The 68907-nt window shown below is 51.7% G+C and overlaps 2 protein-coding genes and 1 long non-coding RNA gene across 3 annotated transcripts; 2 read left to right on the forward strand and 1 right to left on the reverse strand.

Moving 5' to 3' along the window:
* Window positions 1–7348: 7348 nt before the first annotated feature.
* On the forward strand, window positions 7349–42479 carry HDAC11 (histone deacetylase 11). The gene is made up of 9 exons (XM_054387486.1): window positions 7349–7412; window positions 8320–8420; window positions 19814–19930; window positions 23900–23942; window positions 28647–28723; window positions 32140–32202; window positions 34234–34330; window positions 38815–38993; window positions 42237–42479. The coding sequence occupies exons 1-9, from the start codon at window positions 7349–7351 to the stop codon at window positions 42477–42479; spliced, it is 984 nt and encodes a 327-aa protein (XP_054243461.1).
* Window positions 42480–50356: 7877 nt separating this feature from the next.
* On the reverse strand, window positions 50357–53023 carry LOC128971632 (ecdysone-induced protein 75B-like). Its single transcript, XM_054387236.1, has 7 exons — window positions 53016–53023; window positions 52823–52933; window positions 52387–52488; window positions 51894–51965; window positions 51621–51698; window positions 51073–51268; window positions 50357–50927 (listed from the first exon to the last, which is right to left on the reverse strand). Exons 2-7 carry the CDS (start codon window positions 52905–52907, stop codon window positions 50357–50359), a joined length of 1104 nt encoding a protein of 367 aa, XP_054243211.1. The 5' UTR covers window positions 52908–52933; window positions 53016–53023.
* A 13415-nt stretch (window positions 53024–66438) lies between these two features.
* On the forward strand, window positions 66439–67362 carry LOC128971900 (uncharacterized). The gene is made up of 3 exons (XR_008489248.1): window positions 66439–66490; window positions 66843–67038; window positions 67184–67362. It is a non-coding gene; the product is annotated as an uncharacterized LOC128971900 (long non-coding RNA).
* The last annotated feature ends 1545 nt before the right edge of the window (window positions 67363–68907 follow it).

Consider the following 68907-nt stretch of genomic DNA (forward strand, 5'->3'; position numbering starts at 1 on the left):
AGAGGCAGGACCTTGCACTTGGTCTTGAACCTCATGAGGTTGTCATGAGCCCAGCTCTGCAGCCTGTCCAGGTCCCTCTGGATGGATCCCTTCCCTCCAGCCTGTCTGCTGCACCACACAGCTTAGTGGATCATCCAGTCCAACCATTAACCCAGCACTGCCAAGTCCACCACTAAGCCAGAGAGTCACAGAATGGTAGGGGTTGGAATGGACCTCCAGAAATCATCCAGTCCAACCCCCCTGCCAGAGCAGGATCACCTAGGGCAGGTCACACAGGAACACAGGCAGGTGGGTTTGAAAGACCCCAGAGAAGAAGACTCCACAACCTCTCTGGGCAGCCTGCACCAGGGCTCCAGCATTCTCAATGTAAGGAAGTTTCTCCTCCTGTTGAGGTGGAACTTCCTGGGTTCCAGTTTGTATCCATTGCTCCCTGTCCTTGTAGGACACCACTAAAATGAGGCTGTCCTCTTCTTGACAGCCACCCTTCAGATATCTGTAAACATTAATAAAATCCCCTCTCAGGCTGCTCTTCTCCAGGCTAAACAGCCCCAGGGCTCTCAGCCTTTCCTTGCCAGAGACGTTCCAGTCCTTTCCCTCCATTGGACACTCTCTAGTCTATCCCTGTCCCTCTTGAACTGGGGAGCCCAGGACTGTACTCCAGCTCTGGCCTCACCAGGGCAGCATAGAGCAGAAGGAAGAAGACTTCCCTTGACTTGCTGGCCACGCTCTTTTTAATGCACTCCAGGAGACCATTTCCATTGCTGTTCCATGTATAATTCATTGTACACCAGGACTCCAAAGTCCTTCACCATGGAGCTGCTTTCCACTATGTCTCTCAGCACCACACCTACATAGCACTGAAACCCCTCCAGGGATGGGGACTCCACCCTGGGCAGCCTGTTCCAGAGCCTGACAACCTTTTTGGGGAAGAAATTTTTCCTCACATTCAACCTAAACCTTCCCTGCTGCAACAGGTAGGAATCTAACTTACTGTGGCACAACAGGGGAAACTGAAAGCCACAAACATCATAGAGGCAGAACAGAGGAGGTAGCTGTGGATTTGATGGCCTGGCACTTTAGACCCTCAGAAGTATAAATCAGCTTTGGTGGGCATCTGGCCCCCATGAGTATTTTAATTTGCTTTTTGCTGGTGAAAAAAGGAATGACTGAGCAAACTTTCTGTGTGCAGAGGTTTAGATGTGACTGATCAGTGGGAAAGCACATGGGAAAAAAAAAACATTTTCAACACCCTGCAAATACAGAAAGTAGTCTGCAAGTTTATTCTTAATATCAGTTTCAAAGTTAATTTGAATGCAAAGGAAACAATAACAGGTTGTGTTTGTATCTGGTTAAGCAAACCACACCTAAACTGTAAGGAAGCCTCAAGCATTTAGTTGTGGGTAACAAGGAACAAAAGGTAGATCTGCTGAGCAAAGGGCCAGAACAAAAAGAACTGTTAATTAAAAGATAATGCCAAAGGGATAGAATGTTTTCCTGGGATAACAGCCTCTGGCTGCTAAATAAATACCAAGGTGAAGTCCAGGCATCCATCAAAACTGAACACCAAGCCAAAGGCAGTGTGGTGTAAGAAGGAAGACATTTATCTGGAGCTCTCATAAAGAGACATTCCTCCTCATGAGGAAAGAGTACATTTATCCTTGTTTTGATAGATATTGCTGCTATTGACTGACCATTCCTCACGACGGCATTATTGATTTAGCTGTTCCGCTGCAGGAAAAATGCTTTTTGTATACATTCCAGCAGGATTAGTAAAGTATACTGGGAAACTGGCTTTTGACTGGAAACTAGTCTATTTTTCTTGTGTCTCTGAATTTAGGGGTGGTATTCCCCAGGTGAATCTTGACCTGACAAAATGAATCATAGAATCATCATAGAATCACAGAATGGCTTAGCTTGGAGGGGACCTCAGAGATCATCTACTCTAACATTGCTGCCATGGGCAGGGACACCTCCCACTATCCCAGGTTGCTCAAGGCCTCATCCAACCTGGCCTTGAACACTCCCAGGGAGGAGGCATCCACAACTTCCTTGGGCAGCCTGTTCCAGAGTCTCACCACCCTCACACTGAAGAACTTCTTCCTCAGCTCCAGTCTAACCCTGCTCTGCCTCAGCTTCAAACCATTCCCCCTTGGCCTGTCTCTAGACACCCTCAGGAAAGTCCCTCTGCAGCCTTCCTGTAGGATTCCTTCAGCTACCGGAAGGCAGCTCTAAGGTCTTTCTCGAGCCTTCTCTTCTCCAGTCTGAACACCCCCAGCTCCCTCAGCCTGTCCTCATAGCAGCGGTGCTCCAGCCCTCGGGTCATCTTCCTGGGCTCCTCTGGACCTGCTCCAACAGTTCTATGCCTCAGAGAGGCAGCATCACTCTTTCACCTTTGTTTTCCTCATTCTGCTGCTGCCCTGCTAGGTCTCTTCACCTACAGGTATCCTGTTAATTTTGTTGTATAATGAGAATTGCAGTTTCCTATCCAGGGATAGTTTGTGTGGAATTGCTTTGAGGCCCTTGGCATGAAATCACAGCAGCAGCTGATGTCAAACTGACTGCTGGAGCTGTTTTTCCAACTCCCAGAGCATTACAGAACCGCAGAATTGTTTGGGTTGGAGAAGACCTTTAAAATCATCGAGTCCAACCTTGCCAAGCCTGGTGCTGAACCATGTTCCTCGGCACCACATCGCTGCATCAATTGGACCAACAGCTCCTCAGTGACCTCTCAGTTTCCTTTATGAAACGCTTTCTACATCTGATCTCGTGTCATCCCGCACCTTTCCGAGAGGCCGAGGATCCCCTCACGTCAGACGGCGCAAAAAAGCCGTTTTCCCAGAGCCCTAACAGCACTTTCACCTGCTCAGCACCACACGGCGCCAGGCCCCAGCGCCCCAAGCTCTGCGTTCCACTGCGCCCGGCCTCGGGGCTGGCCCGTTTGCCTCCGCAGGGAGCTCGGCCCCGGGCCCCGGGGGCAGCGCTTTCCCTCCGCGAGGGCTGAAGTCCGGACCCAGGGGCGGCGGTTGCCCGCCCCGGACAGCTCGGGACCGGAGCGCGGAGACGGCCGCTCCTCGCCCAGCCCCTCCGTCTCTCCGCCCCGCGGCGGGGCGGGGCTGCTGGGGCAGTCGGTGCCAGGCCGGTGTGTACCCTGTGCGGCCTGGACAGCGCGCCCGCGGAGGGCGGGCGGATGTGAGTATCGCGCCGGGACAGGGACACGGAGAGGGATGGGGACAGGGACGGGCACGGACGCGACCCTGGTGGGTGGGAGGCGTTTCTCGGGGCGGCGGGAGGGCCCAGGCCTGGCCCAGCCCGGCGGAGGCCTGCCCGGTTCCCAGGCCCGGGGCCAGGCCCGTCAGGTGCGCCCGGGGAACTGTGAGCCTGAAGCTGCGGCAGCGCCACTTCGCCTCCGCCCTCCCCGCGTCCGGCCGGACCCTGCCGCGCCCCGCAGCCGGCAGGTGGCTGGGCTTGGCACCTGCTCCGCTCCCGGCCCGGCCCGAGGTGTGGGGTATTCCCATGGCAGCCCCCGGGGAAGTGTCCTCTTCCCTCAGCCCCGCTAGGACCCAGGCTGTGCGCAGGGGCTGGCAGAGGAGCCGGAGCGGCACGGCACAGCCAATGGTACAAACAGAGCCTTTCGTTGTGGGCTGGGACAGGGGAAACATCCAGGGAGCTCTGGTTCTGCCTGTGGGTGGTGTGTGGGGACCGGAGCTGCAGGCTCTAGTGAAAAACCTCTATTGTATTCCTGGGGGTTTGGCTTGGTTGTTTTGAACCGGGCTTTTAAAGGGTGCTTTTGAGCATATTTAGGCTGGAAATAAGGGGGGGTCTGTTTGTATTGTTCACCTGACAAAAGACTCTTCTGTCTCACTCAGTAAATTGTGAAGCCTTTTGCAAACTTCAGCTAATTGGAGGGGAGGGGGAGCATAACTGAGGCACACGAGGTTTGGGGCAGAGGAGGGAGGCTACAGCTGGTGGGATGGGCTGAGTGTGAGCACAGCATCACATCTGCGCTCTGGCCTGGTGACTGTGTGCACACAGAGTGCGTGTGGAAATGCAGAGCACAGCACTGCTCATTCCTTGTGTGAGCAGCTTGTAAAGGAAGGCTCTGAACTGGCTCTGCTCTCCCTCCTTGTGTTTGGAGAGCACATGAGCTTGGAGAGCGGGTAATGAAAGTTTTGGTGAAGGGTTACAGGCATGAGCTCTGCCCTGTGGTTGTGTGCTACAAACCCAAGCCTCTTTGCTTTAGCTGAGCAGGGCACAAAATAACCTGTTGCTCCTAGGGAAGGATCCTAAAAGGGCTCCCAGCCTGATGTGTGAGAAGTATCATGTGTTGGAGCAGTGTGGGTTGGGATTTTCAGCTGTGTTTTGATACAGACTTTGAAATACTAGTCCAATAATGTGTTTGTTGGAGCTTATTTGTGTGGAAAACCAGGTGCACCTTCTGAGTTAGATGTGCTCAGTGGAAAGATGAGGGGAGAGGGACAAATGTTCCCATTAATTAATGTCTGCAGTGAACTTTGTGTGCGGAATTCAGTAATGTCCATTTGTTTGGTTTTTTTCCCCCTTTCTGGTTAATTCAGTGTAAATGTACTGGAGGAAGTGAGGGATGTCCCTGACCCTGCTGCTGAAGAGCAGTTAACCAACCAAGTGTTTCCCTCATGGGAAATAGCCTCTTCAGGATTCATTCCTAAGGGAGAACTGGTATTAGTAAGGACTCACACTGGTAATCTGGGATTTGAGTGCAGAACTTTGTAACTAGTTGCTAAAGGTGGTGATTGGTTTGTGTTTTTCTTTGCTTTCCAAGGCCTCACAGGACTGAGCTGTATGAGGATCTACCATCAGCATGCTGGCCTATCGTCTATTCTCCAGACTACAACATCACCTTCTTGGGACTTGAGAAACTGCATCCATTTGATGCAGGGAAATGGGGAAAAGTAATCAATTTCCTGAAAGGTAAAATAGCAGGAGGTACCTCCTAGGCCAGCAGGAATTACATAGTTAGTGCAGGCTTAATAATTGCAGCTATAGTAGTGACTGTGTGTCTTTATTGCTCTTTGTGTAGGTTTAAGCTCTGCTCTTTAACCGTACTTAGAGTGCTTTAGATATTTTTATATGTTTAAATCTTACCTAAGACCTAAATCTTAGCCCCTTACATCGATTGTAGGATTTCTGAGGCAGGTTGGATGTCCTTTGTTGTTGAAGGTCATGTCCAGGAAGTATTTAAAAGATGCAATCCTAGTGTTAACACAAACATCCTGCACCAGGGCTCTTTGATTTCTTTCACAGTCCTTTGAAAATATCTTTTCTAGCCCCCTCCACTCGGTAAAGTGTGTTCAGCTCAGTCATGGTGTCTGTCCACAGTGAAACTCATGAAGTGAGGGTGAAAATTCCAGCTCATCAAATGACTTGCTCTCCCCAGAGGTGTGAAGAATACTGGTGAGAGTAACTAGTTTGGTTCATTTCAGTCTGGCCCAAAACTTGGCAAGGCTGTGAGTAAAAAGGAGGAAGAAGAAACGTCAGCATAGACCATCTTAAAACATTTCTGGTCTTCGCAACTGGAATGGGTGCATGGAGTGGGCAGGGTTTCATTGCTTCGCCTTTACAAGCAGAAACATTGGTGTGGGAAATTTGAGAGCGGTTTCCACCTCTGAAGTGAGCACCAGAATCTTGACTTTCAGCCCAGCCCAAGTTAGGTGCAGAATGCCACAGCGTTGTTCAGCACCACGTGTTTTGATACTCAACAGCTTTTTAATGGCTCAAACGCTTTCTTTCAGCTCTTAATGTATGAGAACAATGTTTCCTTTAAGTGTCTTTTTGAGGATAGCTGCAGTTCCAGTTTCTTTCCTTTGAGAACCAAGCCTGGGTCTGAAAGAGAACACAGATTTCAGTTTCCTCACAATAAATGGAAAATACTTCCTGTTAGCTGCAAGCTGACAAGCAGTTGGGCTTGCAGGACCTGAATTGTGGTTTGGGAGCACTGTGTATATCTTCCTATAGCATTGTGCTTCCATTGCTTTACACCTGGTGTAGCAAGAACTGGGGTGTTCCCTGTGGCTTGTGAAACCACAGGTGTCACCAACCGGCTTGCTGTGGGCTGTGGCTTAGTTATTCAACTGCAGACATGTTGGTAGGGCTGAGAGAGAAGTGTAGCTTGTGTAAATCCATTCTTCATCAGCCCCACAGCAGCGTGGTGGTAGTGATTGGAAAGAGCTTTGAGATGCCTCTGGTGACAGGCAGAGCTTCTTGTGATGGTCCTTAAACACATTGGAAGAGGCAGAGATACAGTGAAGAGATACAAATCACAGGCTCACAGGATGTCAGGGGTTGGAAGGGACCTCTGGAGGTCTTCCAGTCCAACTCCCCTGCCAGAGCAGGACCATAGATCCAGCCCAGGTCACACAGAAACACATCCAGACAGGGCTGGAATGTCTCCAGAGAAGGAGACTCCATGGGCAGCCTGTTCCAGGGCTCTGGGACCCTTAGAGCAAAGAAGTTCTTCCTCATGTTGAGGTGGAATCTCCTGTGCTGGAGTTGCCATCCATTGCCCCTTGTTAGAACAACAGGACACGAGTGAGCAGAGGCTGTCCCTGTCCCTTCCTTCCTGACCCCCAGCCCTCAGATATTGATAGACATTGATCAGATCCCCTCTCAGTCTAAAAAGCCCTGTACAAAATGTAAGAAGGAAGATTATCATTAAGGCCTATAAAATCTTGGCATCTCTTCTTCTACAGCTTAAGCTTGCTCATCAAGTTGAAATTAAAAAGTAAAGGCTCTTTCTGTTGCCAAGGCAAAGGTTATCCGAGAGCCAGGCCTCTTCCTCTATGTGGTCCTAAAGACTCCTTCAGCTGATGATTTTTTGCAGTTAACTCTTCCCCTTTCTGACATGAGGCAGTCTTGACTGAGGTTAAACAAATTCTAACACTCCATTCCAGAGCTGAATTTTGAATCTTCCCTCTAACAACCTTAAATAATTAAGCCATGGATTCCATGACCATTTTATTCATTAATCAAAACCTTTGATCAACCTTGAAACCTTTCTGCTCCTCTTCTGGGTAGATTCCTTTTGTCTGCCTCTCTCCTGTGTGAATTGTCCACTCTTCACTCTCAGCCTTTCACACAAAACAAGTTTGCCCCATCGGTTTCCTTTCCTTGCTTTGTAAAAAGGAGAAAGGAGCTACAGGATACCTCCAGGGATATAAAACCCCTGTGGTTTGCCCTGGCTCTGCAGCAACTCCGGACCTACACTGTCCCCTGTCGTTCTCTAGAAGATCACCAGTGCAAATCTTTTACCATCTCCCTCCTTAAGAATGAAGCTATTGGCAGCTTGGCTTTTCTCTCTGATGTCAGTGAGCGAATGAACTGTTTCTCAAGCCTCAGTCAGGAGAAACAGAAGCTTGCCAAAAAAAATATTGTTGCAGGTGCTGCTCTTGTATAACACTTCAGAACAAAATCTCTCACGTTTCTGAGTTGTTTCTGCCTCCTCCAAGTGTAAAATTGGAGAAGAGGCACAGTCTTGGAAGGCTGCAGCCATGCAGCAATTAAATCTCAAAATCTGTCTGGGAATCTCCACCTGATCTCTTCTCTTTGCAAAGCAGCATTGCTGTTCTGCACTGCTTGGCTTTTTCACTTGACCTTGAGCTTTCTGGTAAGTATATCCAGCTGTATGCATTCACACCCAGACCTGTGCAAGTCAAACCTATTCTATTTGGTTGTATGCTGAAATCTTGGGGTGAGATTTGGTACCCTGCTCTTAGAAAACTAGAGTTTAAATAAGGCATCTTTGTTCCCTGAGGGGAAGAATTAATGGCTGGCCCTTGGGGTGGGACAGAAGTATCCTAATTAAGCGTGTGTTCACTTCCATGAACATTCAAGCAGTTCTTTTTGAGTTTTGATGGATTTTTTTTTTTATTCCCCTCTGGTTTAAGGAACTAAATACTAGCAGAGCTAGTGTGGGGTGTCTTAAAGCATGGTACAGAACGGTGACTATTTGATGGGAAGAGCACTGAGATTTCCCCAGTGCATCAAGCCCTACACTGGAAGGAGTCTCATGACTCTTCAGTGTGTCACTACTAGTCTTGTCTTTCAGTTCAAACAATCCCCATGCTTACACTCAGAGCTGTCTATGAGCAGTAGTTCTCAGGTACTCATCACCTTAACACCTGACCTGTACAGAGGCCATTTGTACCACAGAGCAAACAAAAGTTGTTCCAGTGACTGACGTGACAAGTTACTGCATCAAGGCCAGAGTAGCTGCTTTGGCAGGGTGCAATACAGGCAGTGAAGCAATGGTTTGCAATGCCAACTGTTATTTCTCTCCCCTTCCAGAAGAAAAGCTAATTGCAGATGACTTGATTGTACAGGCACGGGAGGCTGCTGATGAAGATCTCTTGGTTGTTCACACGAGGCGCTACCTTAATAAGTTAAAGGTGCTGTACTTCCTCTGTTTTTCAACAAGCTGTCTACAATCCCCGTTCAAGGCAACACATACCCTGCTAGAGTGGTGATGGAATCAGCTTTTACAGAGTGGGGTGTTTGATAACATTGTCACTGAGAGAAAACATAGAACTAGCAGGAACTTGACACTCTGGAGGGGAAAGAGGATCTGCCATCTCCTGTCTAGGTGACCTGCAATGATATTCCAGAAGAGTTAGATGGACATGAACATTTTTACTCTTTGGGATGCAAATAATACTCTCCTTAGTACTAGAGTTTTAATCCTCAGAGTGTAAGTTTGGATTTAGACTAGTAAAACACAGTTCTGAAATTGAAGACAGGTTGGGGAGCATGAAAATGGAGTGCTTCAGTGGCTGAGTTTTAAGGGTTGCTTTATGCTTTGGTGTTCAGGTAGTCTCAAAAGAGCATCTATGTAGGGATTCTGTTGTCAGTTTGCTGCAGGGGGAGGTACTGGCCTCATAGAATCTTAGGGTCATGGAATGGTTTGGGTTAGAAGGGATCTTAAAGGTCATCTGATTTCATCCTTAGATGCTGCCTGTGTTATTTGAGTATGGAGAGAGAGAAAAGATCAATGCAGGGGCATAACCTTGCCTGTCAGCTGTGTGTGAAGGTTTTCTCATGCAAGCTTATACATTCACAGGGGATGAAGAGCAGTCTTTGGGTATTTCTAAATGAAACAGCCATTTGCTAAGCTTCAGTGTACCTTTAAAGGTGTGAGATCTCTGTTTCTGAATGCACTCAGCCGTCTGTAGGTGGAATTGGGTAGCTGATGAGGGCAGGTGATGTTGTTTTTGTTTTGCAACACTTGGAAGGCAGAGGAGGGATTTCTGTGAGAAATAATCATCCATTTCATAATTCAAAAGAAGTTACTTTGAGTCATCTTTGCCCTTCAGTGGTGAAGGAGTCTTTGTATTGCTATTTCTGGAATGTTTCATTTTCTCTGTGTAAGGGTTCTGTTATTTGTGTGAACTTTCTCACTCCAACTCCTTTTCTGAGTTCTTTTAAGCTGCTTCTCTCTCTGCTATAAATTTACATGCAATTTCATACATCATTAGATTTGATTTTTATTGCAGCTATTCTTGATATTGAGCTTTTAATTCCACAGAACCACCCACCTCTTTTTACTGAAGCGCTTCTTTGAAGCAGGGTAAGATGTGTGTAGCTCAGTTTGGAATATCATCATCATCACTTTAGTCCCTACAGGATGGCTTCACAGGGAGCTCTCTGTGTAAGCTGTGTCCTGGGGTTCAAAGCCAGAACTGGCCTGTGCATTCAGATGTGTATCTCTCCTTCCCCTTTTCTTGAGAGAGTATTTCCTGCAACCATAGAAACTTGAATCATGGAATGGCAGGATTTGGAAGGGACCTTCAGGGATCATTGAGTCCAATCCCCCTGCCAGAGCAGGATCACACAGGGCAGGTCACACAGGAACACATCTGGATGCCTCGTGAAAGTCTGCAGAGAAGTAGACTCTACAACCTCTCTGGGCAGCTAGTTCCAGCACCCTCACCATAAAGTATTTTCTCCTCATGTTGAGGTGGAACCTCCTGGGTTCTAGTTTGTACCTGTTGTTCCTTGTCCTATCACTGGACACCACCCAAAAGAGTCTGGCACCCTCATCTTGACACCTACCCCTCAGATATTTGTAGACAGTGATCAGATCCCCTCTCAGCCTTCTCTAGACTAAACAGTCCCAGGGCTCTCAGTCTTTCTTCATAGGAGAGATGTTCCAGTCCCTTCATCATCCTCGTAGCCTCTGTTGTACTCTCTCCCATAGTTCCCTGTCCCTCTTGACCTGGGGAGCCCGAAACTGGATACAGTATTGCAGGAAGATAAAAGTGCTTAGCTGCAAATGAAAAGCAAGGTGGCTAGACTTGGAAAAGCCCTGGGTGTCTTCTGTGTCACCTTACCTGAAGTCTGCTGTGCTCTTACTTTAAATCCAAACAGCACTGCTCTACTAGCAAGTGGCATGGTTTGGGGTTAGACCAACTGAAGGCTGCTTGTGTTTCTGGGAATGCCTTGGTCTCTAGAATAATGAGTTGCTTCAGTACTTTTCTGCCAAAGGTTACAGCTCACTGGCCACCACATGAGTGCCAGAGGCTCTTTGTGAACCCCTCTGCCCTGCCAAAGGGAAAAGAAAGGGAAGAAGGGAGAGAGACCGATGGGCTGGGAAAGAAACTAACCCTGCTGGGATGGAAATAATAAAAATAAGTAGATACAAACCCAATATTGAACCCAACCCCCTGATGGCATTGAACTGCTGTCACCACTGCTGTTGTGGCAGAAATCCCAGACAAGGCTCAGCAGCAGATGGGAAGCAGATAGAGGAAATGGATTCAGGAACTGGTGGATCAGGATGGGAGACAGAAAGGACAGAGTCCTTGCATGCTGGCCATTGAAGGAGTGGAAGAAGAAGCTGACCCTGGTGATTCCTCAGCTTGCTCCTGGAGATGACATCCATGGACTGCAATCCCTTTTTGGGCAGTTAAGTCACCTGTCCTGTCTGCTCATCCCTGCAGGTGCCACCTCTGACTTCCTGCAACCCAGTCTGAGGTGTGACAGTGCCCTTGGTCTGCTCAGGAGCAAATCTAAGCCAGAGCCCTTGGCAGGAACTCTCCCCATCTGCTTCTCCCTGCTAGAAGCTGCCCTTGGCTGTGGAAACCTGCCCTGCACTTCAGAAAGTGCCTCACTGAGCAGAGACTGAGCTTAGATCCTTGACCAGAATTAGTTCTGTCCTAGTTCACAGAATCACAGAATGTGAGGGCCTGGAAGGGACCTCAAAACCTCATCCAGTCCAACCCCCCTGCCAGAGCAGGGTCACCCAGAGCAGATCACACAGGAACACAGCCAGGTGGGCTTTGAATATCTCCAGAGAGGGAGACTCCACAACCCCCCTGGGCAGCCTGCTCCAGGGCTCTGTCACCCTCACAGGGAAAGAATTCTTCCTCCTGTTTCCATGGCACTTCCTCTGCCTCAGCTTCCACCACTGCCCCTTGTGCTGGCATTGGGCATCACCCAGCAGAGCCTGGCTCCAGCCTCTGGGCACTCATCCTGCACATCTTTATCCCCAGCAATGAGGTCACCTCTCAGGCTCCTCCTCTCCAAGCTCCAGAGCCCTCAGCTCCCTCAGGCTCTCCTCCTAAGGAAGATCTTCCACTGCCTGCAGCAGCTTTGTGGCTCTGTGCTGGACTCTCTCAAGCAGTTCCCTGAGGTCCTTCTTGACCTGAGGGGCCCAGAACTGGACACAATATTCCAGATGTGGCCTCAGCAGGGCAGAGCAGAGGGGGAGGAGAACCTCTCTGACCTACTGACCACAGCCCTTCTGATCCCCCCCAGGCTGCCCTTGGCCTTCTTGGCCACCAGAGCACATTGCTGAAATCAGGGCATCTTCATTTAAGATTCCAGGGCGGATTTGGTAGGAATTTTTCTAGCCTTACAGGCAGAAATTATGTTTGATGTCTTCAGCAGCAGCTGGTTGGGGACTGGTTCAGGTCAATCTACTGGAAATCATCTCTGTGTTGGAAGGAAGGGTCTCCCTGGTTCCCTGCTTTAGGTAGGGACTAATCCTTACAGCAACATTTGGCCTTTTGAATTGAGGTGATTGCCCTGGTCACTGCTCTGAAGAGTGTAGGTGTCTAAGGCAACAACTGAGCTTTGCACAATTTGCTTGCAGTACTTTTCCACTTTGTGCCTGTTTCTAAGTGTTATGTAAAAGAATGAATTTCATGCATCTCAGCATTCTGAAATGTTGGAAGGAGACAGGCAGTGAGGTTATGAAGCAGCTGTCAGACCATACAAGGCTTTCACAAATTGCATTGGGTTGGAAGGGACCCTCAAAGGTCATCTTTTCACCCCCCGTGCAGTCAGCAGGGACACCTCCAACTAGAGCAGGCTGCCCAGGGACAAAGCAAGCCTGGCCTCAAATGTCTCCAGGTACAGGGCTTCAACCACATCCCTGTTCCAGTTCCACTGTGCAGAACCTAACTCTGCCCTGCTCCAGTTTCAAACCATTGGTCCTCACCCTATCCCCACAGGCCCTTCTGAACAGTCTCTTCCCAACCTTCCTGTAGGTCCCCTTCAGATACTGAAATGCAGCTTTAAGATTTCCCTGGAGCTGTCTCTTCTCCAGGCTGAACAGCCCTAACTCTCTCAGCCTGTCCCTGTAGGGGAAGTTCTCCAGCCCTCTGACATCTTCATGGCCTCCTCTGGACCCTCCCCAACAGTTCCCTGTCCTTCTTGTGCTGGGGGCACCAGCAGAGCTCCATGTGGGGTCTCACCAGTGCAGAGCAGAGGGACAGAATCCCCTCCCTTGGCCAGCTGGTCATACTGCTTTGGATGCAGCCCAGGGTACATTCTTACCTCAGTTTTCAGGTACATGTGTCAGCTGAAGGTCTGGAGGAATCTCCAGAAAGGTTCTTCTCAAGGCAATGATACTTGAGTATGTTGGAAGAAAACATCCTGCAAGAACAGTTGGCCATGGGGAACAGGGGCTGGTGGGTTCCAGTATTTATAGTACTATGCAAATGCTGTGGGGCACTCTGTGAGCTCAAGCAGCTGGTAAACCCCTGAGGGATAAGGCAGCATTTGGCTAACACTGAGTTGGGGCTTTCCTTTCAGTATTTCCAACCCATTCATTGGGAGACTGATGCACCAAAAGTGCTGTGGTGGTTTTCTAGCTGTCACCTGGTTCTCTTCTGTTTCTACCAGTCCCAGAGGGGTCTGTGATGAGGAAAGACTGAGAGGATTGAGGCTTTATGGTCTGCAGAAGAGCAGCCTGAGGGGGAATCTCATTAGTGCTGATCAACTCTTAAAGGGTGGCATCAGGCAGGTGGGACCAGGCTTTGGCAGTGGTGCCCAGTGACAGGACAAGAGGTGATAGGCACAAGTTGGAACATAAAGAAGTTCCATCTAAACATGAGGGGGAACTCATGCTTGGAGCACTGGGGGAGGCTGCCCAGAGAGGTGATGGAGTCTCCATCTCTAGAGAGATTCCAAACTGACCTGGAGGTGTTTCTGAGTGACCTTCTCTGGGTGACCCTGCCTTGCCAGGAGGGTTGGATTGAATGGTCTCCAGAGGTCCCTTCCAACCCCTGCCATTCTGTGACTCTCTGATAAGAGTATGTTCATACCTTGACCTGGAAACCTGTGTGCAAAATGCAGGCTTCCTCCTCTCCTTCAGGATCTGATCTGCCATTAAACCCACCCTAAACCCACACTTTCTGTACCTATGAAAGAAGGACCCAAAAATCACAGTAATTACTTAGTGGTGGTGGATTTGTAAGTCCTCAATTTTCCCTTGAAGCTGGGACTAGCTCCAGGAACTTACCAAAGATTTAAACACAGTTTAAATTTAGATATTAAAGAACAAAAATGCATAATTTAAACCCAAATTTGATGTTGTTGTTGGCTATTTAAAATGCTGGAATGCAATGAATGCATAACATAAAAGGCAGCACAGCAGAGGTTGGCTTTGATCATTAATGTGGTGTTTGTATTAATCCAGGATTTATCAGCATAAAAGCAGCTACTTCAGCTTCCTAATATTAGCTTCTCAGGTTAACTTTTAGTCCTTGAACACTAAGACACTGAACAAATTTGTTTAGTCAGTTAACTGTGCTAAGGAGAGGTTTTATGGGTAAGGAATTAAAGCTAATAGCAATAATATTGGACAAGTCCTGCAAGGATATCCTCATTACACCTATAGGTTGTTAGAGAATTTGGGCTGAAGCAAGGAAGACTCTCAAGACCTCTCAAAGCTGGGTTTGGTTTGGTTTGGTTTGGTTTGGTTTGGTTTGGTTTGGTTTGGTTTTGAGGGTTTTTTTGGGTCTAATGTTGTCCTGAGGCCTTCGCTACAAGAACGATATGGAGCAGGTCAAGAGAAGGGCAAAGCAGCTGGAGAAGGGTCTGGAGAACAGGGCTGGGGAGGAGCAGCTGGAACTGGGGGTGTTTGGTGTGGAACTGGGGGTGTTTGGTGTGGAGAAGAGAAGGCTGAGAGGAGACCTCATTGCTCTCTACAGCTCCCTGAAAGGAGGCTGGAGCCAGGTGGGGATTGGTCTCCTCACCCTGGTAACAAGAGATCAGATGAGAGGAAATGGTCTCAAGTTGTAGCAGGGGAGGTTTAGGTTGGACATTAGAAGAAAATTCTTCCCTGCAAGGGCTCTCAAAGCCTGGCACAGGCTGCCCAGGGAGGTGTTTGAATCCCCATGCCTGGAAGTGTTTCCAAGAGGCAGAGCTGTGGTGCTGAGGGCCATGGTTTAGCCCCAGCCTTGGCAGAGTTAGAGAATGGTTGGATGAGCTTAAAGGGCTTTTCCAACTCCACCAATTCCAGGGTTCTGTGGTTCTGTGATCTCAGTACAGTGTCACACTTTGCCACATTTCATGGCAGTGGCCTTGTGGTTCATTTGGCAGCAGACATCTATTAAAGAAGATTATAGCTGGGTAAGGGTTAACCTGCCTTCTGCCCTCCTTTAGAGAAAACAAGGAGTGCATTTTTTTTTTTTTCAAATTGAAACTTAAGTTCATCCACAGGATTAAAAAAAATCTGGCAATAGAAATAAAAAGTGGAGCTGGTAAGTAGAAAGGGTAAGTGAAGACCCATCAGTGAGTGGTGTTTGTACATTCTTACTCTTCCCTGAATCCAGACCAAGTTTTAATTTCTAAGTTGCTTAATTACATGTCTATAAAACTTTACTAGAGAAGCAGTAATTTGATGATGGCTGAGTGAGAGCAAGCATCTACCAAAAGAAATAATAACTAATGTTCTTCTGATGTGTGCAATTTGGACTAAAAAGTACTGATCTGAAAAAATAATAATGAAAGATTGAAGGCTTTGTTCTCTATCAAAGGGAAACTAATAATGTGTGAGGAGCTGTGTTATAAAAGCCAGCTGACAGCCTGGAGAAACATAGTTAATGTCCTGCTCTGCTCAAAACCATTCTGTATTTTGACAGCATGCAGAGTTACACAATTATATCAACCTAATTCCTTTTGATTTCTGTTTTTTTTTTAATTATTATTATTTTTAATATAGACATAGCTGTGCTGAGAATTTATTGCAGGAGATGTTGGAAAGCAAACCTAACACACTGAAGACAAAAAGCACAAAGCCTGGCCACAGGTTGAGGCAGCATTTCTCAGTTATTGCAGAGGTGCTTTTGAGAAGCTTTTTCACTAGGCTGTAGCTTCATTTGTGAGCCCCAGGACTCTTCTCACAGTCTGATGGCTTTTCCCTGGACACTGGGGCATTGGAACAGACTGCCCAGGGAGGTGGTGGAGTCACCATCCCTGGATGTGTTGAAGAAGTGAGGAGGTGTGGCACTTTGGAAAAATAGTCTAGTGGTCATGGTGGCGTTGGCCACAAGGTTGGACTGGATGATCTCAGAGGGCTTTTCCAGCCTTAGTGAGTCTATGATTGAGTGAGCACTTGCAGCTCAGAAAGCCAGTCACATCCTGGGCTGCAGCAAGAGAAGTGTGGCCAGCAGGGCCAGGGAGGGGATTCTCCCCCTCTGCTCCACTCTGCTCAGACCACACCTGGAGCTCTGGGTCCAGTTCTTGAGCTCTGTTACAAGAAGGATCTGGAGGTGCTGGAAGGTGTCCAGAGAAGAGCCATGAGGATGAGCAGAGGGCTGGAGCTGCTCTGCTCTGAGGACAGACTGAGAGAGTTGGGGTTGTGCAGGCTGGAGAAGGCTCCCAGGAGACCTTCTTGTGGCCTTGCAGGATCTGAAGGAGGCTCCAAGAAAGCTGGGGAGGGACTTCTGAGGGTGTCAGGGAGTGATAGGACTGGGGGGAATGGAGCAAAACTAGAAATGGGGAGATTCAGATTGGATGTGAGGAAGAAATTCTTCCCCAGGAGGGTGGTGAGAGTCTGGCAGAGGTTGCCCAGGGAGGTGGTGGAAGCCTCATCCCTGGAGGTTTTTGCAGCCAGGCTGGATGTGGCTGTGAGCAACCTGCTGGAGTGTGAGGTGTCCCTGGGCATGGCAGGGGGGTTGGAACTGGCTGAGCCTTGAGGTCCCTTCCACCCCTGACAATTCTGTGATTCTGCTGGGACATAAACACAGTAAAGGGGTAAGGCTGAAGCAGTGCATGGCTTTGGCTTGGCACTGTGCTCTAAGTGTCCTTTGCTCACTCTGCACATTCCACAAATGGATTTCTACATTCCCTTAACAACCTGCAGCAGTGCACCTGTTGCTTTGAGTCTTTTTTCCTCCCATGTCTTCACATTGCCATGAAAATTGATTTTAAACTGCATGAAGACTTTCTGAAGTAGTCTGGTTGTTGTTCACATTTGAGATCAAAATCTATTTCATCCAAATGTGACCTTTTCAGTTCTTGGTGGGTGAGAAGCTGGACATGAGCCAGCAACGGGCACTTGCAGCCCAGAAGGCCAATTGCAGCCCAGAAGGCCAATTGCAGCCCAGAAGGCCAATTGCAGCCCAGAAGGCCAATTGCAGCCCAGAAGGCCAATTGCAGCCCAGAAGGCCGATTGCAGCCCAGGCTGCATCAAAAGAAGCGTGGCCAGCAGGTCAAGAGGAGGTGATTCTGCCCCTCTGCTCTGCTCTGGTGGGACCTCACCTGGAGTGTTGTGTCCAGCTCTGGGGCTCTCAAGACAGGAAGGCTGTAGACCTGCTGGAGTGGGTCCAGAGGAGGACATGGAAGTGATGTGAGGGCTGGAGCACCTCTCTTATGGGAACAGGCTGAGAGAGTTGGGGCTGTTCAGCCTGGAGAAGAGAAGGCTCCAGGGAGACCTTAGAGCAGCCTTCCAGTATCTGAAGGGGGCTACAGTAGAGCTGTGGAGGGACTTTTGACAAGGGCTGGGGGTGACAGGATGAGGGACAATGGCTTTGAGCTGGATGAGGGGAGGTTGAGACTGGAGATGAGGAAGAAATTCTTTCCAGTGAGGGTGGGGAGACACTGGAACAGGTTGCCCAGTGGAGCCATGTCCCTCGAGACATTCAAGGTCAGGCTTGGTGGGGCTCTGAGCAGCCTGCTCAGGTTGTGGATGTCTGGACAAGATGACTTCTAGAAGTCCCTTCCAACCCAGTGCATTCTGTGACTGTAGGATTTGAGACCAGGATGGAATCTAGTTTTCCATGCTCTGCTTGTTTAGGAGCTGAAGCGTTGTGCAAAAGGATGCTCAAGGTTGACTGTAGTGCAGAATAATTAAAGCACTTTGTTAATGATAGAGAGCTGCTGGCGTTGTAGATTAATGTCTTACACTTACAGAAGTAATAAGAGCTTAAAATGAATTTAAGAGTTTAAAATGGCAAAATGTAGTTAGTTCTGAACAGCTTCATGAACCGTGGCACTCCTCCAGGCCACCCAGTTGTGCTTTGTAGAGTCATAGAATGGTTTGGATTGGATGTGACCTCTGAATCTCCTCCAGTCCAACCCCCCTGCAGTCAGCAGGGACATCCTCAACTAGTTCAGGCTGCCCAGAGCCTTGTTGTAGCTGAAACATTGATACTGAGAAGCCAAAGTAGCTTATTTGATGAGCAGAAGACCTTGAAACAGGCCTGTGATTGCCTTTGGTTCAGAACTATCCCCTTGTCCATCCTCCCATTTGTAACCAGCTAGCTGCCAGTGATCCTGAGTCCAGTCACACTTCCTGCTGCTGGAGGGAACGGGAGCCCTTCAGCATCTCTGTGCAGGGGGGAAAATGGCTCCTGCTGGGTACCTGAATGTCCCAGCCTTGGATGAAGGGGAGAATTCTGCCTCGTGACTTGGGCTTTGAAATATATTTAGAAGTGTTCTGGCTGGTAGCAATGTTAGTAGAAGCTCTTTGAGGTAATCTATAGGTGTTTGCAAACCAGCATTTGCACACTGCAAACATTTCGTGTTCTAACCTTCAAATCCTACTCTTGATGCTAGGAATTCTTACCAGAACCTTTCTTTGAGACATTTTCCAGAAGGATTTTATGTAAAATTAACTGTTAATCACTTCTCCACTCTGAAGTTTGCCCTGCGTGGTCACCTACATATTTGCACTTCTTATCTGAGTTGTCCTTTTGTTTGTTGTCCCTTTCTCCTTGGTGTATCCTTTTGACTTGACACAGGAAAAGGTATTTTAGGTTGGAACAAGATATCAAGTGCAGTTTGCTGTTAACAGTGCTGAAGGGCGCTTTGCAGCTCTTCCTCCCCATTCCAGGGCTATCAGGTTTTCTGACACACTACCTTGCTGAAAAATTCCTGAGTTACTACTGTGTGATAGTAAAATCTGATGGTGGTTGACAGTGATGATTGTCATAGTTGAGAACTTGAGGACAAACTTACTTGGAGGTTACTAATAAGGACTCTTGTGGTCACCTCCATCAAAAACCATTGCAAATCTTGCTAAGGACCTGTGGCACTGTTCTGGTACCTCTACTATTTAATATTCTTATCAGTGACATAGACAGTGAGATGAATGCACCATCAGCAGTGTGCAGATGGCACCAAGCTGAGTGGTGCTGTTGATACAGCAGAGGCACAGGAGGGCATCCAGAGGGACCTGGACAGGCTGCAGAGGTGGTGCCCAGGTGAACCTCATGAGGTTCCACAAGAGCAAGTGCAGGGTTCTGAGCCTGGGCTGGAACAATCCTCACTGTCAATACAGACTGGGGGAGGAGGGGATGGAAAGCAGCCCTGGGGAAAAGGACTTGGGGGTGCTGGTGGGGGAGAAGCTGGACAGGAGCAGGCAGTGTGAGCACAGAAGGCCAATGGCAGCCTGGGCTGCATCAAGAGACATGTTCCCAGCAGAGCCAGAGAGGTGATTCTGCCACTGTGCTCTGCTCTGCTGAGACCTCACCTGCAGTGCTGTGGCAAGCTCTGGAGGCCTCACTATAGGAAGGACATGGAGCTGATGGAGAGGGTCCAGAGGAGGCCATGAAAATGCTCAGGGGGTTGGAGCAGCTCTGCTCTGAGGACAGACTGAGGGAGCTGGGGGTGTTCAGCCTGGAGAAGAGAAGGCTCCAGGCAGACCTCAGAGCAGCCTGCCAGGACCTGAAGGGGGCTACAAGAAGGCTGCAGAGAGACTGTTTGCAAAGGGCTGCAGGGACAGGACCAGGAGCAATGGCTTCAAACTAGAGCAGAGCAGATTGAGATTGGATGTGAGGAAGAAGTTCTTCACTGTGAGGCTGGTGGAACACTGGGACAGGTTGCCCAGGGAGGTGGTTGAGGCCCCGTCCCTGGAGATACTCAAGATAAGGCTTGACAAGGCCCTGGGCAACCTGACCTAGTGGAGGATGTCCCTGCTGACTGCAGGGAGGTCAGACTTTGGAGGTCCCTTCCAGCCTGGACTGTTCTATGATTCTATGATACTGCTGGGAGACCTAAATGTCATCATCGAGGTGGTCTATGTTAATTGTAACTTTTGTTTTCCCTCTTGCAGTGGTCATTTGTTGTGGCTACAATCACAGAAATTCCACCAGTTGCCTTTCTGCCCAATTTCATTGTCCAGAGGAGAGTTTTGAGACCTCTGCGAACCCAGACAGGAGGAACCATAATGGTAAGGTGCTCTTGCTTCACCTTCTTCCTAGTTAACCTTGGTGATCCCTAAAAACCTCTGAGTTGTAATATTTTGTTTAGCTAAAAGCCTTGACCCCTAGAGACCTGTAGAGGGAAAGGAATTGGTGTGGAGTCCTAAACATCAGCAAAGTTTGACACTTGTTTAGCAGCTCCCAAGGTGAAGGACAAACCTGCTCTTATGGTCTGACATTTGCAGAAATGACAGTAAGGGAAAGAATCCCAGAATCCCACCATGGTGGGCACCTCTGAGGATTGTCTAGTCCAAACCCCCCTGTTCTAGGTCATGCACAGGAGATTGCCCAGGATCACAGTGTACAGGCAGGACTGGGCTTGTAGTGATAGGATGAGGGGTAATGGCTTTGAGCTGGAACAGGGGAGACTTAGACTGGAGATTAGGAAGAAATTCTTTCCAGTGAGGATGGTGAGACTCTGGAACAGGCTGCCCAGGGAGGTTGTGGATGTCCCCTCCCTGGAGGTGTTCAAGGCCAGGCTGAATGGAGCCTTGAGCAGCCTGGGCTGGAGGGAGGTGTCCCTGCCCATGGCAGGGGGATTGGAACCTTCCAACCTTCCAACCCAAACCATTCTAGGATTCTGTGTTAAAGTCACTCTCTGCCAGTGTTTAGATTTTTGGCAACAGGAGCCAACAGAAGACAGAGGAGATCCTCTGACTGTCAGCTCAGAAGGAGCTAAAGGGTAGACAGCAGGAAGATGGGGCCAGACTCTTTTCAGGGGTGCCCAGTGTTGGGACAAGGGGCAACAAGCAGAAACTGGAACCCAGGAGGTTCCACCTGAACAGCAGGAGAAATTTTTTTGTTGTGAGCGTGCTGGAGCCCTGGAGCAGGCTGCCCAGAGAGGTTGTGGAGTCTCCTTCTGTGGAGAGATTCCAAACCCCCCTGGCCATTGTGCTCCTGGGCAAGCTGCTGTGGGTGCCCTGCTTTAGCAGGGGGGTTGGACTGGATGATCTCCAGTCTCTTCCAGTCCCCCCATGCTGGGATTCTGGGAAATCCATGTCCTGGCAATTTACCAGCAGGAGCTGGAAGCAGCACCAAACTGGCTTTGCTGTTATCTCTGTGTGGTCACCTTGCTGTCAGTGGACTGCTGAGAAGCTCAGGGTACTTTGACTTTGTAATTTTGGTTGGTTTGGTTTTTTAAACCAGATGTTACAGACTGGGTAGTAGTAAAGAGCCAGAGCTCCTGTTTCATGTGCTTCCTGCAGTTCAAGGTGCTGAAAAGTTTTTGGTTGTCACTCACAAAGGAAGAGCTCCATTCTGTCTCCATTTAGTCCTTCAGCATCACTTCAGGTCCTGGTCAGTTCTATTCTGTGCTGACTGCAGTCAGTTGCGGTTACTGAAGTGAAGGGTTTTGGTCTGCAGTGTCCTGTGTGAGTAGGAAGGTGCTGAGTCTTCTCTCATTATGTTTTATGTCTTTCTGTACAGTACTTATGAGGAATGAAGGACAAGGTAGAAGAGAAAAATAATTGGGAAGAGTCTAAAGTTTCCTGATGTTCTACCTTTGATATTTCTTGAGGGTCTTGACAGTCCACACATGTGAAATGTGTCTGAGCTTGGTCAGTAGTTCTGTGATGTTTTTCATTGTGCTTGTGTGACCTTCAGAAAGGTGTGCTCACAAACTGCTCACTAATTAGAAATGTGGCCATGTGGAAGACATAGAATCATAGAATTGTTGTGGTTGGTAAAGCCCTTTAAGCTCATCCAGCCCAACCATTCTCTAATTCTGCCAAGGTTGGGACTAAACCGTGGCCCTCAGCACTACAGCTCTGCCTCTTTGAAACACCTCCAGGCATGGGGAATCAACCACCTTCCTGGGCAGTCCGTGCCAGTGTCTGAGAACCATTTCAGGGAAGAATTTTCTTCTAGTGTCCAACCTCACTCTCCTCTGGTGCAATTTGAGGCCATTTCCTATCACTCTGTGTCTTGTTACTAGGGTGAAGAGCCTGACCCCCACCTGGCTCCAGCCTCTTTTCAGGGAGTTCTGGAGAGCAATGAGGTCTCTTCTCAACCTTCTCTTCTCCAGACTAAACACCCCCAGTTCCCTCAGCTGCTCCTCACCAGCTCTGTTCTTCAGACCCTTCACCAGCTGCTTTGTCCTTCTCTGGACCTGCTCCAGCCCCTCAATGTCCTTCCTGGGGTGAGAGCCCCAAAACTGAGAGGACCCAGCACTTGGCCTTGTAGAATCTCATCCCACTGGCCTGTGCAGGTCCCTCTGCAGAGCCTTCCTACCCTCCAACAGACCAACACTCCTTCCAGCTTGGTGTCATCTGCAAACTGACTGAGGGTGCCTCTGTCCCCTCCTCCAGATCACTGATGAGGATTTTATACAGAACTGGCTCCAAACTGAGCCCTGGGGGACAGGAGATGACCACTAACCATCTGTGATGTCTTGCCTCATGCCTCCTAAGCTAGGGGTGACATCGGTGGTCACTTCTGGATGGGTCTTGCTGCCATATGCTGTCACTTCCCCCTTTTTATTTTCACTTTGGGACACAGGCCTCTCCTTTCAAAGCAGCTTTGATTCACCAGGCAATAAAAGTGGTACAGTACCACTCAGCAGCACAATCTTCTGCTGGTCCTGTTTATCATGAAAGCTCCTGTTGAGTTTCTGCAGGTTTTAATGATTTTTGCAGCAATCTGGGAAGATTGTTTTTGGTGAGGAATCCCTAGGAAGTGAACTAAATCACAGCTAATGTGCTTTCCCTGTGACTTAATGGCTTTTCTAGCTCACAGCCTCCAATCTTTTCTGCAGATCTCATTTGTGTAAGTTAGCACATTCATAACAGGATGATGTTTACCTTCCCAGTGGTTTGCTTGCTACTAAATTAGAACTGTTCAGATATAAATATTGATGATGAAGGATTTTCAACTGGTCCAATTTCCTTTCATATATGATGTGTGAAATACTCTTTCCATGATTACAGAGAAGAATAAGCTGCTGATAGCTTTTTTTTTTTTCTCTCTCTTTTTTCATTTCTTTTACATGATAGCTAGTTATACCTTCTTTTGACACTGCAGGAATACTGCACTTAAACACTTCCTTGCCTCTTTCTGGCCAAAATAAGGCTTCCCCAAAAGGATTCACAGAATTACTGAGCCAGGGTTGTCAAGCCCTGGGACAGGCTGCCCAGGGCAGTGGTGGAGGCCCCATCCCTGGAGGGGTTTCAGAGCTGTGTAGGTGTGGTGCTGAGGGCCATGGTTTAGTGGTGACCTGGCAGTGCTGGGTTAAGGTTGGTTGGTACTGATGATCTGAAAGGTCTCCTCCAACCAAAAGCATTGTGTGATAAGTCAGGTTTTTCAGTTAAGGGCTCACCATTTAATCCTTGCCTGTCTCTTCTCTGCCAATCCTTTGCTTCCCTGAATGTCATTGGAGTTCAGAGGAGAGACACAGGCACAGCTATTCCATACTGGAGGGAGCAGGACTGCTGCTCCTCTGCACTGTGCTGTTAGAGCATTTGCAAACTGACAGAAGTCACAGGACATGTCAGAATGTGGCATTTTCCTCTCCCCACCCCCAGCTGTAACTCTATTTTAATCTCTATTCAGGCGGTTCAGTATTTCTATTTTCAATTCTTCCTATTTTTCCCTGAGCAGGAAGGGCATTAGGAGATCCTTGCTGACTTTTTCCTCTTCCAGCACTTTTCCCTTTTCCATTTCCCTGCTGGAGGTCAGTGTCCATCTCTGCAGAGTGCAGTTACTTTTAGACCTATTCAGCTGCCAGACAAATACAGAGAAGAGAGCACATTTTTATGCTGTTTCAACTAATTCTGCCAAGGATAGTTTTGTATGGTTGGTATCTGAGATCTGCAGTGGTAAAACCATCCAGAAGTTCAGTGGGCACATCACAGTGCCCAGGGTTGCATTTGGGGGTGGGGGGGACAGATATTGTCAGATGGCTTCCTCCTTCATCCTGAAGCTCTCACTGTCATTTTCTCAAGGCAGGAAAACTTGCTGTTGATCGAGGTTGGGCAATCAATGTGGGTAAGTACAAAAGCAGTGCATTAAAAAATGGGGCCTGAAATTGTGGGGTTGAAGTCCTGCTGGCTTTGTGTAGCATGAGGTGGGGTTGAAATCCTGGTGGGTTTGTGTAGCATGAAGTGGGGTTGAAGTCCTGCTGGCTTTGTGTAGCATGAGGTGGGGTTGAAATCCTGGTGGGTTTGTGTAGCATGAGGTGGGGTTGAAATCCTGCTGGCTTTGTGTAGCATGAGGTGGGGTTGAAATCCTGGTGGGTTTGTGTAGCATGAGGTGGGGTTGAAATCCTGGTGGGTTTGTGTAGCATGAGGTGGGGTTGAAATCCTGGTGGGTTTGTGTAGCATGAGGTGGGGTTGAAATCCTGGTGGGTTTGTGTAGCATGAGGTGGGGTTGAAATCCTGGTGGGTTTGTGTAGCATGAGGTGGGGTTGAAATCCTGGTGGTTTGTGTAGCATGAGGTGGGGTTGAAATCCTGGTGGGTTTGTGTAGCATGAGGTGGGGTTGAAATCCTGGTGGGTTTGTGTAGCATGAGGTGGGGTTGAAATCCTGGTGGGTTTGTGTAGCATGAGGTGGGGTTGAAATCCTGGTGGGTTTGTGTAGCATGAGGTGGGGTTGAAATCCTGGTGGGTTTGTGTAGCATGAGGTGGAGTTGAAGTCCTCCTAGGTTTGTGTAGCATGAGGTGGAGTTGAAGTCCTCCTAGGTTTGTGTAGCATGAGGTGGAGTTGAAGTCCTCCTAGGTTTGTGTAGCATGAGGTGGAGTTGAAGTCCTCCTAGGTTTGTGTAGCATGAAGTGGGGTTGAAATCCTTGTGGGTTTGTGTAGCATGAGGTGGGGTTGAAGTCTTCCTAGGTTTGTGTAGCATGAGGTGGAGTTGAAGTCCTCCTAGGTTTGTGTAGCATGAGCATGTTCAGAACAGCAGAAAGGGACTGGATTGTGCTCAACTCAACTCAAAAGGGAAAAATAGGAAAGAAGCACTGCATTTATTTTCTCATCCACTCGCAGCTGCCTTGCAGTTTTCTAATGAAATAGTTAGTCATTAAAGGACATGCTAAAGTAGAAATTAAGAAAATAGAAATGTATAGTTTAATAAAGTACAAATTCATAGTTTAATGAAATTTCTAGTTGAATGAAAATACAGATTCCTAGTTCGATAAAATACAGATTCTTAGTTGAATATAAATACAAATTCCTAGTGGAATGAAACATAAATTCCTAGTGGAATGAAACATAAATTCCTAGTGGAATGAAACATAAATTCCTAGTGGAATGAAACATAAATTCCTGGTGGAATGAAACATAAATTTTTAGCGGAATGAAACATAAGTTCCTACTTGAATGAAACAAAAATTCCTACTTGAATGAAACATAAATTCCTAGTTGAACGAAACACAAATTCCTACTTGAATATAAACACAAATTCCTAGTGTAATAAATAAAAAATCCTAGCTGAATGAAATGCAAATTCCTAGCTGAATGGCAATGCAGATTTCGAGCTGAATGGAAATACTTTAATTCTTTTTAAAAACAATAGTATTTGGAAAGAAAAAAGGGACCCAGTTAAAGACATGATGTCATAGCTAGGACAGAGGAAAGGGATCCAGCTAGAGACAGGTATCATAGGTAGGAAAGAGAAAAGGGATCCAGCTAGAGACAGGTATCATAGGTAGGAAAGAGAAAAGGGATCCAGCTAGAGACAGGTATCATAGGTAGGACAGAGAAAAGGGATCCAGCTAGAGACAGGTATCATAGGTAGGAAAGAGAAAAGGGATCCAGCTAGAGACAGGTATCATAGGTAGGACAGAGAAAAGGGATCCAGCTAGAGACAGGTATCATAGGTAGGACAGAGGAAAGGGATCCAGCTAGAGACAGGTATCATAGGTAGGAAAGAGAAAAGGGATCCAGCTAGAGACAGGTATCATAGGTAGGAAAGAGGAAAGGGATCCAGGTAGAGACAGGTATCATAGGTAGGAAAGAGGAAAGGGATCCAGCTAGAGACAGGTATCATAGGTAGGAAAGAGAAAAGGGATCCAGCTAGAGACAGGTATCATAGGTAGGACAGAGAAAAGGGATCCAGCTAGAGACAGGTATCATAGGTAGGACAGAGGAAAGGGATCCAGCTAGAGACAGGTATCATAGGTAGGACAGAGGAAAGGGATCCAGCTAGAGACAGGTATCATAGGTAGGACAGAGGAAAGGGATCCAGCTAGAGACAGGTATCATAGGTAGGACAGAGGAAAGGGATCCAGCTAGAGACAGGTATCATAGGTAGGACAGAGAAAAGGGATCCAGCTAGAGACAGGTATCATAGGTAGGAAAGAGGAAAGGGATCCAGGTAGAGACAGGTATCATAGGTAGGAAAGAGAAAAGGGATCCAGCTAGAGACAGGTATCATAGGTAGGAAAGAGAAAAGGGATCCAGCTAGAGACAGGTATCATAGGTAGGACAGAGAAAAGGGATCCAGCTAGAGACAGGTATCATAGGTAGGACAGAGAAAAGGGATCCAGCTAGAGACAGGTATCATAGGTAGGACAGAGGAAAGGGATCCAGCTAGAGACAGGTATCATAGGTAGGAAAGAGGAAAGGGATCCAGCTAGAGACAGGTATCATAGGTAGGAAAGAGAAAAGGGATCCAGCTAGAGACAGGTATCATAGGTAGGAAAGAGAAAAGGGATCCAGCTAGAGACAGGTATCATAGGTAGGACAGAGGAAAGGGATCCAGCTAGAGACAGGTATCATAGGTAGGACAGAGGAAAGGGATCCAGCTAGAGACAGGTATCATAGGTAGGACAGAGGAAAGGGATCCAGCTAGAGACAGGTATCATAGGTAGGACAGAGGAAAGGGATCCAGCTAGAGACAGGTATCATAGGTAGGACAGAGAAAGGGATCCAGCTAGAGACAGGTATCATAGGTAGGACAGAGGAAAGGGATCCAGCTAGAGACAGGTATCATAGGTAGGAAAGAGAAAAGGGATCCAGCTAGAGACAGGTATCATAGGTAGGAAAGAGAAAAGGGATCCAGCTAGAGACAGGTATCATAGGTAGGAAAGAGAAAAGGGATCCAGCTAGAGACAGGTATCATAGGTAGGAAAGAGAAAAGGGATCCAGCTAGAGACAGGTATCATAGGTAGGAAAGAGAAAAGGGATCCAGCTAGAGACAGGTATCATAGCTAAGGAAAAGTGTTTTGGCTGAAGTAGTGCAAAAAAAAAATGTTTGGGGTAAGTGCAAATATCTCAAGCAAACCTTTGTTTTCATTACATTCTGAAGTAATTTTCATGCATTTCATGGGGTTTTATCCTCAGCTGATTTTATTCCACCAGCTGAAGGGCCTGGTTCCCAGGCTGCAGAGCTGAGCTGTAACATTTGGTGTCTATTTTTGGCTGTGCAGTTTTTTTTCCCTGGGAAAGGCCTGAATGAGTGAATTCTGACGAATATGGTGAATATAAATCTGCTCTCCTGCTGCTAGCAAAGAGCAGTGCACAACCAGCCAGCTCCTCAAGCAGTGTTTTGTGGCCTGCAAGACTCAGCTGCTTGTGTTCATCTGGGGGTTTTCTGTCCTTTCTAACATGCAGCATCTACGAAGCGAATGTCCACGGTTCAAAATTCAGTAGGCATCCAAACCAACCCCCAAATCTCATCATATTGACTGATATCTAAAGGGAGCCTGGCAGCTTTCTTCCTTAGATACTTGTAATGGGTTCCTCAGAAAAAACTCTGCTTTCTGATACATAGAATAGAGGTTTGGAAGTAGTTTTTACCTGTGAGAAATGGTTGTGTTTGAAAGAAGAGTTCTTAAAACTTCCTCTGGTCTGAGTGCTTGCAGAAGACAGGGGCATGTGCAAATAATGCTGAGACCATACTGTTTAGTTTGGGGTTTGTGATGGGGTTAAAATTCCCCCCAACATGAAATTTACCAGACCAGTGCAGTAGGAAAGCAACTGGAGCTGTATTTACAAGCAAAACTACAATCTACATGGAATGCAATGAATAGGTACAAAATATACAATATTTACAGGGAGTTACAATTGATAAACAGCACAAGAACTCCCCTGGCCAAAAACCAGGGGAGCTAATAGCTTCCCACTCCCTGCTCCTCTCCCTACTCCCCTGGACACAAAGGGCCAAGAGAAAAGAGCAGAGCTGTTTCGTTAGGCTTAGCCAAGACAATGCAGCAGAAGCCAGCACAGCACAAAGTTAGTCTCTCCCAGAGCAAAGAAGCCAAAAAAGAGAAAGATTGTTTTGCACGACTAGTTTAAGTCCCTTAATCACCCAATAGTGATTTATTTACATTCTACTACTTTCTGTTCAAGAACTGTAGAAAATTTTTAAAGGCATAGCCTAGAACTACCACAGGGTTGTTCAGCCTAGGGAACAACTTCCCACCTGCCCCTTCTGCCTGTTCATTCTGCTCTCCAGCACGTGGGGGAGAGCAGAGCTTGCAGAGCTTTGTCATGGAGGCACCATGTGCCTTGGGGTGGCTGCTAGATGAGAGAAACCATTCCCTTGAATCCAACCATCCTTTGCCTGATGGCCTGGTTGGCCACACAGAAGTGGAGAAACCCTAGGAGATGTTTTGTGTGGCTAGGGGAGGGTTTACCAGCTCTAGCCATGGTATTTGCTAAAGAGATGCCTGACATCCTAGTGATCTCTGTCTGTAAAGACCATCTATGGTCCTTAATGTCAAGCTTTTCACCTCTTCAACACTTTTCTGTTCAGGGGGTGGTTTCCATCACTGTTCAAGTGACAAAGGTGGAGGATTTTGTGCATATGCTGATATCACCCTGGCTATAAAGGTAAGTAGTGCTCTTAAACCAGAATGTTCTATTATTTGTACAAATGGAAAAAAAAAATCCACTTACACTCAGAATTTACATCTTAATGGGAGAAAAAAAATCCCTTCCTATCTCTTGATGGAAAGGTATAGGAAAACGGTGTGGCACTTGGTATTGCACAACAGAGCACATGTGCAGTGTTGTTAACTGGAAGGAAAGAGCTGCAGGAGTCACTACAACTGCAGAAGGATAGAATCCTTGGAAAAAAACCAGCTGCATCTAGTTCTGGTGTCCCCAGCACAAGAAGGACCTGGAGCTGCTGGAGAGGATCCAGAGTAAGCCACAAAGATGAGGGCTGAAGAATCTCTGCTGTGGGGACAGGCTGAGAGAGTTGGGGTTGTTCAGCCTGGAGAAGAGAAGGTTCCAGGGAGACCTTAGAGCAGCCTTCCAGTACCTGAAGGGGCTCCAGGAGAGCTGGGGAGGGGCTTTTGACAAGGGCTGGAAGTGACAGGACAAGAGGCAATGGATTGAACTGGAAGAGGGGAGACTGAGACTGGAGATGAGGAAGAAATTCTTTCCAGTGAGGGTGGGGAGACACTGGAACAGGTTGCCCAGGGAGGTTGTGGATGTCCCCTCCCTGGAGGGGTTCAAGGCCAGGCTGGATGAGGCCCTGAGCCATCTGGGCTGGTGGGAGGTGTCCCTGCCCATGGCAGGGGCTTAGAACTGGATGAGCTTTGAGGTCCCTTCCAACCCAACCCATTCCATGATTCTATGAACTAACCACTCCAAATCAAATCAGAGTGACTTTTAATCTCCTCAGGGATGATTATCCCAGCATTCAACTGAACCTGAAAATCCCCCAGTAGTCTCAGTTGTTACAGTCAAGAAGAATGCAGAAAGAGAAATCCTCTCTCTAAAGCAGGCTGCTCTGCACAGTGCTCAGAGGGGTTCACATTCATGAATAAAAATGTGACTGTCTCCAAAATAATCCCTGGATGTGAATGAATCCAGGTGGCATTTAGCTGCTGAAAGGCTGGAGCAGCAGCCTCCTGCAATTAGCTGATTTTTCTCAGCTGTAGTGTGGTAGGTTTGTGTGCCAGCACGGGTATGAACCAGCAGTAAGAATCAACAAGCTGTACTGATTGCAGCACATGACAGGCCACAGCACCCTCCTTTGTGTACAACAGCAATCCACACTGCTCTGTTTTCCCTTGCATTAACATATAGATTGAGGAATCAGAGTGGCTGACAGCTTGGACAAATTCTTCAAGATGGTAACTTGCCAAGTTAAGACTCAAAGAATTTAAAAAAATACTTTCTTCTTGGCAGATGTGGAGTAAGGTCTGCAGTCTGTTACTAAAAGAGGCTTTAATGCAGACAGTCCCTACAGCAGCTCTCCCTAAATGGTGGATTTTATGCTCATACACTTGGATGCCACCACAGTGACTGTTTTCCCTTCCTGCATCGTGATGAGCCTCACTTGTGCTGCCCTTTGTGTCTGATGAAGTCAGCCCCTCAATGTGTTGGGACCTGTGCAGCTCTTGCTCCACCCTCTCCCAACCCACAGTTGTTGCTGTTCCTTTAGAACCGTAGAACTGCTTCAGCTGGAAGAGACCTTCAAGCTCCTCCAGCCTAACCATTCTCTAACTCCACCAAGGCTGGGGCTAAACCATGGCCCTCAGCACCTCAGCTCTGCCTCTTTGAAACACCTCCAGGGATGGGGATTCAACCACCTCCCTGGGCAGCCTGTGCCAGTGTCTGAGAACCCTTTCAAGTTTCCTCCAATGTCCAACCTAAAACCTCCCCTGGTGCAGCTTGAGGCCATTTCCTCTTGTCCTTTCACTTGTTACTAGGGAGAAGTAACCCCCACCCAGCTCCAACCTCCTTTCAGGGAGCTGTACAGAGCAATGAGGTCTCCTCTCAGCCTCCTCTTCTCCAGACTAAACACCCCCAGCTCCCTCAGCTGCTCCTCCCCAGCCCTGTTCTCCAGACCCTTCCCCAGCATCGTTGACCTTCTCTGGACATGCTCCAGCTCCTCAATGTCCTTCCTGGAGTGAGGGCCCCAAACCTGCACCCAGTACTCAAGGTGTGGCCTCAGCAGTGCTGAGTACAGGGGGACCATGCTGTTGCTGGTTCCACTGCACCCTCTTGACATCAGCAGCACCACAGTCAGCTTCACCATCCAGTGGGGGAGGCAGAACCTGCAGCTGTGCCTGTGCAGAGCCAGCAGCAGGGTTTGTTACCCTGGGCTTTCTCATGTGTGGGGGGGAACAACACCAGGTATCAGTACAGACTAGGAGTCATCCTGCTGGAAAGCAGCTCCATGGAGAAAGAACTTGGAGTGCTGGTGGACAGCAGGTTCAACCCACCACAGCATGGGACAGCAATGTGCCCTTGTGGCCAAGAGAGCAAATGGGATCCTGGGGTGCAAGCAAGAAAGGTGCCCAGCAAGTCTAGGGAAGTTCTTCTCCCCCTCTACTCTGCCCTGCTGAGACCACACCTGCAATCCTGTGTCCAGTTTGGGGCTCCCCAGTTGAAGAGAGACAGAGACCTGCTGGAGAGAGTCCAAGGGAGAGCCAGGAGGATGCTTAGGGAACTTGAGCATCTCCCCTGTGAAGAGAGACTGAGAGCCCTGGGGCTGTTTAGTCTGGAGAAGAGAAGGCTGAGAGGGGATCTGATCAATGTCTATCAATAGCTGAGGGGTGGGGGTCAGGATGAGGGGGCCAGGTTCTTGTCAGTGGTGTTCTTGTCAGTGATAGGACAAGGAACAACAGGTACAAGCAAGAACACAGAAGGTTCTACCTCAACAGGAGGAGAAACTTCTTTGGTGTGAGGGTGCTGGAGCCGTAGAGCAGGCTGCCCAGAGAGGTTGTGGAGTCTCCTTCTCTGGAGACTTTCAAACCCCACCTGGATGTGTTCCTAGGTGCTCCTGCTCTGGCGTGGGGGTTGGACTGGATGATCTCTAGAGGTCCCTTCCAACTCCTACCATTCCTTGTGCTTCCTTGTTCTCCAGTGCCATTGTGCTTGTGCCTCATTTAGGGAATCTGCTTCACCAGTCAGTGTGTGATGCCCTAGGGATACACATCCTAAATCCTGTGCTGTTGTCTGGTGCTTGGTGGGAGGAAGAGAGGAGCAGAAATCTTCCTGCTCTCCAGCAGCTTTCTCTACTGGTAGGCAGCTACCTGCACAGAGGACTGTGAAATGCACATTTCATGCATTTCATCTGGTGGGAATGTATTGATTCTTCTGCTGTATAGCCACCAGAGTTCTCATTCCATGTGCAACAGCCAGAGCTGTTATAATTACATCTATTGGAATCCTTTAGCTGTTTATTTGGTGACTGATCTGCCCCCAAATCACAGCTGAAACTTACTGTGCAAGCTTCAATCTGCCACCTAACTTCAGAACTTTCTCCATTTTTTCTTTCCTACATCCAGTTCTTGTTTGAAAGAGTCGAAGGGGTGTCCAGAGCCACAATCATTGATCTGGATGCTCACCAGGTGAGTGGCTGACCTGTGTCCCTGCTGCAGCTGCTTTGCTTGAAGCACAAGCCTGTGAGAAACACTTCTGCTGTCTCTAGCAGCTAAAAGCTCTCAGCTCCCAGCACACAAAGGGAACCTGATGGAAACTCTGCACAACTTCATTCCTTGCTGGTCCGAGGGCTGTTTGAAGGCAGTTTGATGACATTAAGCTGAGCTGCAGCCCCATCAAGTGGTGAGAGGGAAAAGGCTGAGCTGCAGACAGGGTGTCCAGGACAGCTCAGTCCCGAGAGGAACCAACCAGCCCTGAACATGGAGCTGCAGCTGCTTCAGAGGTGTGCTCATGGCAGCAGCCTTGGCAGGGATGGATTTGACCCTCGGTGGCTAAAGCCTGGCTGCAGGCTGCTGAGGTGAAGGATCCATCACTCCCCAGCTGGTGCAGAGATTTGCTGTGGGTGCTGAGAGCAGAGCTCAGCTCTGGCAGCATTTCCAGAGTAAATCCTGAGAGGAGCAAATGGCCAGCCTGAAGCATTGAGATCATTTATGAGGTGTAAACAACCCTTCTGTGGGCAGCTCCATGGCAGAGAGGAAGCCTCAAGGCTGCACCTTTGCCATCTTCTGTCATTTCTTGTCTGCAAGCTAAGGCATCCTGGAATCAGCAAGATACAAAGAGAGAGACTGAGTATTAGGGAGGTGGTTTGTGGTCATGATTCCCTTCAGCCATCTCTGCCAGGCTGTGGGGGGTTTTCTTTACTCTTTTTGGGTGCTTCTTGTTTTGTTTTTTCAAAACCTGTTGGGATCTGTGTTGATGCTCAGGTGTCATGCTGGTAGTCCCAGTCTGCTTACCAAAGCAGCCCTTTTTCTCCTCTCTGGGCAGGGGGAGGTGTGTGAAGCAGTAGCTCAGCAGCTCCTTTTTAAGTGTGCAGATGCTCTCCTGTAAGTGTCCCAGCCCTTGGTGCTTGAGGAGGTTCACCCTTCCTAAGAAAATGACTTACCCAGAGGCTGTCTTGCTCCCAGATTCCTGTCCATGAACAGTCTGTGGACCAAAGGTGCTGAAGAAGTCAGTAGGTGCTGCCATTCTTTAACAGAAAGAAACAGAATTCAACTTGCCATTGCCTTTTCCAGGCACACTGACCAGCTTCAGCCCAGGGACTCTTTCTTTTGCTTGTTTTGGTTTGTTGTTTGTTTCCAGGAGGGGAGGTTGTAGCAGAAGCTCAGCTCTCCAGGGCCATGAATTGTGTCACTGAACCACAGAAGATGTCTCTGTGGAAGTATCTGTTTCTATAGCCTCAGTGAAATTCTGTTAGGGGTAGGGGCTGGGGGTCCTGTGTGATTCTCTGTTTGCAACAAAATTAACTTAGGGGTTGTTGTGAAGATGATTTTTATAGCAGTGTAGTGGGGAATCTAAATGAGAGCCAAAAAGAATGCTATTTAAATTCAGAAATGAAGGAGGGGAAAATACTCAGAACTGGGGTTTTCTCTTGAGTGTCCACCTTTATACCCCCCCAAACAACCTTTCTGAAGGGAATTCCTGGTGTTAAACAATCTGTCCAACTCCTGGGTCTTTAGGGTGTGTGGTTTTTTCCAGGGATTACTTTTCTCTCCAAGGCTTGAATGACCAGGAGAGCTGTAGTCTGCTTGCTTTATTTGTGGCTCCCTGGCTAAGAACACAAGTGTCCCCACAGCAGCTGAAAGGGACTTCTGGGGTTTTTTTTGCACAAATGGAAGGTGAGAGGTCTGTTTGGTAGTCACAGCTGCCTTTGTGGTGCTGCTGAAGACAAACAGCTTCTAATTTGTGTGGGTTTCTTATCTGTGCCCTGAGACCTCTGGCAGTGCACAGAACATAAGGATGATGCCTTGATAACACCTGCAGCTTTCACCCAGATCCTGTCAAAGCCCCCAGCACTCTACACCTCAGAATAACCTTGGAGGCTATCAACAAGAGAATGGCTCAGGAGTTGTACACCTTAGATGTGTGTAGCCTTCCTGCCTTGAGGAGGCTGAGGTTAGTGAAGTGTGTGGCAGGAGCAGCTCACTCTGCCTGTCCTGCAGGGCAACGGCCACGAGAGGGACTTCATGGACGACCATCGGGTCTACATCCTGGATGCCTACAACAGATACATCTACCCAGGGGATGGCTTTGCTAAACGTGAGTGTTCCAAAATGCACAGGGCCTGCTGTGCTGTTAAATGACTCCTTCACTCCAGAATCTTCCTGACAACAATGTTAACTACATTAGCTTTTTGTACTTCATGTTGAACTGCAGGTTTGCAGTGGTCCCTGTGATCTCTTGCAGCAGTGTTAATGCTCCACTGTTTTCCTTCCCTTTGGGAAGGAATTTCACAGAGTTCCAGGGTAGTGGGGGTTGGAAGGGACCTCTGGGGATCATCCAGTCCAACCCCCTGCTAAAGCAGGGCATCCACAGCAGCTTGTCCAGGATCACAATGCCCAGGGGGGGTTGGAATCTCTCCAGAGAAGGAGACTCCACAACCTCTCTGGGCAGCCTGCTCCAGGCCTCCTGCACCCTCACATCAAAGAAGTTTCTCCTCCTGTTCAGATGGAACATCCTGGGTTCCAGTTTTTGTCCATTGCCCCTTGTCCTATCCCTGGGCACCACTGACAAGAGTCTGGCCCCAGCCTCTTGCCCCCCACCCCTTAGCTCTTGCTGAGTGTTGATCAGATCCCCTCTGGGGCTGCTCTTCTCCAGGCTCAACAGCCCCAGGGCTGTCAGCACATCTGCAATGCCAGCTGTGGGGATTACCTGGACTTTGTTAGCAGGCCATTGAAAAGTTCATGGCATACTTGGAACAGCAAATTAATCCTTTTGATTTGAAGGTCACCATTAGTGCTTCACCTTTCCCTTACACTGGGATTATAAAATCATTGGCTAAGGCATGGCTCCTTCTGTGTATAAGGGTTCATGTTGGGTGCTGTTTGTCCAGCAGAACTTGTTTTTAAAGCATCTAGAAACCAAAATGCATCAAATATGAATCAAATTGGGAAGCAGAAGGATTTCATACAAATGTTAAGAGCTGATACTGATCAAATCCTTTTTGTTGCTGTTGGATTATCCCTGCTAAGATGTGCCTGTTCTGTCTGGTGACCTGTCACAGCTAAAACTGGAATGCAGAAGCCCCAGGTTTCTTTGATCTCTGTTTCTGTTGCACTGCCCTTTCTGAGAGGCTTCATTTGTGAACTGAATCCGAGTTCACTGGGGCAGACATTCTTCGGCTGTCTGAGCTCCTTCAGAAGGATGGTGTTGTTCTGAAAAGCCTGCCTCATGTGGACTCCTGACAAGAATTAGGTGCAGGGCTTTGTAGTTCCAGTTTTTAAGCAGTAAAGGTGTTGAAAATTGTGGTATGGGTCCTACATCTACCACATAGGTAGTGTAAATCATAGGCTATTCAACTCGGTCTCTAAGACAGGAGGTATTCAACTCCAGCTCCAAAGATGAGGTATTCACCTAAAAATGATCATTCAAAGCACGTCGTAGCTCTAAGCAGACAAATTTCAAGCAAAGGAAGATTTCTTTTTCCCCTAAGGCCCTTTATTCACCTCTCAAATGGCAACATTTTGAGCAGATGGATCGAGACCACAAGAGAGAAGCCCTCATTAGCAGACCTGAAGTGCTGGCCTCACCCTTCCTCTGCCAAGATGGCAGCACCTGCTTTGCTTTTCTGCTGATGGGGCAGGAGGTGCAGAAGGCTGCAGCCAAAGGCTTGTGAAGATGTGGTTCCTTAGAGTCTGCACAAGGGTGGCTGAATGGGAGTGCAGTGGCTAAACCCTTGAAAGCCACTCCTGCTAGGTGACCTGACGAAGGTGAGGTCAGGGGGTGTCTTTCAGAAGAGAGCTAGAGGCTTGAACCTGAGAGGTTGAATCCTTAGGCAAGCTCTAACTGATCCCTGTCCCCCTGGACTTCCTGCTCATTGTCTTCATGTTCTGTTGCAGGAGTCTCTTCTGGACTTTCTTGCCACAGGCACTTACTAGACAACAACCAAAAGCCAGCTAGCAATGGCAGCTGCTCAGCCATAAGCACAGTGAGTTCCAGGGGGAAGCCCTTTGGAATTGCACAGAATGTTAGGAAGGAGAGGAGAAGGTGGATGGGGAAAAGGACTCCTTTGCTGAAGGGTGAGCAGAAAAAGCTGGCAGCTGAAGCTCAAAGTTCAGGCCTTAGAAGAGCATTGCTGTTGGTTTGAGAATCATTTTGCAGTTCTCCATGCTGTAGGAGTTCATCACTTATCAGCAAGGGGTGGGCCAAAGGTTGTCAGGTGCAAAAGCTGTGCTCATTCAGACCTACAGACCCATCACCCATCAGCAGGCCCTGATCTGGGTAATAACTGCTCACTGTAGTTCCATGTTTTGTGATGGAGATGAAGACAGAAGACCTGCAGAGGCATGGAATCTAATTCATGATTGTCTCAACTTGTGAGTGGCTTCATCAGAACTGTTCTGGTCCCCACCCTCACCTGCTTACCTCTCTCCTCCCTGAAGAGGTTCCAAGGGCTGCTCAGAAGAGCACAGCTGCAGGCTGGCAGAACATTTGTGCCACAATAAGAAAATACCGTGAGGAGCCACAAAGCTCTGAAAGTAATGCTGCTGCAGTGAAGGGAAAGAAAGCAAAAGAATGCTTCAGTGATGTTGGGTGAGGCTGGAAAGCAGAAGGAAGCCCTGCCCAGCAGTCCCAACAATCAAAAAGTGTCATTCTGTGTGAATGCTTTCATGAACACTTGTGCTGAATCCACACTTAGGGCATGAGACTCCAAGTCCTTGACTTCAAGGCCTGGCATTAGTGCTGAGGAAGGAGTCATGCCCTGGAACACCTCTGACAGGTCTGATTGATTCAGCTGTAGTGGTACCCAGAGCTGGGCTGCAGAACCTTGGCTTGCTCTCCTCTGCCTTCTCCGCCCTCCTCTTCTACCTCTGGTGCTTTATTAGCATGTTGGCAATAATTTGATTTAAATGGAGACTGGCTATTTGCTCTTCTGGTGGGATTTCAGGGTAGGAAGGTGAAATTGCAAAGGCTTGAGTCTTGTTACACATCCATAAAGCAGCTCACATAAACTGATGGCTTCACAGAATCACAGAATGTTAGGGCCTGGAAGGGACCTCCAAAGCTCATCCAGTCCAACCCCCTGCCAGAGCAGATCACACAGAGCAGATCACACAGGAACACAGCCAGGTGGGCTTTGAATATCTCCAGAGAGGGAGACTCCACAACCCCCCTGGGCAGCCTGCTCCAGGGCTCTGTCACCCTCCCAGGGAAAAACTCTTCCTCCTGTTCCCATGGCACTTCCTCTGCCTCAGCTTCCACCACTGCCCCTTGTGCTGGCATTGGGCATCACCCAGCAGAGCCTGGCTCCAGCCTCTGGGCACTCATCCTGCACATCTTTATCCCCAGCAATGAGGTCACCTCTCAGGCTCCTCCTCTCCAAGCTCCAGAGCCCTCAGCTCCCTCAGGCTCTCCTCCTAAGGAAAATCTTCCACTGCCTGCAGCAGCTTTGTGGCTCTGTGCTGGACTCTCTCTAGTACCTCCCTGACCCCTTGAATTGAGGGGCCCAGCACTGGACACAATATTCCAGATTCAGCCTCAGCAGGGCAGAGCAGAGGGACCTTGCTGTTACCTATGGAATGCTGGGATCAAAATGAAACCTTTGCAGAATTGCTCAGTGATACTCAGTTTGGGTTTTCTCCCCAACTGCTTCCTTTGCCACACTAACTTTCCCCTATGTTGCACTTAGGTTACTTTGAGCTTAGAATCTCTCTCTTTATGATTTCTTTGCTGATTAACAAATGGCCATGCAGATAAAAGCTGCTTTTCAGTAGCATTTTCCACTCATGTCTCACAGATTATTTTTTTCTCCCCCCTCTGCATCTAATTTTTTTCTCTCCTGCAGCTGGGGCAGGGCAATCCCAGGCACTGATACAGGCTGGGCAGGGACTGCTTGAGAGCAGCCCTGAAGAAAAGGCCTTGGGGGTGCTGGGGGAGGAGAAGCTCAACAGCAGCCAGCAGTGAGCACTTGCAGCCCGGAGAGCCAAGCAGAGCCTGGGCTGCAGCAAGAGAAGTGTGGCCAGCAGGGCCAGGGAGGGGATTCTCCCCCTCTGCTCCACTCTGCTCAGACCACACCTGGAGCTCTGTGTCCAGTTCTGGAGCCTTTTCAGGGTTTCAGGTAGTGATAAGACTGGGGGGAATGGAGCAGAACTAGAGAAGGGGAGATTTAGATTAGATGTTAGGAAGAAGTTGTTCCCCATGAGGGTGGTGAGAGACTGGCACAGGTTGCCCAGGGAGGTGGTGGAAGCCTCATCCCTGGAGGTTTTTGCAGCCAGGCTGGATGTGGCTGTGAGCAACCTGCTGTAGTGTGAGGTGTCCCTGCCCATGGCAGGGGGGTTGGAACTGGATGAGCCTTGAGGTCCCTTCCAACCCTGACAATTGTGTGAATTCTTTCAAGGTCACTGTGGTTACATTTGCTAGGAAAACAAGCAGGTGAATAAGCCAAGGGTCTGAGGCAATGCAGTGCAGGTACCAAGTCTCCACAAATGTTGACATTTCTTTCCCTCTGGCTTGCCTAAACAGCATGTTTGCTTTGAGAGCAAGTCTTTGCTTAGTGAGTGACTTCACAACACTTCTCTTTCTAGGTGCCATCAAACGCAAGGTGGAGCTGGAGTGGGGTACAGAGGACACAGAATACCTTCAGAAGGTGCACACTCACGTGGAAGGAGCCCTAAATGAATTAAAGCCTGACATCATTGTGTATAATGCTGGGACTGATGTTCTGGATGGAGATGCCCTGGGAGGACTTGCTGTTTCCCCTCAGGTTTGTGTGATGCTCAGATGCCTCCACACTCCTCACTCTAGGTACTGTTACCTTGCAGTGATTTTTATTGCTCAGGTGCCTGCTCCAGCCTCATTCATCTTCTGCTAAACTACACAGCTCTTGAACACCTGAGGCAGATATTTCCACACTGGATGTGTGTTCTTAGCAAGTGAACAGATCTGTTCCCTTTCCTCATTCTTTTCTGCACCCTTCTCCAGTTCACTTTGCCTTCTCTCCCTAGTCTGGTACCAGACTTCAGTGTTGATTTATTCTGGGTAGCTTCACAGAAGGCTTTCCCACCCAGATATTACAAGTCTGGTTTTCTCAAACAAATTTACAGATCTCATCTTTCTTCATTTTTTTTTTTTTAATGATTCCTTCTCTGACAGCTCCTGGGTTCTGCCTCTCTCCTGTTTTCACATTTGATTCTCTTTCAGTGTCTACCAGACTAGCACAGGAAACTGCTTTCTTGGTTTGTGAGCTCCTGGATTCCCTCTGACAGAGCCATCAGTGCATCTCTTTAGTTTCCATCCTGATTTGCTGTCCTTCAGTCCTGCTGCACAGGGCTCTGGTTCCTTGCTGCCTTTCCTTGTCTCCCTGATGTATTTGCTCATTCTGACCCTCTGGCACTGAGCAGCCTTTTCACTGCTGCCTGCCTTGCAAAGTCCTCGATGGACTAAAGGTGGAATGACTTGGGAGCCACTCCAGTCCTCAGGTTGTGTCCATGGCACAAGTATCTGTGGAGAAAGGAAGAGCTGAGGGTATTGAGCTTGTTTGGGGTTTGACCTTGGAGAGGATATCATAGAATCATAGACTGGTTTGGGTTGGAAGGGACCTTAGATATTATCCAGTTCCAACCCCTTCTGCAAAGGGCAGGGACACCTCCTACTAGACCAGGGTGCTCAAGGCCCTATCCAAGCTGGCTTGGAATACTGCCAGGCTTGGAGCCTCCACAACTTCTCTGGGCAACCTGTTCCAATGCCTCATCACCTTTCTCATGGGGAAGAATTTCCTCCTACTGTCTGGTCTAAATCCAGCTTCTCCAGTCTGAAGCCATCACCCCCCACTCTGTCCCTACATACCTATGTAAAACATCCCTCTCCAGCTCTGATGTAGCCCCCTTCAAATCCTGGAAGGCAGCTCTAAGGTCTCCCCAGAGCCTTCTCTTCTGCAGGCTGAAGAACCCCAACTCTCTCAGCCTGTCTCCATGTAAAGACACAGAGTATGACCTGAGGTGGAAGACTTCCTTTGGTGGAGCAGAGCTTCTTGGGAGGCAGTGGGCACCAGGAGAAATGGAAGCTGGGGACAGAGAACGTTTGGAGATTTGCCTTCTCACACTTTTTTCTGCCATTTGAGAAGGAGTAGCCTTAATTGCCAAGAAAAAGGAGCTGCTGTTAACTTGTTGGGTTCTGTGAAGGTGAGGAGAGAAAATTGGAGCTGGAGAAGGAAAGCAGAAAGGATTCAGTGGAGCTGAAGGGCAGAGGGCCAGTTCTGTGTGCAGCCAGAGGCTTCTGGTGCAGCAGAGGTTTCTGTAGCTCAAGCCTTTGCTCTCTGAGTGAGGGCAGGGATTCTTGTCTCTGATCTTGTTGCCCTGGCAGGGAGGGGCACCTTTCCCTGGGCTCCTGAAGATGCCAGGACTGAAGGCATTGAGCCTGGCTCCTGAGTCCAGCCTGCAGCCCTGCCCTTTAGATGCCATTCATGTTCTAACTTCTTGCTGGAGTGTTCACTCTGCTCCCAGGCATGTCCCCTCAGAGTGCCATGGGTGGTAGCTCTTCAGCCAGAAAGCTCAAGGTTCCTCTTCTCCTTGCTTGCAAGTGGGAGCTGTGTCAGGCTCCATTCCCACCTGCTCTCTTTTCTTTCTTGGTAGCACCCAACTGCTGGAATCAGCTCCTGGGGCTTCCCCTCAGCTCTTCCAGGCTCAGCCACTGGAGATGCTGGAGCAGGGATCAGGCAGTTGGGCTGCTGGGAATAGGGACTGTGCCCAGTGCCTGTGTGGTTGGATGCCTGCTGCATCCAGCCCTGCTCCTCAGGGGCTGCACAGCTCCTTCTGGAGTTCTGATCCTTCCTTAAGGATCTGTTCCTAAGAGAATTCTTCCATTCCCTTTGCCTGGGCTGTCAGTTGTTGTTCCTTACTCCCCTTGTGCTTTGCCAAAGAGAAGCTGTTGGATGGTTTTACAAACTGTCTGCTCAGCTGCCTGTGAACTGAATCCTTCCCCAGGATGCTTTGTTGGTGATGAACTCTTTGCCAGTGGCTCTCATTGCCTGATGCACTGCCAGGCTGAGCAGTCTGAGCAGTGTAATTGGCTTGCTGTGACCCTTCTGCTGCTGCTTCCTTCACTCTTTGTGTCTGGCTGCATTTTAGTTCCTTTCTGCAACTCCTGCAGCTCTTTGGAGCTGTCCATTGCAAGCTGCTGTCTGTTGTGTTGCGTAGTCTTGTTTCTGAGGAGTGGAATGGGTTAATTATGCCTCCTAGTTGTGGCTCTCTCTATTGCTGATTGCTCTCTTTTCCCCCACATGGACTTGTTGGAAACCCAGGAGACTCAGAGCCTGCTGGTGTGTGGGTTCAGTGACAGTGCAGTGCCTCTAGGGAGCAATCTTTGGTATGTTTCTGTTGCACCCTCTGGTAGTAAGAAGTTATTTCACATTTATTTTCCTTTGTCTGCATTCCCCATTGCTTCCATGTCCCCCCTTCAGCCACAGGTTCTCCTGGCATTAGTTTCTCTTTACTAAGCTGGAAGGTTCTCATTCAGCAAGTGATCATGAAGGGGTAAAGTCTGATTTGAATTTCTGGTTCTCCTGCAGGGCTTGATGAAATTACTGAAGGTCTGCCAGAGGGTGCTGTGCAAGCTGAGCACAAACTAAAGCACTTTGAATTTCATTCCATCTTTCCCAGTCCCAATTCCTCAGGGTGGGTATTTCTAAACCAGTTAGTTTAGACCTTATGGCCTCAGAGCAGGAATTTTTCTACCAGGAATTTCAAGTGAGAACTTCAATCTGTTGGGTCCTCTGAAACCAAGTCAAAAATTTTTGATTTGCTGCTTTTCCTGTTTGTTTTTCAATGATGGTGCATCCCAAGCTGCTTGTGGGACTTTCATGTTCTCCCCAGTGTACCATGCAGGGCTTAGCTGCTCATGAGGCATCCCACACAATAAACCCATTACCATCAGCAAAAACTGAACCAACCTCTTTGTCTCACTGGGCCTGGGCAGGTTTTCTTGGTAACTGATCTCAACTTGCCCCTAGGGCATTGTGAAGAGAGATGAAGTCGTGTTCAGGGCTGCCAGGAGCCGCAGAATCCCCATCCTGATGGTGACATCTGGAGGCTACCAGAAGAGGACAGCACGGATCATTGCCGATTCCATCCTCAACCTGCACAGCCTGGGGCTGATTGACAAGGAGCTAGCAACCAGTGGGGCTGGAAGCCCCAGGGTAGAGCAGATGATTAGAGATTCTGCTAAAGACTTATGCAACTTGTCACTGCAGTGACAACGTCCTGAATTTTAGGGAACAACTTCCTGGGTTAGGAGCAGGAAGTCTTTGCCTTGTTACCAGGGTTAGCAGAACATCCTTCAAAGGCTCAGCTTGCCTGTAAAACACCACAGTAGGGATCATGAGCAGCATCTAACTCCTGGAGCAAAAGCAACAAATCCTCTTAAGCTCATTGAGACATTTCCTCACAGATACTGCCTTTTGATTTCTAACATCACTGTCGAAAGCTTGCCCTGCTTCTCTCATTGCTAAGGGTACTCCATGATCTGGAGAGAACTGTGCCCAAAGCCTGCCTAGGCTTCCTTCTCATGATGCAGTTTGGACTGTGGTGGGAGAAATAGGAACTAAACCTACTGGCATCTTGTGTTGTTTGGGGTTTTTTTAGCTGCTGCATTGTATTTATTGCTTTTTAAATGGAAATGTTAGAAAAGGAGTTCAGGGCAGGCTTCACCTCTCAGTTTAACACTAGAGTGAAGTGCAATAGTATCAAACCAGATCAGCTGGGAAGCTTTCAAACCACAGCCTGTGACAACAAAAGATCACTAATTTCTGGTTTACTGCTCTTGTTGGTAGTGACTTAAATGCTCTTTATAAACACCCTGAGAAGTAAACTAGGAAATGCCTTTGGCTGGGTGTGAAAATGAGGCAGGAGGGCTCAGCATTAGCACTCTGGGCTTTGCCCCTCCTGAAATGAGGCCTGTGTGTGAAACACCAATGGTTACTATGCATTGTAAATCACAGAGTAGAGAAGCTACAACAAAGTCAAAGCTAATTTCAGCATTCTGCAAGTCTTTGCAGGAAATACTCTGTAGAAGCCTAGGGTATCTTTTATTTTTGTCAGCTACAAGGCATCAAAGAGTCCATCTGGGTGGTTCTTCTCCCCAGCCAGTGCTGTGGTTTACATTTGCTGCAAGAGTAGTGGTACTAACTGCAGGCAGAGTTGGTGCCCAAGTTCTCACATCTACAGATCGGAACACCGTGCCAGTGCCATGGTCGGTTCCTGTGCTGACTTATCTGGGAGCTTCCAGGAGGATATGGGAACAAAACAGTGCACAGCAGGCAATTCAGTGCACCAACTGTAAGGTCTGGGCTGCCTTCAGTCGGTGCATTTTGCGTTAGGTACTGTTTGTAGCCTTGGGTTGTAAAGCTACTAAGCTGTGCGTTTTGCAAGAGCTTTTTTCAACTCCCAGGCACTCAACTGATTTGCAGCACAGGTTTCACATCACCTTTAACTTTGAACCTTTCTGTGAAGGCACCCCAAGATTTGTCCTGCAGTACAATGGGTATGTAAAGCTCTTTAAGGGATGTTGGATATTAATTAGAACACTCACCTGCCTCGCTGTGGATTCTGAGGTTGGTGGGGTTAGTTCCGTGGCTAAACTTGCACAGCTGCTATCAATATTTGCTTTGAAGCAGCTCTGACACATTGCACTAATCTTGAGCTGCAACACTGTTCATAAAAAGCACTTTGACATTTCTTACTAGCAGGACCATCAGAGGGCAACTAAGGTGGAGAGTTATTTTTTCTATGTTGTCTGCTGTTCCTGACAGATGTTGTTCTTTCCTATCATTTGTACGGAACTAGGAATTCCATTTCTATAGACTAGAGCCCTGTCACAGCACCGTATGATCCTTCTCCAAAGTGTTTTCTGTTTGTCTCATCATGGTTAGTTATTTTCCCTCAGAGGAGATTAAAATGCTGTTAAACAATGCTGAATGATGTTTCTTTTCACTTCACGTGTATCTGGGCTGTCAAAAACATTGAACCATAGAATCACAGAATTGGTTTGGTTGGAAGAGACCTTCAAGATCACAAGTCCAAGCATTCTCTGTCTCTACCAAGCCTGGTGCTAAACCATGGCCCACAGTACCACATCTCTCTGTGTCTTTGAGACACCTCCAGGGATGGGGATTCAATCATCTCCCTGGGCAGCCTGTGCCAGGGTTTGAGAACTCTTTCAGCAAAGTTTCTCCTGAAGTCCAACCTAAACCTGCCCTGGTGCAACTGGAGGCCATTTCCTCTTATCCTATCACTTGTTACTAGGGAGAAAAGACCAACCAATGGAGACCAACTAGAAATGGGGAGATTCAGATTGGATGTTAGGAAGTTCTTTCCCATGAGGGTGGTGAGAGACTGGCAGAGGTTGCCCAGGGAGGTGGTGGAAGCCTCATCCCTGGAGGTTTTTGCAGCCAGGCTGGATGTGGCTGTGAGCAACCTGCTGTAGTGTGAGGTGTCCCTGCCCATGGCAGGGGGGTTGGAACTGGTTAAGCCTTGAGGTCCCATCGAACCCTGACAATTCTATGATTCAAACCCCCACCTGGCTCCAGTCTCCTTTCAGAGAGTTGTAGAGAGCTGGAAGGTCTCCTCTGCTCTTGTGTTACCAGCCCTGCAGTCTTGTGTTCTGGTGGTGCAGGGCTCTTGGACTCACAATATGCTTCCGTCAATCAAATCTTCCTTCAGAAGCAGCATTGCAGAGAATGAAACTGTTGGCTGTAGGTAGAAGGCTGCTTCCATATTTTACTAATGAGATCTGAACTCTGCTTTTATTTTGCAGCTGAGAGGAGCCTTCCTGAACAGGACTGGAGCTGATTGCCTCTGCTCTGGAGGAGCATATTTGGGTTGTGTGAGAAATGAGAAAAGGAAAGGCAAAAGTACTCCAGGCCAGGCTGAGCTCTAACGACTTGTGTCTGAGATGCAGCCCTCAGGCAAGCTCTGGCAGACTGCAGTCTTACAAGAGCAGAGGTGTCTCACTCCTGACACCCAAGAAAGGTTTTAATTGATCCTGTGAGCCCAAACCTTGTCAGCTGTCCTACAGGTCAGCTACAGGTACAAGGGAGGACAAGATGGGCTTCAGGTCTGTTTAGGTCATCACTTGAAACCCTTCAGCAAACACTGCCAAGTATCCCACCAAACCACATCACAGAAATGCTTTGATTTATTTACAGCATCAAAACAAGCAGGGGCAGGGATGGAGGCTCTGCCAGTGGGACTGGAAGGGATCTTTAGCCACAAGGTGGACAGGGGTGAAATGTAGAAGGGGCTTGAGGGAGAGGGGGGTGGGGCAGGTAGACACTCCAGTGTCACTGGTTCAAAGGGCAGCTGCTGGTGTGGGACAGGAAGTTCAGGTTTTCCACATCTGCTCCTCTGGCTGTCCATCCACAAGTGGTAGCCACCACCCCATGCTTCTGGGGGAGCAGAGCCGGCATTTGTCAGCATTTGCAGTCCCTTCGCTGGCCAGGCCTTGAGGAGCAATGGGAACGTCCGTCCCCCGTGTGTGCCCCTCTTCCATTTGCAGTGGTTTCCTCCCGACAGGAATTCTCCCTTAGCCCCCAGAGACGGTGCCTGGAGGTGCAGTCCCGCCCTTTGGGACCCTTCTGGTTTAAAGCCAGCATGGGCAGCGCTCCAATGTCCAGAGTTAAAAGGAGACCAGTGCAAAATACCTAAATCGTCCTGGCTCAGCTGTTCTGGGATCATTTCGGCCATTTCAGCAGCTGCAGCAGGAGTGGCTGGAGGGGGAGGCCGGGCACAGAGCGACCGCCAGAGACCACAGCGTGGCCGTTTGTAAGCTGCCACTCCCGTGGCCGCTGCGTGGCGGCAGCCGTGGCAGAGGACGGCGCCGGAGCCTACCCGGCCCCGGCACAGAGCGGGAGGCGCCAGGAGCGAAGGCGCCAAAGCCCCACACGCACCAAGCCGCCTCAGGGCCTGGCGCCGCCCTCCGTGTGGCGCTGTGCGGCTCTGTGTGCCCTCAGCGAGAGCAGGACGCCAGGGGAGGCGGCGCCGCTCCAGGGCAGGTCCTGCCGCAGACGTGGGGCTGCTTTGGCTGCTGCAAGCCCTGCCAGTGGTGCTGCTCTTTACCTGTGCTCCAAGAACCCCACAGGGGCCGTGGTCCCCAGCTCCCGTTGAATGCCCTGGCAGCATGGGCATGCACTCCAACAAGGGACATTTCAGAGGCCTCTGGGGCCTTCTTTCTTCCCTCAGATGGGTGCCTTGCCCACCCCCACAAGCTCCGTTATTACCCTCCCCTGCCACTGAGCATCAGGTGCAGCCCTCAGCACAAAGAGACAAGTACCCCACGGAGCCATGTCACACAAACACTTTATTTACAACACAGAAAAGAGGAGACCTTGTGTGACTTGCTGGGCTGCCTGGCATGGTGGCTTCTCCAGGGTGGAAACCATTTCTGCTTGGGCTGCTCTGGGAGCATGATGGGCGGGTTGGGTGGTGCCAAGAAGGATGAGGAGGAACTGGAGGGTGTTGAGGCAGGGGAGGGCTTGGAGGCATCAGAGGGCTTGGAGGCATTGGAGGGCTGTGGGCTGGGTGGAGGTGCCACTGCTCCTGTCTCCAATGGCTGCTCTGGGGTCTGCTCTGAGATGGAGACTTGAGGTGCTCCCAGGCAACTTGTGACAGGACAAGAGGGCAGAGCCTGAAGCTGTGCCAGGAGAAGCTTAGCTTGGATGTTAGGAAGCAATTCCTCATGGGAAGGGCAATCAGAGGCTGGAATGGACTGGCCAGGGTGGTGGTGGAGTTGCCCTCCCTGGAGGTGTTTAAGGCAAGATTGGATGTGGCACTCAGTGCCATGGTCTGGTGGATGTGGTGGTGTTAGGTCATAGGCTGGGCTGGATGAGCTCAGAGGTCTGCTCCAGCCTCAGGAATTCTGTCATTCTGTGATTTCTACTTCCTCCTCATGCTTCTCATCCTGAGTCAATTTTAAACACCTCTGCCCAGTCCTTCAAGCTGCAGAGCACTGCCTCAAGGGACTTCCCATTTTCCTTTGCAAGGGCTGGGATGAGCAGGTCACTGCAGCCAGGTTTATCCTGCACAGGTTTTGCCATTCTGGCTGCTGTCTCAGAGTGAAAACCATAGCAGCATGCATGGCTTCATCCCACTGCTCTCTCCTTCAAAAGAGCTTTAGTTGTAAGAAGGTAAAAGGTAGATTGCCATTCACACGCCATCACCAGGGGCTGTTTAGTGTGAGAGGAGAAGACTGAGAGGGGATCTGATCAATGTCTGTCAAGATCTGAGGGCTGGGAATCAGGAAGAAAGGGACAGGGACAGCCTCTGCTCACTGTGCCCTGGCATAGGACAAGGGGCAATGGATGGAAACTCCAGCACAGGAGGTTCCACCTCAACAGGAGGTGGAACTTCTTCACCGTAAGGGTCCCAGAGCACTGGAACAGGCTGCCCAGAGAGGTTGTGGAGTCTCCTTCTCTGGAGCCTTTGCAGCCCTGTCTGGATGTGTTCCTGTGTGACCTGTGCTGGATTCTCTGGTCCTGCTCTGGCAGGAGGGTTGGACTGGAAGATCTCCAGGGGTCCCTTCCAGCCCCTAACATCCTGGGATCCTGCGATCAAGCTTATATAAGGGACACCATTGGTGACCTTCTTTCTTAGCAGCCCTGCCTGGGGGTCCAGGAATCTGTCTCCAACTGCTCAGAACACAACCCAGTGGGGACTTCCTCAGGTTTCCCCCAGAAGATGTTCCTGCACCCATGTTAAAGGCAGGTGTGTCGGTGTGAGCTGAAATTCCCCCCCTCACCGACAATAACCAGTCTAGCCCAGTCTGGAAGCAAATGAAAGCTGTATTTACAAAGCAGAATCTACAATCTATGATGAAATGCAATGAATATGTACAAATATACAAAATTCACAACATTTATAAATATATACAATCAACAGAAAAGCACAACCGATCTCCCTTTGCTTCCCCCTAGAGGGGACCCTTCCCAAAGGGGCCTCTCTCTCCCAGGAGCTTCCCCCCAGACCCTCCTTGGACAGAAAGCAGAGTTAGTTAGAGCAGAAAGTTGTTAACTTAGCTGCCAAGGTCAGTGTGTGTTATCATCAGCCAGAAGAGAAGAAGAAGAAAACAGCAGCCAGACAGCCCAGCAACTGCCCCCACTGCAGACCGCAGAATGCGCAGAGTGCCCCACTTTGTTTTGGGTAATAGTTCTTAAACATTTCTATCTATCCAATGGAAGGTGGGGTTGGTCTCTCCTCACTACTAACAAGTGACCAAACAAGAGGACAAGGCCTCAAGGGGAACTTTAGGTTGGACATTAGAGGAAACCTCTTCCCTGAAAGGGCTCTCAAAGACTGGAGCAGGCTGCCCAGGGAGGTGCTTGAATCCCCCTCCCTGGAGAGGCAGAGATGGGGTGCTGAGGGCCATGGTTTAGCCCCAGACCTGGCAGAGTTAGAGAATGGTTCTTCCCCTCTTCCCTCTGCAGTGCTGACAGAGATCCTTCAGAGTGCTGCAGCCCCGGGAAAGAGCTCCACAGGCAGAACTGGGAATAGGTGTAATGAGCAGCTTACTCTGAGGATGTGGGTAACAGAATCACAGAATCCTTCAGGCAGTGGAGGGCTTGGTGGTGGTGCAGGGTACTGAGGTGGTACAGGGCTTGGAGGCATTGGATGGCTTAGAGGTGGTGGAGGGCTTGGAGGCAGGGGAGGGCTTAGAGGTGGTGGAGGGCTTGGAGGCAGGGGAGGGCTTAGAGGTGGTGGAGGGCTTGGAGGCAGGGGAGGGCTTAGAGGTGGTGGAGGGCTTGGAGGCATTGGATGGCTTAGAGGTGGTGGGGGTCTTGGAGGCAGGGGAGGGCTTGGAGGCATTGGAGGGCTGTGGGCTGGGTGGTGGCTCCACTGCTACTGTCTCCAATGGCTGCTCTGGGGTCTGCTCTGAGAGGGAGACTTGAGGTGTGTCAGGGCAGCTCCTCTGCAAGGAGGAAACCCAGCATGGCTGCTGGAGGCTGGGATCCAGCCCTTGCCCCTGTGCAGGCCACAGTGTGGCCAGACCTGTGCCTGCAGCCTGCCTCTGCTCGCAGCCTGCCTCTGCCCAGGCTCAGGGCTAAGGCAGAGTGAAGGGCACCCACCCTGTCCTCTCTCCAGTTCCCCCAGCATTCTCCGCAGGGTTTTTGAGGGCTCTGGGGACTTCTTTGCTCCCTCGGTTGGGTACTTTGGTCTCAGAGCCACCACCCCACACCTTGCCACCTCAACCACATTCATTTACTGGTGGCACAAAGCCAAGCAGCCCACTGCTGACAGGCTGGGGCCCGGCACTGGCAGCCACCAGTGGGGAGACCATTTTGGTTGGGGCTGCCACTGGAACGTGCTGAGCTGGTGTGGGGGCACCACGATGGAGAGGGATGCACTGGAGAGCTTTGAGGGGGTGCAGGGCAGTGGGGCAGGTGGACACTCCACTGTTAGTGCCTGCAAAGGCTGCTCTGGGATCTGCTCTGAGACAGAGATTTCAGCTGTGTCCGGGCAGCTCCTCCAGGCTTGAGGCAGAGCTGCCTGTTTCCAGCTGGGCTCCTGAATCCGCAGAGGCTTTCCCGGGGAGAGGGGAGGGTGCCGAGAGCCTCAGTTGCAGGCGGCAGCTTTTGTCCGGCCCCGGCACAGAGCGGGAAGCGCCGAGCTCCGGCCAGCCTCAGCGCGGGCGGGAGGCGCCAGGAGCGAAGGCGCCAAAGCCCCACACGCACCAAGCCGCCTCAGGGCCTGGCGCCGCCCTCCGTGTGGCGCTGTGCGGCTCTGTGTGCCCTCAGCGAGAGCAGGACGCCAGGGGAGGCGGCGCCGCTCCAGGGCAGGTCCTGCCGCAGACGTGGGGCTGCTTTGGCTGCTGCAAGCCCTGCCAGTGCTGCTGCTCTTTACCTGTGCTCCAAGAACCCCACAGGGGCCGTGGTCCCCAGCTCCCGTTGAATGCCCTGGCAGCATGGGCATGCACTCCAACAAGGGACATTTCAGAGGCCTCTGGGGCCTTCTTTCCTCCCTCAGATGGGTGCCTTGCCCACCCCCACAAGCTCCGTTATTACCCTCCCCTGCCACTGAGCATCAGGTGCAGCCCTCAGCACAAAGAGACAAGTACCCCACGGAGCCATGTCACACAAACACTTTATTTACAACACAGAAAAGAGGAGACCTTGTGTGACTTGCTGGGCTGCCTGGCATGGTGGCTCCTCCAGGGTGGAAACCATTTCTGCTTGGGCTGCTCTGGGAGCACGATGGGCGGGTTGGGTGGTGCCAAGAAGGATGGGGAGGAACTGGAGGGTGTTGAGGCAGGGGAGGGCTTGGAGGCATTGGAGAGCTTGGAGGCATTGGAGGGCTTGGAGGCATTGGAGAGCTTGGAGGCATTGGAGAGCTTGGAGGCATTGGAGGGCTTGGAGGCATTGGAGGGCTTGGAGGCATTGGAGGGCTCGGAGGCATTGGAGGGCTCGGAGGCATTGGAGGGCTCGGAGGCATTGGAGGGCTCGGAGGCATCGGAGAGCTTGGAGGCATTGGAAAGCTTGGAGGCATTGGAGGGCTGTGGGCTGGGTGGAGGTGCCACTGCTCCTGTCTCCAATGGCTGCTCTGGGGTCTGCTCTGAGATGGAGACTTGAGGTGTGTCAGAGCAGCTCCTCTGGTTCTCCAGGCTTGAGGAGGAGCTGTCATTTCCCACTTGCTCTCTGGAATCTGCACAGGCTTTCCTGTGGAGAGAGGAGACTGCTCAAGTCCTCAGCTGCAGGTGGCAGGTTTTGCCCAACCACTGACCATAGCAGCCTGCTGAGAAATGCTTTGTGGCTTCGAGCAGCCATGGCAGCAAGCAGTGGGTAGGGAAAAGCCAGGACTCACCCTATTGTTTTCTTCAGGCAGCAAAAGGCCACAGCACAGAACACCAGAAATGTAAGTGTCAGGAGAAGGGTGGCTGCTAAGACTTCTGCTCCACGGGCAGAAGTCTGCATGATGATGTTCTTCAGAGAGTCCATGTCGATGGTGCATGGCTGCTGCCAGGCAGTGTCAGCATTTCCACTTATGCTGCTGTCCATTCCTAGAGGAGCAATGGGAACGTTAGTCCATCCTGTGCATCACTGGCAAGCTTGCAGCACCTTTTCTCTGCTGGGAAGTCCTCTTTTCCCCCAGTGCCAGTGTCTAGAGACACTCTCCCACCCTCTGGGAGGCTCACAGCTAAGGCAGAGTGAAGGGCAGCCACCCTCCCTCCCTGGCCTCTCTCCAGCCCCTCCAGCATTTTCTGGAGGATTTCAGAGGCCTTTGGGGACTTCTTCCCTGCCTCAGTTGGATGCTTTGCTCTTGGAGGAACTTAACAGGAACGATTTAGCTGAGTTTAACACAACTAAAATAGAGAAAAGCAGTGCCTAGCTGTCAGGACAGCAGAGACTCACCCCAGGGATACCAGCCAGGCTGCAGTGGAACATGATCCTGAGCTTCTGGAGAAGTCCCCTCCAGGGCCACACCTGAAACTAAACAGCCAGAGAAGCTCCAGTCAGCTCTTGCCATCTGCCTGGGCAGAACTGAACCCCAGGAGCCATCAGGGCTCAGCCAAGCAGAGGGCACCACGGGCAGGTCTGTGTCCTCACCCTGCCGAGGTGCCCGGCTGGGTGTCCCTTGGGCTTGGAGCTGGCAGCTGCCAAGGGCAGGCTAAAGCCAGGACCTACCTGTGCCTTCTGCTGGAGCCTCAGTGCTGGAGGCTGGCCAGGAAGCTGGGTGGCCTTGGCCTACAGGCAGGCCTGCAAAGAAGCAGAGGGGAGAAGAGCTCCTGTGGCACAGCTGCAGACACTGCTGCAGAAGGCAGTGGCACTGAGGGGCATTCAGAGCCGGGCACCCCACGGCACTCAGCTCTGCCCTGCGCCCAGGAGCAGGCTGCAAAGAGTTACAGCCTGCCTGCAGTGGCAGTGTGCTGGGAGCAAAGGAAGCTCTGAGCTCAGCCCCAACAAGCCTCCTGCCTTGGCAGCCAGCAGCAGCAGCACCTCCTGCCCCAAGGGCCACAAAGAGCTCCTCAAGGCAAAGCACCCTGGGGGCCATCACTGAGCCCCTCTGGCTCCCTCTCTGCTCCTCTCCACGGCTGTGCATCCACCATGGAAGGAGCAACTTGCATCCACCATGGAAAGAAGCTGAAAAGGTCAATGCTGCTTCCTGCCAAGGACTTACCTGTGGGGCTGTTCTCAGGCTGGAGGGCAGGGAGTGTCTGAGAAGTGGAGGAAGCAGCAGGCACAGGAGTGTCAGCACTTCCAGTTCTCTCGCTGGCCACATCTGGAGGATGAGCAATGGGAATGTCAGTCAGTCCTGGGCACCACTGCCAAGCGTGCAGCAGGGACTGCCACCCCATCTCCCTCCTTCCCTCTCTCCCTCTCTCCCTTGCCAGTGGCAGGCACCCCAGGGCTTCTGCTGTGCCAATCACACAGTATCTGCTTCAGACAGCAAGCAGGCAGCAGGGCCATGAACCCAGCATGGCTGCTGGAGGCTGGGATCCAGCCCTTGCCCCTGTGCAGGCCACAGCGTGGCCAGACCTGTGCCTGCAGCCTGCCTCTGCTCGCAGCCTGCCTCTGCCCAGGCTCAGGGCTAAGGCAGAGTGAAGGGCACCCACCCTGTCCTCTCTCCACGTCCTCCAACATTTTCTTCAGCATTTTCTTCAGGATTTCTGAGGCCCCTGGTGACTTCTTTGCTCCCATACCTAAGTATTTTCCACTTGGAGGACCTGAACAGAAAGGGCTTAGCTGAGTTTCACAGGAAGAAAGCACAGAAGAGCAGTGCTTGGGGTGAGGGCAGCACAGACTCACCCCTGCGATGCCAGCCTGGCTGTGGAACCCGGTGCTGGCGAGGAGCTGGAGAAGTCCTCCCTACTGCCACAACTGAAACTAAACAGCCAGAGAAGCTCCAGTCAGCTCTTGCTCTGCTTCTTGCCAAGGACTTACCTGTGGGGCTGTTCTCAGGCTGGAGGGCAGGGAGTGTCTGAGAAGTGGAGGAAGCAGCAGGCACAGGAGTGTCAGCACTTCCAGTTCTCTCGCTGGCCACATCTGGAGGATGAGCAATGGGAATGTCAGTCTGTCCTGGGCACCACTGCCAAGCATGCAGCAGGGACTGCCACCCCATCTCCCTCCTTCCCTCTCTCCCTCCCTCCCTTGCCAATAGCAGGGACCCAGGGCACCCACCCTGTCCTCTCTCCACGTCCTCCAGCATTTTCCTCAGCATTTCCTTGAGGATTTCTGAGGCCTTTGCCAAGTTCTTTGCTCCCTCACCTGAGTATTTTCCACTTGGAGGACCTGAACAGAAAGGGTTTAGCTGAGTTTCAGAGGAATAAAGCACAGAAGAGCAGTGCTTGGGGTGAGGGCAGCACAGACTCACCCCTGCGATGCCAGCCTGGCTGTGGAACCCGGTGCTGTCGAGGAGCTGGAGGAGTCCTCTCCAGGGCCACATCTGAAAGTATACACCCAGAGAAGCTCCAGTCAGCTCTTGCCATCTGCCTGGGCAGAACTGAACCACAGGAGCCATCAGGGGCTCAGCCAAGCAGAGGGCACCACAGGCAGGTCTGTGTCCTCACCCTGCCAAGGTGCCCGGCTGGGTGTCCCTTGGGCTTGGAGCTGGCAGCTGCCAAGGGCAGGCTAAAGCCAGGACCTACCTGTGCCTTCTGCTGGAGCCTCAATGGCAGAAGCCTCTAGGGAAGCTGGGTGACCTTGGGGTACAGGCAGGCCTGCAAAGAAGCAGAGGGGAGAAGAGCTCCTGTGGCACAGCTGCAGACACTGCTGCAGAAGGCAGTGGCACTGAGGGGCATTCAGAGCCGGGCACCCCACGGCACTCAGCTCTGCCCTGCGCCCAGGAGCAGGCTGCAAAGAGTTACAGCCTGCCTGCAGTGGCAGTGTGCTGGGAGCAAAGGAAGCTCTGAGCTCAGCCCCAACAAGCCTCCTGCCTTGGCAGCCAGCAGCAGCAGCACCTCCTGCCCCAAGGGCCACAAAGAGCTCCTCAAGGCAAAGCACCCTGGGGGCCATCACTGAGCCCCTCTGGCTCCCTCTCTGCTCCTCTCCACGGCTGTGCATCCACCATGGAAGGAGCAACTTGCATCCACCATGGAAAGAAGCTGAAAAGGTCAATGCTGCTTCCTGCCAAGGACTTACCTGTGGGGCTGTTCTCAGGCTGGAGGGCAGGGAGTGTCTGAGAAGTGGAGGAAGCAGCAGGCACAGGAGTGTCAGCACTTCCAGTTCTCTCGCTGGCCACATCTGGAGGATGAGCAATGGGAATGTCAGTCAGTCCTGGGCACCACTGCCAAGCGTGCAGCAGGGACTGCCACCCCATCTCCCTCCTTCCCTCTCTCCCTCCCTCCCTTGCCAGTAGCAGGCACCCAGGGCACCCACCCTGTCCTCTCTCCACGTCCTCCAGCATTTTCCTCAGCATTTCCTTGAGGATTTCTGAGGCCTCTGGCGACTTCTTTGCTCCCTCGCCTGAGTATTTTCCACTTGGAGGACCTGAACAGAAAGGGTTTAGCTGAGTTTCAGAGGAAGAAAGCACAGAAGAGCAGTGCTTGGGGTGAGGGCAGCACAGACTCACCCCTGCGATGCCCACGGGGTGGCAGTGGAAGAGGCTGGTGAGCAGCTGGAGAAGTCCTGCTTGGGGGCACAGCTGTAAGCAAACAGAAGGTGAATGCCTCCCAAGGCCTTACCCCAGGGCTTGTGCTCAGGCTCAAGGAGAGGCCAAGCTGTTGGGAAGCTCTCAACCCTGACAAGCTCTTAAGGCAATTTGCAGATGAGTAAGCTCCTGCCACACTCTCAAGGTTTGTCCCTTCAAGGAATGGGACATTGAGAACTTACCTGCAGGCTGCACCGAGGGCTCCACACCTATGTCCAGCTGAGGAGCTGGAGGACGCCTGAATTCATGACCCCCAGCTAGAAGCAAGCAGAGAAGAGAAATGTTTCAGTGCATGTTGGGATCCACTCCTGCCTCAGTGAAATGCAGGCACTGGAAGCAGTGGAGGCAAAGCCACCAGCCCCAGCCCAGGCTTCCCGGGGAGCAGAGCCTGCTGGCCAGCAGAGGCTGCACCAGTGCCCCTCACTTACCTGCTCCCCACGCTGGCAGTGGAGCAGCCTGGACAGGCCTGGCCTGGAGGGCCACCAAGAGGATGAGGAGGAGGTGGTAGAGCAGGGCCATAGCTCCTGCTCTCACACCACACTCAAAGTACTGCTGCTGCTGCTGCTGCTGCTGCTGCAAATGCCACGACTGTAGTCGCTGCTGCTGCCGCCGCCGCCGCTGCTACTGCAGTTGAGCGCAGGGGCAGTGTGGCTGTTTTTGAGAGCTGGTGAGGCACCGTGGGGCTTTGTGACAGCAGAGCCCCTGCTGTGACATCAGAACCCTCCTGTGACCTCCCTGCCCTGCTGAGATCCATGGGAACTGCTTGCAGGGCATTCCTGGAGAGCTGCTGGAGTACAGCTCGGGATCTGCCCTCCTGGGGATGGGATCACAGCTTGGTGACCAGCTATGAGGTCAACCCTGCTCTTGTCTGCACCTCACTCCTGTAAGGAAAGTGTCTGTCTCTAGAGGTTAATGTTCCACAGGAGACAGAGGAGTCCTGTAAAACTTGACTGCAATAAAGGGAGGGCCCACGGGCAGATCCCTCGGGGCTCTCTCCATCTGCAGGAGAACACAGCTCCTTTGAGCCTCAGTTCCTGTCTGTGAGTGACCCTCTTCCTTTCCCCACTGGCTGAGGTACTTGGAATGCACAGACTGCCTGCTCCACCTACTCCACGTTTCCCCCTCACATGTAACTCCCTGCACCAGACATCCCACACCCATTAAAATGAGGCTTTACAGCTCCCTGGGCAGACAAGTACGGATCCAGTACCCATTGTGCCTACTGGGCACTACCCCAGAACTTCAAAGGTCAGGTAGTGCCTGGCTGCTGCTGCTCCTTGCTGCGCTTGAAAGACACTTTGTGGATTCAGGGAGACATCAGTGAGGAGAGAAGTTTTGTTACCTGCAGTTTCCTCTAGAAGCCTTTGCCTTGGGAAAGACACAACTCTACCTTAATGCCATCACTCCAGGTGGCTGCTTGCCTCCCCTCAGGTGCCTGTACAGCTCTGTGGCACCTGAGCAACGAGGCTGAGGCTTTCCCCCGAGCGGCTTATGAACTGTTGGGAAAGGCACTGAGCTTTAGAAGAGCCAGAGGCACCCTCAGGTTGTAGAGCACACCAAGCTGGGTGGGAGGGGTGATCAGCTGGAGCCTAGGAAGGCTCTGCAGACAGACCTGGACAGCCTGGATCGAGGAGCTGAGCCCTCCTGGATGAGACTGAACAAGGCCAAGTGTTGTCTACCTAGGCTTTGGAACAGCCTTTGGCACTGCTCCCCACAGAGCTCTCGTGCCCAAACTGGCTGCTGATGGCTTGGCTGAGCAATGCTCTGCTGCATACAGCACTGGCTGGAGAAAGGGCCCAGAGCGTGGTGCTCAATGGAGTTCAATCCAGCTGGCAGCTGGTCACAAGTGGTGCTCCTCAGGGCTCAGTGTTGGGACCACTTCTGTTTCACATCTTCCTTGATGACCTTGATGAAGGTGGAGAGCTGATGTGCACCAGGGTAGGGAGGCTCTACAGAGGCACCTGGAGAGATTGGAATGTGTTCAGTTTTGGGCTCCTCAATCCAGGAATCTGGAATAGGCTGCCCAGGGAGGTTGTGGCTGCCTCCTCCCTGGAGGTGTTCAAGGCCAGGTTGGATGAGGCCTTGAGCAGATGAGTCTAGTTGTCCATGAGAGGTGTCCCTGCCCATGGCAGGGGCAGTGGAGTAGATGATCTCTGAGGTCCCTTTCAACCTGAGCCATTCTGTGATCAAGAAGATGATCTCTTAGGTAACACTCTGAGGCTCCAGGAAAATGCAGCCTGACTATGCTATAAATTACCAGCCAGCATTTTTCACTCTCTAACTTTTCCTTCTGATTGCCTTCACATGCAAATGTAAACTAAACTCAAAGCAAAGTTCTCACCTCTACCTTCCGTGCTCCTTTACTCTCAGCATCCAGGCAGTGTGCCAGGCAGCAGCGGTGCCTCCAGCACCGAGGAGCCTGCTGGCTGAAAGGCTTTGGAATGAAGCTTCAGGGACAGGTGGCTCAGAAATCTTAGACATTCTCAGCTCTGCTTTACCCTTTAATTAAAGAATGTGTCCTACACAGATTCTGATTCCAGGGCTTCCCTTGATGCAAAGGTCAATGGAATGCACCAGCTCCTCTCTTCCTACATTTTTCATTTCCACATTTTGGTTCACTCAGGCAAATGTGCAGAGTGAGCAATCCAGAAACTTAATCCTAGAGTTTGTAAGGAAAGCTGTAGCCATGTCTCTTCATCTCACTTCAAATTACTTCCTTCTGGGGGGGTAAAAATGGTAGCTGTCAAAACCATGGCTGTGCTAACTGAAGTTCATCACTTTTGCCGCATAACCTCTGCAGAAATTAGATTCCAGAGCCTGGTTCTGATCCCTGAAGCCTATCCACTGGGCAGCTAAAAGAGACCTTGGTTCAGAACCTGCTACACCTGTCTGAGGCTGGAGATGCCTGGATCCTGCAGCTCCAAAGCTTTGTTTCCTGCACTAGAGGTGAGCAAGGCAGCGGTTTTCAGTGCAGGCCACCTCTGCTCAGGACATCTTAGGATCCACAGACTGCAAGTGCCCCAAGGACACAACTACTGCCCTTCCAAGCCCTAACATTCTACCGCTGATGCTGTGGGCAGGCACTGGGGAAGTCCCAGGCTGGGCCCGGTGACAGATGAGACCTGGATTCTGGAACTGGATTCCAGAACTGGATTCCCAGAAGCACACAGATCTTGCTGGGCACAGAGGTGAGGCTGATGGAGGAGTGTCACTTTGCCACCCCGAGTGGCAGATTTCCCCTCTGAAGGAGAGCTCCTTTTGCTTCCCCTTTCTAAAACGATGATTCCTTAAAGTGGAGGTGAAGCTCTGCTGGCTGTGCAGCACTGTGCTCCCTACTGACACTTGCACCTGTTCCATGGTGTCAGGAGTGCTGAGTGCAATAAACCCACGTTTGCAGGTGGCTGCTTCTGGATGTCCCCACCACAGTGAAAGAGCACCCAAACCTTTTGGGGTTCTCCTCCTTGCAGGCTAAGGAGCAGCTGCTGCCCCAGCCCTCTGCTCTTCCCTCCCACTAAGAGCAACCTACACAAACCAAACTTTCTGCTCTGCTTCTTAGTATGGAAGGAGACAGCCCAGAATGTTGTTACCTTACTGGGCTGGTAGGTTTTGATTGCAGAAACTTATGGCTGGGCTCAGTAACAGCTCCCCACCCAACGAGAGATCAAGCTGAAGAACTGCTGCAAACCGGCCAGCTCTTCCAAACTCTGTAAGCAGTTCTTCTAAACACTGCCACAGCGCCCAGGGCAAGGCGCTGGGAACGCGGAGCAGGCGAAGGGGGCTCTGGGCGCCCGGCAACTCTTCCACAGCCCCTTCAGCCGCCGCCTTCGGGCGGGTTCGGGCACCGCGGCTCCAGGCCGGCGCTCCCAGCCGTAGCTCGCCCCTCGCTGCCTCCTACGGGGCTGGTGCCAGCCGGCGGAAAAGCAGCGCCCGGAGTCGGTGCCTAAGGAGCAGCAAGAAGGCGCCGGAGGGCAGCCGGTGCCAAGCAGCCCCTGCGAGCTGCCCGAGCGGGCTCTGATCCCACGCGTGCTCTGCCCGCCCCGCTCTGTCGATCCCCAAGTCCCAGGCACTTTCTGTGCGCCGGAACAGCGCCAGGACTCTGGTCACGGCCCTGCCTGAATTGCCGCTGCCTCGGAGCGGCGGGCACCGAGGGGCTGTCCGGGGGCTAGGAACGCGCACGGCTAACGGCGGCTCCGCGGGGCTGGGGAGCGGCAGCGGCGGGGAGCGGGCGGAGGCGGCTCCGCGGAGGGCGAGCTGGCAGGGGCAGGGGCAGCAGCCCGCGGTGGCGAGCTGCCAATGTTTACTGACCCCGCTCCAGGTCACTTTCGTTAGCGGCGGCAGCCCGGGCTCTCCGCCCGGCCAAGGCTCCTCCGAGCGCCGTGGATCCCCGCGCACGGCGGCGGCGAGCGCCGAGCATCCCCCGTAGGACATGCCCGAAGGGCTGAGCAGCTTCCCGGGGTGCCCCCAGTACGGAGCAGGCCGCGGGAAGCTAAACAGAGCCCTCCCCGCTCCTCCCAGCACCCCATTCCCGCTGCCCCGCAGGCACGGCGGCGTGTCCGGCCCCCGCTCAGCACGGAGGCTACCGGGGCCCGGCCGGCACAGGCACGGCGAGCAGCGGAGCTAAGCCAGGGCAGCCCCAGATGGCTCATATCCTCGCCCCGGGCCATCCCGGTTGGAGACCAGGGCCAGCGGGCAGAAGGGAGGGCAAGGGAAGCCCCGCGGCGCAGGAGCCTCCTGGCGAGCGGGCCGGGGACCACGGGCAGCGCTTACTTTTCGTGTTGGGCGTTCTCCTGGATGGCGCTGAGCACCCCCGGGTAGGCGGGGGGGCCGCCCGGCTGCAGCCTGCATGTGGCCAGGTGCCGGTGGTGCTCGTCCTGCAGCCGGGCGTTCTCGTGGTACAACTTGGCCACTTGCTGCTCCAGCTCGTCGATCCGCCGCTTCTGCTTCTCCAGCAGCTCCTGCTGCGTCTCGATGATCTTGTTCAGCTCCTTCAGGTACTCCGCCGCCCTGCTGGGGTTCTCGGCGGGGCTCTCCATGGCCGCCCCGCACCTTCAGCCGCCGCGGAGCAGGTCGCCGGCGGAGACCGGTGCCGGCCAGCTCCTCTCCTCTGGGAACTTAAGCGAGAGGGCAGAAATAAATCACCCGCCGGAAACCGGCCCCCCTCGCCAGCTCCGCGCTTCCCCTCCTAGAGCCGCGGCTGCCCAGGCGCGCAGCGGCTCCCGGCCCCTGCCGCCGTTGCTGCCACTCCGCTGCCCGGCGCTGAGCCGCCGCCCGGGGCTGAGCCGTGGCCGCAGCTGCCGTTGCCGCCTGCCCGCTGTCTCGCCCTGCCCAGGAGCCAGAGCTCAGCTGCATCCACTGAGCAAAGCTCAGCACTTCTGCTCTGAGGGATGGAATTCCTGGCAGTGACGTCCTAGGCTGCTGCTTTCCAGCTCCTCACAGAGGACAGCCTCCAGAAGCCTCTGTCCCAAAGTTCAGGCTCCTTTGTGCGCAGCACCCCAGGAGGAACCTGGTGCTCACTGCGTGGTGAGCAGCTCATCCCTATTGCCCAGGTGTTTCTTGAGAGCTTTTCTCCTCCCCGTGGCTGGGAGAGCGTGGCCACGGGTGGCAGAATGAATGGAGCTGCCTGGAGATGTGCTACTGCCCTGCCTGGTACCAACTAAAGTCTGCTGTGACCCTTCCAGCTGCCGTTGCTGCCCTGCCCGACCGCAGCCCAGTCTTGCAGTGAGGGCCCCAAAGCAGCCCAGGCCTCAAGGGGTGGCCTTGTGGCTCAGTGCTGAGTGCAGAGGCACCATGGCTGCCCTGCTCCTGCTGGCCACACTACTGCTGATCCAGGTCAGGATGCTGGTGGCCTCTTGGCCACCTGGGCCCACCCTGGCTCATCTTCATCCGGGTGTCGATGCAACACCCCCAGGTCTTTCCCTACTGGGCACTTTCCAGACACTCTGCCCCAGGCATGCAGCATTCGTGGGGATGTTGGGAGCTAAGTGCAGGGCCCAACACTTGGCCTTCCCAGAATCACAGAAACATTCAGGTTGGAAAAGACCCTCAGGATCACCAAGTCCAACCCAGAACCCTACTCTGCAAGGGTCAATCGCTAATTACCTGTGAGAAGAGACCAGCACCAACCTCTGCACAACCTCCTTTCAGGGAGCTGTAGACAGCCATGAGGTCTCCCCTCAGCCTCCTCTTTCTCACACTAACCATCCCCAGCTCCTTCAGTTGCTCCTCACAAGATTTATTCTCCAGGCCCTTCACAGCTTCCTTGCCTTCCTCTGCCCTGGCTCCAGCACCTCCATATCTCTCTTGCATTGAGGTGCCCAAAACTGGACACAGCACTCCAGGTGTGGCCTCCCCAGAGCTGAGTCCCAGGGGACAATCCCTGCCCTGCTCCTGCTGGACACAGCATTTCTAATCCCAGCCAGGATGCCTTTGGCTTTCTTGGCCACCTGGGCACACTGCTGGCTCCTCTTCAGCTGCTTGTCCATTAGCACCCCCAAGGTCCTTTGTGCCAGCAGCTTGGCAGCCACACTGCGCCAAGCCTGCGCAGTTGCTGGGGTTGTGGTGCCCCAAGTGCAGGCCCTGGCACTTGACCCGGTAGAAGCTCCTCCTGTTAACGTTGGCCATGGATCCAATCTCTCCAGGTGCCTCTGTAGAGCCTCCCTACCCTGGTGCACATCAGCTCTCCACCTTCATCAAGGTCATCAAGGAAGATGTGAAACAGAAGTGGTCCCAACACTGAGCCCTGAGGAGCACCACTTGTGACCAGCTGCCAGCTGGATTGAACTCCATTGAGCACCACTCTCTGGGCCCTTTCTCCAGCCAGTGCTGTATGCAGCAGAGCATTGCTCAGCCAAGCCATCAGCAGCCAGTTTGGGCACGAGAGCTCTGTGGGGAGCAGTGCCAAAGGCTGTTCCAAAGCCTAGGTAGACAACACTTGGCCTTGTTCAGTCTCATCCAGGAGGGCTCAGCTCCTCGATCCAGGCTGTCCAGGTCTGTCTGCAGAGCCTTCCTAGGCTCCAGCTGATCACCCCTCCCACCCAGCTTGGTGTGCTCTACAACCTGAGGGTGCCTCTGGCTCTTCTAAAGCTCAGTGCCTTTCCCAACAGTTCATAAGCCGCTCGGGGGAAAGCCTCAGCCTCGTTGCTCAGGTGCCACAGAGCTGTACAGGCACCTGAGGGGAGGCAAGCAGCCACCTGGAGTGATGGCATTAAGGTAGAGTTGTGTCTTTCCCAAGGCAAAGGCTTCTAGAGGAAACTGCAGGTAACAAAACTTCTCTCCTCACTGATGTCTCCCTGAATCCACAAAGTGTCTTTCAAGCGCAGCAAGGAGCAGCAGCAGCCAGGCACTACCTGACCTTTGAAGTTCTGGGGTAGTGCCCAGTAGGCACAATGGGTACTGGATCCGTACTTGTCTGCCCAGGGAGCTGTAAAGCCTCATTTTAATGGGTGTGGGATGTCTGGTGCAGGGAGTTACATGTGAGGGGGAAACGTGGAGTAGGTGGAGCAGGCAGTCTGTGCATTCCAAGTACCTCAGCCAGTGGGGAAAGGAAGAGGGTCACTCACAGACAGGAACTGAGGCTCAAAGGAGCTGTGTTCTCCTGCAGATGGAGAGAGCCCCGAGGGATCTGCCCGTGGGCCCTCCCTTTATTGCAGTCAAGTTTTACAGGACTCCTCTGTCTCCTGTGGAACATTAACCTCTAGAGACAGACACTTTCCTTACATGAGTGAGGTGCAGACAAGAGCAGGGTTGACCTCATAGCTGGTCACCAAGCTGTGATCCCATCCCCAGGAGGGCAGATCCCGAGCTGTACTCCAGCAGCTCTCCAGGAATGCCCTGCAAGCAGTTCCCATGGATCTCAGCAGGGCAGGGAGGTCACAGGAGGGTTCTGATGTCACAGCAGGGGCTCTGCTGTCACAAAGCCCCACGGTGCCTCACCAGCTCTCAAAAACAGCCACACTGCCCCTGCGCTCAACTGCAGTAGCAGCGGCGGCGGCGGCAGCAGCAGCGACTACAGTCGTGGCATTTGCAGCAGCAGCAGCAGCAGCAGCAGCAGTACTTTGAGTGTGGTGTGAGAGCAGGAGCTATGGCCCTGCTCTACCACCTCCTCCTCATCCTCTTGGTGGCCCTCCAGGCCAGGCCTGTCCAGGCTGCTCCACTGCCAGCGTGGGGAGCAGGTAAGTGAGGGGCACTGGTGCAGCCTCTGCTGGCCAGCAGGCTCTGCTCCCCGGGAAGCCTGGGCTGGGGCTGGTGGCTTTGCCTCCACTGCTTCCAGTGCCTGCATTTCACTGAGGCAGGAGTGGATCCCAACATGCACTGAAACATTTCTCTTCTCTGCTTGCTTCTAGCTGGGGGTCATGAATTCAGGCGTCCTCCAGCTCCTCAGCTGGACATAGGTGTGGAGCCCTCGGTGCAGCCTGCAGGTAAGTTCTCAATGTCCCATTCCTTGAAGGGACAAACCTTGAGAGTGTGGCAGGAGCTTACTCATCTGCAAATTGCCTTAAGAGCTTGTCAGGGTTGAGAGCTTCCCAACAGCTTGGCCTCTCCTTGAGCCTGAGCACAAGCCCTAGGGTAAGGCCTTGGGAGGCATTCACCTTCTGTTTGCTTACAGCTGTGCCCCCAAGCAGGACTTCTCCAGCTGCTCACCAGCCTCTTCCACTGCCACCCCGTGGGCATCGCAGGGGTGAGTCTGTGCTGCCCTCACCCCAAGCACTGCTCTTCTGTGCTTTCTTCCTCTGAAACTCAGCTAAACCCTTTCTGTTCAGGTCCTCCAAGTGGAAAATACTCAGGTGAGGGAGCAAAGAACTTGGCAAAGGCCTCAGAAATCCTCAAGGAAATGCTGAGGAAAATGCTGGAGGACGTGGAGAGAGGACAGGGTGGGTGCCCTGGGTGCCTGCTACTGGCAAGGGAGGGAGGGAGAGAGGGAAGGAGGGAGATGGGGTGGCAGTCCCTGCTGCATGCTTGGCAGTGGTGCCCAGGACAGACTGACATTCCCATTGCTCATCCTCCAGATGTGGCCAGCGAGAGAACTGGAAGTGCTGACACTCCTGTGCCTGCTGCTTCCTCCACTTCTCAGACACTCCCTGCCCTCCAGCCTGAGAACAGCCCCACAGGTAAGTCCTTGGCAGGAAGCAGCATTGACCTTTTCAGCTTCTTTCCATGGTGGATGCAAGTTGCTCCTTCCATGGTGGATGCACAGCCGTGGAGAGGAGCAGAGAGGGAGCCAGAGGGGCTCAGTGATGGCCCCCAGGGTGCTTTGCCTTGAGGAGCTCTTTGTGGCCCTTGGGGCAGGAGGTGCTGCTGCTGCTGGCTGCCAAGGCAGGAGGCTTGTTGGGGCTGAGCTCAGAGCTTCCTTTGCTCCCAGCACACTGCCACTGCAGGCAGGCTGTAACTCTTTGCAGCCTGCTCCTGGGCGCAGGGCAGAGCTGAGTGCCGTGGGGTGCCCGGCTCTGAATGCCCCTCAGTGCCACTGCCTTCTGCAGCAGTGTCTGCAGCTGTGCCACAGGAGCTCTTCTCCCCTCTGCTTCTTTGCAGGCCTGCCTGTACCCCAAGGTCACCCAGCTTCCCTGGAGGCTTCTGCCATTGAGGCTCCAGCAGAAGGCACAGGTAGGTCCTGGCTTTAGCCTGCCCTTGGCAGCTGCCAGCTCCAAGCCCAAGGGACACCCAGCCGGGCACCTCGGCAGGGTGAGGACACAGACCTGCCCGTGGTGCCCTCTGCTTGGGTGAGCCCCTGATGGCTCCTGTGGTTCAGTTCTGCCCAGGCAGATGGCAAGAGCTGACTGGAGCTTCTCTGGCTGTTTAGTTTCAGATGTGGCCCTGGAGAGGACTTCTCCAGCTCCTCGCCAGCACCGGGTTCCACAGCCAGGCTGGCATCGCAGGGGTGAGTCTGTGCTGCCCTCACCCCAAGCACTGCTCTTCTGTGCTTTCTTCCTGTGAAACTCAGCTAAACCCTTTCTGTTCAGGTCCTCCAAGTGGAAAATACTCAGGTGAGGGAGCAAAGAACTTGGCAAAGGCCTCAGAAATCCTCAAGGAAATGCTGAGGAAAATGCTGGAGGACGTGGAGAGAGGACAGGGTGGGTGCCCTGGGTCCCTGCTATTGGCAAGGGAAGGAGGGAGAGAGGGAAGGAGGGAGATGGGGTGGCAGTCCCTGCTGCATGCTTGGCAGTGGTGCCCAGGACAGACTGACATTCCCATTGCTCATCCTCCAGATGTGGCCAGCAAGAGAACTGGAAGTGCTGACACTCCTGTGCCTGCTGCTTCCTCCACTTCTCAGACACTCCCTGCCCTCCAGCCTGAGAACAGCCCCACAGGTAAGTCCTTGGCAAGAAGCAGAGCAAGAGCTGACTGGAGCTTCTCTGGCTGTTTAGTTTCAGGTGTGGCCCTAGGGAGGACTTCTCCAGCTCCTCGCCAGCACCGGGTTCCACAGCCAGGCTGGCATCGCAGGGGTGAGTCTGTGCTGCCCTCACCCCAAGCACTGCTCTTCTGTGCTTTCTTCCTGTGAAACTCAGCTAAGCCCTTTCTGTTCAGGTCCTCCAAGTGGAAAATACTTAGGTATGGGAGCAAAGAAGTCACCAGAGGCCTCAGAAATCCTGAAGAAAATGCTGAAGAAAATATTGGAGGACGTGGAGAGAGGACAGGGTGGGTGCCCTGGGTGCCTGCCACTGGCAAGGGAGAGAGGGAGAGAGGGAAGGAGGGAGATGGGGTGGCAGTCCCTGCTGCACGCTTGGCAGTGGTGCCCAGGACAGACTGACATTCCCATTGCTCATCCTCCAGATGTGGCCAGCGAGAGAACTGGAAGTGCTGACACTCCTGTGCCTGCTGCTTCCTCCACTTCTCAGACACTCCCTGCCCTCCAGCCTGAGAACAGCCCCACAGGTAAGTCCTTGGCAGGAAGCAGCATTGACCTTTTCAGCTTCTTTCCATGGTGGATGCAAGTTGCTCCTTCCATGGTGGATGCACAGCCGTGGAGAGGAGCAGAGAGGGAGCCAGAGGGGCTCAGTGATGGCCCCCAGGGTGCTTTGCCTTGAGGAGCTCTTTGTGGCCCTTGGGGCAGGAGGTGCTGCTGCTGCTGGCTGCCAAGGCAGGAGGCTTGTTGGGGCTGAGCTCAGAGCTTCCTTTGCTCCCAGCACACTGCCACTGCAGGCAGGCTGTAACTCTTTGCAGCCTGCTCCTGGGCGCAGGGCAGAGCTGAGTGCCGTGGGGTGCCCGGCTCTGAATGCCCCTCAGTGCCACTGCCTTCTGCAGCAGTGTCTGCAGCTGTGCCACAGGAGCTCTTCTCCCCTCTGCTTCTTTGCAGGCCTGCCGGTAGGCCAAGGCCACCCAGCTTCCTGGCCAGCCTCCAGCACTGAGGCTCCAGCAGAAGGCACAGGTAGGTCCTGGCTTTAGCCTGCCCTTGGCAGCTGCCAGCTCCAAGCCCAAGGGACACCCAGCCGGGCACCTTGGCAGGGTGAGGACACAGACCTGCCCGTGGTGCCCTCTGCTTGGCTGAGCCCTGATGGCTCCTGGGGTTCAGTTCTGCCCAGGCAGATGGCAAGAGCTGACTGGAGCTTCTCTGGGTGTTTAGTTTCAGATGCGGCCCTGGAGGGGACTTCTCCAGAAGCTCAGGATCATGTTCCACTGCAGCCTGGCTGGTATCCCTGGGGTGAGTCTCTGCTGTCCTGACAGCTAGGCACTGCTTTTCTCTATTTTAGTTGTGTTAAACTCAGCTAAATCGTTCCTGTTAAGTTCCTCCAAGAGCAAAGCATCCAACTGAGGCAGGGAAGAAGTCCCCAGAGGCCTCTGAAATCCTCCAGAAAATGCTGGAGGGGCTGGAGAGAGGCCAGGGAGGGAGGGTGGCTGCCCTTCACTCTGCCTTAGCTGTGAGCCTCCCAGAGGGTGGGAGAGTGTCTCTAGACACTGGCACTGGGGGAAAAGAGGACTTCCCAGCAGAGAAAAGGTGCTGCAAGCTTGCCAGTGGTGCACAGGATGGACTAACATTCCCATTGCTCCTCTAGGAATGGACAGCAGCATAAGTGGAAATGCTGACACTGCCTGGCAGCAGCCATGCACCATCGACATGGACTCTCTGAAGAACATCATCATGCAGACTTCTGCCCGTGGAGCAGAAGTCTTAGCAGCCACCCTTCTCCTGACACTTGCATTTCTGGTGTTCTGTGCTGTGGCCTTTTGCTGCCTGAAGAAAACAATAGGGTGAGTCCTGGCTTTTCCCTACCCACTGCTTGCTGCCATGGCTGCTCGAAGCCACAAAGCATTTCTCAGCAGGCTGCTATGGTCAGTGGTTGGGCAAAACCTGCCACCTGCAGCTGAGGACTTGAGCAGTCTCCTCTCTCCACAGGAAAGCCTGTGCAGATTCCAGAGAGCAAGTGGGAAATGACAGCTCCTCCTCAAGCCTGGAGAACCAGAGGAGCTGCTCTGACACACCTCAAGTCTCCATCTCAGAGCAGACCCCAGAGCAGCCATTGGAGACAGGAGCAGTGGCACCTCCACCCAGCCCACAGCCCTCCAATGCCTCCAAGCTCTCCGATGCCTCCAAGCCCTCCAATAACTCTAAAGCCTCCACCGCCTCTAAAGTCTCCAATGCCTCCAAGCCCTCCACCACCTCCAAGCCCTCCACCACCTCAAAGCCCCCCAGTGCCTGAAAGCCCTCCAGTTCGTCCTGATCCTTCCTAGTTCCACAGCCCCATCCTGTTCCCACAGCAATGTTGAATAAAGTGTTTGTATGACATGGGTCAGTGGGGGACTTGTCTCTCTGTGTTGAGGGTTGCACCTGATGATCTTTGCAGTGGCAGCAAAGCTTGGAGCTTGTGGGGGTGGGCAGCTTGTGGGAGACCAAAGCACAGACCACAGGTCCAAAGTAGAGAGAGTGGAGACAACCACCATCACCTCGGAGCAGTACAAACCAGGGCCAGTTGTGGCTTTTTTGTCACCACCGCATCCTTCCATGGGTGCTTGAAGCCACAAAGCATCTCTAGTTCAGGCAAAATGTCCCTCCTGCAGCTGAGCAGTTCTGCAGATTCGGGGGTGCTGGTGGGTGAGAAGCTGGCCAGGAGCAGGCAGTGTGAGCTTGCAGCCCAGAAGGCCAAACACATCCTGGGCTACATCAAAAGATGCATTGCCAGGAGGTCCAGAGAGGTGATTCTGCCACTGTGCTCTGCTTTGGTGAGACCTCACCTGGAGTACTCTGTACAGGTCTGGAGCCCTCAATATAGGAAGGACGTGGACCTGATGGAGGGCCACAGAAATGGTCAGGGGATTGGAGCAGCTCTTTCCAGAGTGCTCTGTGGGCATGCAGTACCCCAAAGCACTTCTTAAGTCAGGCCAGAGGGTTATGCATTTTCCTTGGCTGATCTGCAAGCCCCCAGGGAGGGCCACGTTTCTCTTTCTGGGAAGATGTCTTTCAAGGTGGAGACTTTTCCTCTACTCTGGCTTCCATGCCACAGCATATCCCAACACTCACCTTCCTTTCTACAATAGGCACACTGTGGCCCCTTGATCGAGGACCTCGGCAGTCCTCTACCACTCTGGTATCCTCCTGCCAGTCCTCCTCCCTCTCTCTTCCCCTGGAGCTGTATGCTCCTCCTAATACAGCAATGAATCTGGCACTTTCCTTTTCCTTTTGCTGATCTCGGTTCCTAGATACCACCCAAGCCATACCCAACAATTTCTCTGAATCCCTGGCCTCAGCTCCTTGTAATTTCTGTAGCTTCTTCCAGATATCATCACTTGATTGTCCAACAAGTAACGACACTAACTGGTTTCTTCCTTCCTCTGATTTTGTATCCAAGGTTGTGTACTTCTGAGCAGCTTCTTTCAGCTTCTTAAGAAAATCAGCCAGGGATTCCCTCCTATCCTGCCTTGTCTCATCCCATTTGCACCAGTTGATTGCCTTTGGTACGGCCTTTTGTATGGCAGGTAAAATCCACTTTTCACATTGCTCTACCAACAGTCTCTGCCCTGGGTCACTGGGATCCCACTCTGGCTTTGCCATGGGAGCTGTTGCTCTACTTGCCCAGGTAAAGCCCCAGCTGCTACCTGAGCCTCAGCATGGGGTTTGGTGCC

This window comes from Indicator indicator, chromosome 15, assembly GCF_027791375.1.
Source record: "Indicator indicator isolate 239-I01 chromosome 15, UM_Iind_1.1, whole genome shotgun sequence".
Classification (NCBI taxonomy): Eukaryota; Metazoa; Chordata; class Aves; order Piciformes; family Indicatoridae; genus Indicator; species Indicator indicator.

Coding starts and splice junctions, on each gene's coding strand:
- HDAC11 (XM_054387486.1), top strand. CDS start 7,349: ATGAACTGTTTCTCAAGCCTCAGTCAGGAGAAACAGAAGCTTGCCAAA. Junction 32,203..34,233: donor TTGATCTGGATGCTCACCAG/GTGAGTGGCTGA, acceptor CCTGTCCTGCAG/GGCAACGGCCACGAGAGGGA. Junction 38,994..42,236: donor GACTTGCTGTTTCCCCTCAG/GTTTGTGTGATG, acceptor ACTTGCCCCTAG/GGCATTGTGAAGAGAGATGA.
- LOC128971632 (XM_054387236.1), bottom strand. CDS start 52,907: ATGGGAGCAAAGAAGTCACCAGGGGCCTCAGAAATCCTGAAGAAAATG. Junction 52,489..52,822: donor GGACGTGGAGAGAGGACAGG/GTGGGTGCCCTT, acceptor CTCATCCTCCAG/ATGTGGCCAGCGAGAGAACT. Junction 51,699..51,893: donor GGCTCCAGCAGAAGGCACAG/GTAGGTCCTGGC, acceptor CTGGCTGTTTAG/TTTCAGGTGTGGCCCTGGAG.